Source organism: Xenopus tropicalis, chromosome 1, assembly GCF_000004195.4.
Source record: "Xenopus tropicalis strain Nigerian chromosome 1, UCB_Xtro_10.0, whole genome shotgun sequence".
In the NCBI taxonomy this organism is placed as follows: Eukaryota; Metazoa; Chordata; class Amphibia; order Anura; family Pipidae; genus Xenopus; species Xenopus tropicalis.
Genome location: NC_030677.2, coordinates 68378358 through 68450446, shown reverse-complemented (window position 1 = coordinate 68450446; position 72089 = coordinate 68378358). Strand labels below are relative to the sequence as shown.

The window sequence follows — 72089 nt, the reverse complement described above, 5'->3', positions numbered from 1 at the left end:
ACTTTTTAATTGGCCTTCATTTTTTCTTGTTAATAATTTTTTATTATTTGCCTTCTTTGTAAATGTGACCATACATATTGCAACGTCACTAAACGAGCAGATCTTCTCCCGATATGCCCACTTAAGGTAGGCAATATCAGCTAATTAAGATTGTTTGGCTTTAGGGCCCGTCAGACTAAGGCTGTAAGGCTAATGTCCGAGACATAGATCTCTACTACTGCGGGCGCTGCAAATTCCCTTTCCACCGGCAAAAATAGGAGTCAAAGGGGGAAAGGCGTAAGCATTGCTTCAGCTTTCCAAAATCCAACAAACTTTCCTCCTGCAGCCAACTTTGTCAAAAGTGATGCATAGGCCATACCATCGGCGACTCCTACTGCTGCTGGTGGAAAGGAGTCACCCGCGATAGCAGAGATCTATCACAGGCCTAAGGCTCCAATTTTATTCTTATTATTACTTTTAATTACTTATCTTTTTATCCAGGCCCTTTCCTTTTTTCAGGAAACTGTCTTTGTTACTATTCATTTCTAATTTTATCATCAACATTACAGTAGGTGGAGCTCTAACCCTCTAGCTGAAATTCTTAGTAGGCTTCTTTGGGGATTTTCACAAGTTATTTTGCTCCGTTTTCTTTGTGAAATAGTTAGACTATTATTAGTAACACAAGTGGAACCTACTACAATATTCTGCAACAGAGGAGCTCTGTTAAAGGAGAACTAAAATTAACGAAAGAAATGGGGCAGAATGGTACCCAAGGTACCCACAGCCCCTTAGCAGTGAAGGTCTGTGCCTCCAAAGTAGCTCTCCATCTTCTTTTCTGCTGATTTATTATTGTACCTGAGCAAAGGTCATACATGTTTAGATTTTAGACTTCTTCCGACTAATATTTGGATATCAGTTGTACTTTTAAGTGCAACAATCTGGAACATTCAGACTGAAATTGTAGGATAAAGGCCTTAAAATACACATATACAATCTGGAATTTAATTACTGTGTTGGCATAACCTAATCCACTGAATTTCTAGGCAGAGATATTGGGCACCAGGGCAAAGGAAGTTGTCTGAAAGAAAATTGGATGCTAGGGCTAGGTGATGGTGTACGATTTGGGACTTTAATGGGGTTAGGTGCCATTTTAGTTCATTATTGCATGGTTTATAAGTGCCACACTTGTGCTATTACAGGCAATATATGAACTACAGGGCGCAGACTGTGACTAGACTGTTCATATCTGTAAAATCCACTATTAAATGCTTTTCATTTTGCTTCTTTTCATTTGGATTATTTTTATTGTATAAAATGAGTTTGAATGAAAATTTGTTAGAGACCTGTGCACTTCATTCAAATGGAATTCATTCAAATGGAAGCCAATCCTCTTCTTTCGTATGTAAGATTGCGTACCCCATGCCTGACGAAGGGGTACGCCCTGCTTGCACTTTACTTGTTGTGCTGGCTGAAATATTTTGACCAGATTGCGCAACCCAGCCAGGCCTGTCTCTCACATAAAACAAAAAGTCAGACAACAGTTCCCCCTGTACCCTCCTGATGGCGGTTTCTCCTCAAATTCAGTCACATTCGTAAGGTTCATGTGATAAACCATGAGATAACTTGTAATCGCTGAATTGAATCTGGCTTATTATGCTTATGATAACTTATTGCAAGATTTAATGTGGGGGGAAAAAACTTTTATTCTAATTCAGTTCCAGTTTTTTCCCCATAGACTTTAATAAAGTTTTCATCAGTTTCAGCAGCAGGCTCCCATAGGCCTGCACCGCTCATCCCCCCTGCCCTCTTCCTTGGTGTCAAATGTACATCAGCATGCATGCGCAGGGGTAATTTTCATCTGGTCCGGAACACAGGGGATTGGCGCACGGGAGATTTAAAGAGCCAACAAATCTCTCTCGCACCCCCAGTGCTTTAGAATCAATTCGGATGTGACTAGGCAGCATGCTGCCCATAAAAGTCTGCTACCCAGAAGGCTATGGCCTTTGTGGTCTTCTGACAAATGTGGGCCTGATTTTCATATGATAAATAGTGATTTTTCTCATTGAATTGCATTTGGCTCTATGGGGATATCTGAAATTGAATAAGGAGATAAGCTTTTCTCATCAAACTGAATCTGGCTCTATGGACCAGATTTAATTTAATGAGAAAAGCTTATATCTCTCAAATAAGCCAGCAGGTACTCACAAACTCTTTTCAAATTCTACAGTTTTGCTGTAAAATAGATGTACTTAGTGTATTTAGTCACTTTTATGCCTGCATTAGAAAGCATGTTTAAATGTTAAATTAAATGATGAACCTGTTCATAACAAGCAGAGCAGTAAGGGTTAGCAAATACCATCTTGCACTGCTTGATCACACTCCAGAAGAATGAGCAGATGTCAATCCAGATCTAGCTTCAACTATGTATGCTTCTGGTTGGCGATTGTTGGGAATAGAACATCAAGCACTGGGAGATGGCGTTTGCCTTGTCTATACTACCCTGCTTTTTATAAACAGGTATGACTGGGACGTTGAGATGGAGGATTTTTTTGTTTCAAACCAGCCCTCCAATGCCCATGTCTTTCCCTCAAACCAATTAGTTTTTTCTATAGGAATATTCATAGCAGGTTCCGACTGGACATCTTGAAAATCTCATTCCAATTCCTTGGACAGATTATCACTTTTATACACATATACTAAAAATTCCACATAAGTTAGGACACTCTTATACTGGATCCAAGCAAAAAAGGCAGGCAGTGCACACATGAAGTTGTGTTTTCTCTTTGGCACCATTCATGCTTCAGGGCAGGGGTGCCCAACCTTACTTACTCGTGAGCCACAGTTAAATGTAAAAAGACTTGGAGAGCAACAAAAGCATCATAAAAGTTCATGGAGGTGCCAAATAAGGGCTAAGATTGGCTAATAGGTAGCCTCTATGCACATTCTCAGCTTACAGGAGGCTTTATTTGGCAGTAAACCTTGTTTTTATTCAACCAAAACCACTAAGTCAGGAATTCAAAAATAACTACCTGGGGGCACTGAGAGCAAAATCCAAGGAGTTGGTGAGCAACATGTTTCTCACGAGCCACTGGTTCACTGGGGATCACTGCTTCAGGGTATATAAGGTTACAGCCTTAACCGAACTTGTGCCCTGTAATATGGCAGGTGTAAATAATTGTGTGGAAAATAAATGGCATATATTAAAGCTCTATTGTTGTCATGCCATGGATAGTGATAGCTAGGGGTGCTGCTGCCATGAGGCAAAAGAGCTGCTCCTGGTAACTTTTAAATCAGAATTTTGGCAGATAGAGCTATTGCGGCATCATCTTGGCCAGCCCAGGTGGCAAGGACCCCTAAGGTGGCGCTGGTGATAGCAGAAGGTTTTCATATTTTTTGCACTTGCACTTCATAATACTGTAATATACACCATTTTCTACCACATCAGACCTGGTGTAGCCAGTTGACAGGACAGGACAAATTCTCGCAATGTGGTGATGGATAATAAAACGGTGTAAAACACAACGGCGGACAACACCAGTTTTTGCTGTTTTTTACAGAATTTACAGAATTTTACACTTTGCTACACATGTACATAAAATCATTACCCAGAATTTTACACTGACAACGTGTGGCAATCTTTGGAAATTTCAGGTCTATAAATATTCCCCATTGTGTTCCTTGGATTTTGCCTGCCTATTACCTGCCTTTTGACCTGAAACCCATTACCAAACATTCTAAACCTTTCTGACTTGAGCCTTTTAACTGCTTCTGAATAATCCTGCAAGCCCTGGCCTCAAACTGTGTTTTCTCCCGTTCCTGCTTTTAACATTCATGTTTTGATTCTTGTTTTGATTCTGAAAGGCTGTTCTATTCACATACTTATGCTAACACAAAAGTGCCAGTCAGTTTCTTTACAGGTCCTGCTACTCTCTCCAGCAAATTGTCTCCAGCAAATTACACGACAGTATGACTTAATGTGTGCTTCAAGTGCATCTGGGCACTAAACTTCTGAATAAATCCCTCCTTGTCAATCATTCAGTGCTTTCATTTCTGTAAGATGCTCTGAAACAGAGAGAATGAGCCAGCTCTGGGCTGTGTACTACATTCTGTATGTTTTCCACTGACACTTAGCTGATTCTGTTGGAGACTCTCTACTTTCCCTATAGTCAGGCATTTTCACATATAGCGGCCCTCCTCCATTTCTTTAAGGCACACAGTCTTGCAAGGCATATAGTCACAATCAGCAGACGGTCTTCCAATACTCCAAGTGCAATTTATCTAGAGCAACCAGGTACTAAGCCTCAGAGGTGCCCTCCTCTGCCACATACTGCCACTAGCCTTAGTGATCGTTGTACAAAGCAATCTGAAAACAGGGTTATCATCCTATACTATCAAGAACCACTAAAGTGGCCATATTGATTGTGAATGTTACCATTTGTAATATTATTTTTTTTTTAGAATTCATTTTTTGTTTGTTTCCTGTTTCTGGAATTAGTATTAATTGAAGAAATTCCTCTATGGAGAACAGCTTAGCATAGTGGAAAGGAGTTTCTCTAACAATGTAGGGCAATGAATAACAAATAATGAATGTTATTGCACAGCCCTAACCGTTAACCATTAACTACAATGTAATTTCACCTTCCCATGCATTTTGGTAATGTTCACAATTTTGCTTATCACTGTTTATAGGCATACTAGGGCTCATGTACGTCTGAAAGTGCAGTTGCGGTCTTAGCACTTTCCCCTCAGTTGCATGTAAAACTACTTTCGTTAAAGGTACTTGTTACAAAATATGCTCCTTGCACTTCCATATAATTGCGCTTGGCTCCACTTAGGCCTTCCTGCCTTCCCTTCCAAATTAAGCAAAGCTGCACCTACTGACGCAGAGGAACCCTGGAGCTACCACCACCTACGGACCAGAAGGTAGCTCCAGGGATAGGGTGCACACTTCACTCATACAAACACCATAAATCACGCCAAGCAGGCTTTGAAAATATTTGCGGTAACTGCACTTGATTTGCAATGAAGTGCAGTTGCATCAATTTTGGATGGTGTGGTAATTTTAGTGAATCGAACACAATTGCCCCAGACACTGCCAGAAATACTGCACTGTGGGGGAAAAAAACTTGCCAATTGTGCTCAAAACTACATTTTGCTCACTGGACTTGCAGTGCCCTATCATCTTTCATTATGCATAAAAACTGATTTTTGGTGGAGTTCCTGTTTTAGGGCATGAATAATTATGTTTTTTTTACTCTTATGATAAAACATGATTGCAGAGGAGATCAGTGGAATACTGATTTTTTAGTTTTCTCCTTTACCATCAGTTCCTTAAAGCACCACTATCACATACAGTAGCCAAACTAAAACCTCAGTACCTGATTTGTAAACAAGAAATGATAACTTCAGCATTAACCCCCACCCTGTCACATAACTTTGCAAATGTAGAACTGGACAATAGCAAAAACTTTATCCCCTTGTAGAATGCCCTGACATCTGCTCCTTATTTTGAGCATTAATTCTGGATGGATATTATTTCTCTTGTGGGCTGTATACATTAGTAGCTGCTGTTGCAACAGATGCAGGCAGATGAAGCTCTAATATTCTTATTAATCTTAGCATGTTTTTTTCTCTAGCTCTTGATCTTTAATAGGCTGCACAAAATGAAAATGACGAAATGTACTTGCATCATTGGCAAACAGTGGGACCTAGTGGGAAACAGACCCTGCAGCAGCAGGTGGGCTGTAGATACAAGGGGTTTCCCCTTTTGGGCCACGGTCCCCATTCCACACCTCCCCAAAGCTCACAATCCCTATTCCTGCTGGCCACCGTGACTTCCATTTTATCTATCTGAGAAAATCATACCTTTTAACTCCCCCAGGCTCCCAGGGACTTACCTGGTTTTGGACCCCTGCCCAGAACTTCTGTCATTATAGTGACATGAGATGGGTCCTGGCTTGTATGCTATTACCATTTATCTTGTACTTATAACTGGATTTAATGTGGGTGATTTAGTGCCACGTATTACAGGATATACAGGGTTAAATTATTCTGTAATCTAGTGCCACCCTCTTCTTGTTTCCTTCCTCTCACCTCCAAGTTCTCTTGCCTGATAAACATACCATGTTATGGTTTATGGGTCAAGAAGACTTGTCCCAGCCTCCCCCCAGAAAGGCCATGTTCCCTTATTACTGGAAATTTGGCTCTTAAAGTTACCAGGAGTTGCATTTTTGCCCCCCCCTGGTAACTTGTGGGACACCTTGCCTCATGGCAGGAATGCCTCTGGTTCTACAAATACAACATGTATCATTGACATTAGTTGTAGGTGCAACTCCTGCCATGTAAATAAATTCTGAAGTTATGGTTGTGACAGTGTTTTACTGCAGTAGGAAATGGATGCCAATGAGGGTGAAATCAATTACTTAGAAGCCACGGAGCAAAAAAAAGGAGATAAAAGCACACCTGGCCAAATGCCCAAAGTCACTTTGTGTGCCATAGTCCTAAGGCCTTTGACACATGCAGCATTTTGATGACTGCACCTATTCCCATGAAACACTGATATGGCCACGATTCTTTACTTGAAGATTTAAACATATTTTCTAGTAGTGTAACACTTTACTATGTTCATCCTAATTTTGCTTACCTGAAAGGAATCAGTCAGACTGGATTTGACTAAACTTCCCATACTTAGAATCTGTTTCTTACTTTAACATCTCTCAGGGTAAGCCATGTCTGATATGCAGTTACTTTATGATAGTAATAAATTGTTTTGCGTAAGAAAGTATTTATGACTGCAAGATGCAGAATTGCAATTTATGAAAGGTCTTTTATGGCTGTGGTTTTCTTTATGATCTGACTCGGACCTTCTGTCACTACAACCTAGAACTGGCTTTGGTATGTCACTTTATATATCTTAGTAAAGCCATGTATTAATAATTCACTCAAATCCTCTGTTCATTAAACAAAGTTTTTGTAAATATCTAGAGGTAGGGAAAACTAGAAGAAAATAGAGCACATATGCGCTTTATAACATGCTATTAAATGACATTCCAGCTTAAGTAATACACCACAGAGTCCATTTCATTAGCTGGTTGAACCCTTTACTATCTGACATATGGGGATAAGTATACAGGTATAGTATCTATTTGTTTAAAAATGGAGTCTATGGAAGCTGGCCTTGCTGTAATTTGGAGCTTTCTGGGTATCCAGTTTCCAGAAAAGGCCTAATACTAATATTTGTAAAAATCCTTTTGCCAACACATAAACTTTTACCCTGGTTTTTGCCATCTCAGAGTAGTGGAATTATTGGGGAGTTACAGTCAACAGTCAAGGAGTGGGCGGCAATTGTTTCTGTATTACTAGCAATAACAGAAAATAGAAAAGTATGAGGCAATAGCTTATTGTGGTCACAAGACATTACTTCTCTGCAGATTTACTGTAAGCAGGGATGAGCAAAGTTTTAACACATTGTTTTTGGGACCAGCCTGCATGGATAGCGAGAATATTCATGGCTTTGGTTTGGGTGTGCACTTTACTTCCTTCTGCTGTAATCTGTGGGTGTTTCACACCCTTTCTTCCAATAAAAATGTTTGATACAAGGTCTTTGTAGAAGCTACCAAACTGATCACTGATATACTGTCAGCAAATTAGCTGCAATGGACTCTCAGGAGCCCTATTAGATCTAGATTTAGTGGGGATCAGACAGATGCTGCTTTCAGCAGCAATTACATTTACAAATTGTTTTTAAAACCATTAAAATATTTAATGTACATTGGAATCTTACACAGCTTTTTCATTATGCATTAACTGTGGAGATTACCTTTATGTTCAGTATTATATGTGTTTATAATATGTGTTAATAATAAACAACGACACTGGAAGTATAGCTGGCAATGTGCATAGAACAAGTGCAACAAGTGCAGAGCAGCTTTATAAAAAAGCAGCACATGCTCTTCTGCAATGACCTGGCAGGCACACAAAACTAACTGCAGTAGTAAATGTAGTAAGAAATGTATCATATATTTGCAAATGCTGCACAGTTAGTCTAATTTATCGACCTTGGACAAATTTGCCTGTGGGCAGTAGCTTTTTTTCAGCCAGCTGCAGGTAGAATAATAAATGCAAAACTTTGATTAGTTGCCATAGGTTACTGCTCATGGGTATATTTGACCACTGTTGATAAATGACTAATCAGCATGAACACTGTTGAATATAGCATAGTTAAAGGTAGGATAACGGTACAAGAATTGTTTATTTATTATTACTGTGTCTTGATAAAACCTTTCAGATATCTGGCAAGACAGGTCTTTCTCAACTTTCCAGAAACAGCAATGGAATATAAAGTATACTCACAAAATTTAGTACAGGTCAGCTGAATTCTGTAGAACAGTGCGGTCCAACTTCTGTGGTACCGAGGGTTGGAATGTTTTCTGGCCTACATGGTGGAGGGCTGCTAATGGAAGCCAATTTTGACCACTCCCACTTTTTAAACTGCACCCACTTCAAACCACACTAATGTTATCACAAGAGCTTTTAAGACAATACCCACACTAATGGTGGTAGTGCAGCAAAAACCGAAATGGTTGGTGCTCACTGTAGGGATATCACCCATCATTCATATGTGAAAGAATTATATTATCTTATATTAAGACACAATTATAAATCCATATGTCTCCTCTTCCCCTGTGGATAGCACATAATTACATAGCATATAATTACACACTAGGGACCATATAATGACTTCCAAATGCTAACAAACTCCCAGAACAAACTTCTGGCAGGTAGCACACACAGGCAGCATAGGGCAGGCAGAATACTGCCTTTGTGTGCCATACTCTGCCTGCCCTATGCTGCCTGTGTGTGCCATACTCTGCCTGCCCTATGCTGCCTGTGTGTGCCATACTCTGCCTGCCCTATGCTGCCTGTGTGTGCCATACTCTGCCTGCCCTACGCTGCCTGTGTGTGTCATACTCTGCTTGCCATATGCTGCCTGTGTGTGCCATACTCTGCCTGCCTGTGCTGTCATCATTTCAAACAACGTGATGAAGGGGCTTGCCCCGAAACGTCACATTTTAAATAAACATGCAAGGTTATACCTGCTTGCAAATTACCTGTCAATGATTCCTTGAGAAATTCTGCTTGTTAAGGGGTGCCATCCCACCACAGTGTGTACAAGGTCGGTCATCCTGTTAGAGGCCAGGGTGTGCTGGTGATTTATCCCCACATAAGTAGATACTGAACCTCTGAACATAAGCAGATACAGCAGCCAGACAGGTGGGGGGGGGGGGGCACAAAGAGGCAGGCCACTAGTTGGACAGCACTGCTGTAGAACATTCCCTCACTGCTTATTTTCTGTGGAAAATTCAGGACTTCCTGTGTGCATTTTCAGTCACCAAGGCACTGCTTGTAATCAGCCAACCGCATAGGTGTGCACTTTCCTTATGTGTGGCTTATGGGATTTAAAATTACCTTCTTGCAGCTACTTCACCAGCCTAATTGGTAAAACACTGACCAAGACAAGCTCTGGTGCTAAAAATGTAAAGAAATACTGTCAATACTGGGAAAATGTTTTGGTTTTTTTTTCAAAATGTATCAGTTTATAGTGCTGCTCCAGCAGAATCCTGCATTGAAATCTGTTTTTAAAACGCAAACAGATTTTTATTATATTTAATTTTGGAATTTCACATGGGGCTAACCATATTTTTTTATTTTCCAGGGTGCCACAGCCATGTGACTTGTGCTCTGATAGACTTCAGTCTCTCTTTACTGCTGCACTGCAAGTTGGAATGATATCACCTCTCTCCCTTCCCTCCCAGCAGCCGATCAGCAGAACAATAGGAAGGTACCCCTGACACCTGTGTTTCTAAAAGTGGTAGATATTAGAATCAGAAGTCCAGCTTAGGACTCCTCCAGTTATATGGGAGTAGGTGCAACAATAGGTTACCTGAAAGCAGTTCTAATGTGTAGGGCTGTCTCCTTCTCAAAGTTCAGAATCAGGCACAATGCACTGAGACGGCTGCCTACACACCAATATTACAATTAAAAAATAATCAATTTATTGGCTCAAGAATAACAGTTTACACGGCAGAGTGAATTATTTCCTATGTAAACAGTGTAATTTAGAAATACAATGTACACCATACAAATCATAACAGAATCCCTTTAATTTATTGCCCCATTTGTGCCCCCCAAAAATAACTCTGCTACAGTAGCATCCCACCTTTTCACATCCCAAACCAAAATTCATACCCGTAATATGCCCTAATTCCCACTCCTACACAGCTTGTATTAAAAAATGTGGCAATCTTATCCCTGTATTCAGGCATTTGTGTAGGAGACGTTAATAATTAAATCAAATACTGAACAATATCTAAGATGCAGTAAGGAGTGTAGTAAAAAGACACCAAATAATAAAACTTCATATTTATTCATTACACCCAAAGAAGTTAAAAAACTTTCCTTACCCATAAAAAATTCTCTGGAAAACTGGCTAGGAGTCACTATATATCAGGATTAGTAACAAAGATTGGAACCTATACCATATCCCTATACCATTCTTATTCCTTTAAAAAAATTATACATGTAGTATTCTCCCATTTTTTAAATTCCATGTTATGTGAGGTGTAATCAATATAATACATTATTTCAATAAGTTTTGTATAAAAAAAACAGAAGGAAAGTATCAATATAATTTGTTGATAAATAACTTTTAAGAAATTGTATTTAATGTATACCGAACAGTGAAGGCAGGACACCCTGGGGAACTTTTTTAGTAACAAGCAGACTGAATACAATGTTCAGGTTTCAGGTTTTCCTGTATTCCTTCTATTTTCCATTACATTATTTTTTTATATTTAAGATTGTCTTGAAACGTATAAGTCCTAAGGAATGTTCTAATTACATTTCTGTGCTGCATTCTTATTCATCTTTGTGTTGCCAAATTCTTCACCTTTTTAGTTCACCTTGGCACTGTTATAAATTAGTCCTTGGCGTCACCTTTCTATGCACTTGCTTAGTCAAGTGCTATTCATCTTATGGTCATATGCATATGATGTGAAGGTATTACTATTAAGTGTCAAACATTTTTACCTATCATTTTACTGGCTGCTGATTTTGGAAAGTTTTGCTCCTAACATTTTCATGTAGTTGTATAACAATTTTATATTGCATGCCACGCTGTACAGTAAATGTATAGGATATACATTGGTTCATATTCATATTGACGAAAAAAAGTTTCCACATTTTCCCATAGGGCCAGATGCAATTCAATGAGAAAAACTCATCTTACTGTTTATCACATTAGGGACCTAATTCACATTAGGGACCTGATCTGACTCTATGGAAAAATTAGGAATTTAATTTAATAGAAACTCTGTTGAAGTCTATGGGGAAAACTGGAACTAAATTAATTGAATTGACTTGGTTGTCATCCATACATTTCCACATGAAAAACTATAAAATAATTTTGACTTGTATCTGGCCCATTATCTGGCTTGTGGTCTGAGTTTTTTTCTAAATAAGGCATCCATAATTTGGATTACTATACCTTAAGTCTGCTAAAAATAATTAAACATATTTACAAATAAACTCAATATGACCTATGCAGTTAGTTAGGATCAAATATTACAAAGAATACTTGTTTTATTATTACAGAGGAAAACTAAATCATGTTTAAATATTAGGAGTATTTGCTTAAAATATGCTTTATAGGAGATGGCTTTTCTGTGATTCATAGCTCTCTGGTTAATGGGTTTCCCATACCTGTATAATAAAGGCACTATACCAGAAATATTATAGACCACTGTCCCTGCTGTAATGCCATAAACTTCTTTTGGGGGGTATGTAGCCTTCCCAATGGCCTCCAGATGGACATTTGCTTTGACATTTGCTTTCACTTTATTTCTTTTGTCTTCTAATTTGTCAACTACATTAGTTAGCCGTTCCTCAATTTGTGTCCAGTGTTGTTTTCAATTTATTGAACATCTTAATTTCTACATCCAGACAGTCTGATCCTTTCTAGGACCCACTCTCTGCCCTGTACTTGTTTGGTATACACATTCACTTACATATTATGTATACTATCTTTAGAGGATAAAAACATAGATCATTTCATAGCACCCTGGGGCTGATTCACTAAAGTGCGATAAAATTTATCGCACGCTTCTTTGCGTTAAAATAGACGCGAAAATTAGCGCGCAATTAACCATAGTATTATCATTTTTGCGCTGAAAAGAATACAATCGCATGATTCACAAACACTTAGGCGCGCTAAATATCGCATTGGTCTATGCGAAAATTAACACCTACTACAGGCAGGCGATAAATTATAGAAAAGTACAGTAAATGAGTTTTTGGCAATATAATATGGACTTAGCAGTGTTATTTATTCAAGTATGTGTCTTTTTACCAAATTTTACTAAAGTCTTGGCATGTATGGAATTTCGCTACTATATCGGTAAATATTTAGTCGACATAATATACAGTACTATAGCGGTAAATATTTAGTCGCCATAATATACAGTACTATAGCGGTAAATATTTAGTCGCCATAATATACAGTACTGTAGTGGTAAATATTTAGTCGCCATAATATGCAGTACTGTAGCGGTAAATATTTAGTCGCCATAATATACAGTACTATAGCGGTAAATATTTAGTCGCCATAATATACAGTACTATAGCGGTAAATAATTAGTCGCACAAAATACATTACTAGGTATATTTTGGCGATTTCTTTGTCGCGACTTTGTAATCTTGTGACTTGCAGACATTTTGTAGCGATTTTGTAATCTCGTGACATGTGCGACTTGGGGCCATTTTGTGTCATTGAGCCTGCAGTCACACTGAGAGGAGCATCATGCCTGGGGTTTCTGATCTGCTACCAGGGGAGAGGCGCTATATTGTCACCTTTCTCCTGTGCTCAGGGTATGACAACCCGCTGCTGGGGCCATTAGGGGTCCTCGAGAGAAAGAGGGCGATCCTGCGCGAGCTCAAAGCTGGTTTGCTCGCCGGGTTTGCCCTTGATGTGGACCTCCGCCTGCTCCAGCGCCTATGGTCTGACCTGAAACGCAGGAATTCAGATCTGGTGGCTGAAATTGCAGAAGGTAATTATTGTACTTTATTATGCTTTTACAGTATATGTTCAGTAAAAGATTTAGCAAGTAATTTGAACTAAAAGTACAAATGTAAGAAATGTCAGGGATGACGAAAGTAACATAATAACATAGTAAGTTGGGTTGAAAAAAGACATACGTCCATCACGTTCAACCATAATGCCAGTGAGGAACTGAAACGTTGGTCACAATAAACCTCTGAATATTATTTCACATCTTCGTGACTCCTTGTGAAAATCCTGTGTGTGCTGTCACCCCATGCCTGTCTAGATTTTGTTTTGCCACAGGCACCCAGGTATTATTGTTCCTTATGGTGTGCAGCTTCCCAGCACTTCGTATTGTATATATATATATATATATATATATATACACATCTATTTTCAAATACATATGCATAAATGAGTTTAAAGGAGGGGGGAAGCAGCAGGGAGCGGCCCATAGTATGAGTCATTTGGGGAAGGGCCACAAATGTTTTAGGGGGCCCTGGCTAACAATGTCTGTGTGTCCTTTGTATTGATGTGAGGGTTCACAGGGGGAGGGGCCATTGGGGGCGTGGGAGGAGGGGGGGCCAAAAAATGTTGTTGTGAGGGGCCCCATTATTTATGATGGTGTATGAATGTATATATATATGTATAATATATTACACAAAATAACATCTTGCAATACTATCTCACAGAACTTCAGCTGGCGCCTCATCCCCAGGCACAACCCCAGGCACACCAGGCTCCTGTGGCCCCTGAGGCCCATCAGGCTCCGGCGGCCCCCGAGGCCCCAGCTCCAGCGGCCCCCGAGGCCCCATCACCAGAGGCCGAAGAGGCCCCCCGAGGCCCCGGACACTCCCCCCCTTCATTCCTCCCCCAGTTTCCCCCCAGGCCCTTGAGTTCTCCCCCTAGGCCCCGGACTCCCCCCAGGCCAAGCGCTGGGCACCAGGTTCTCCTGCAGACGAGGGACCATCACGTCGATCAATGCAGGAGGGCCTGGATAACATCAAGGCCGAGCTGGCCCAGCTCCGGGGGGAAATGGCAGAAATGCGAAGAGACATACGAGAACTCAAGGGCAGCAAGACCTAAGTTTTATCTTTCCCAGTTTTTTCCCTTTAATTGTTAAAATAAAAGTTTTTATTTTTCTACTTTTGAACTGGGTAATGTCTAATTATTTTTCCTTCCTTGATATGGTATTCTATACTTTCATGTAGTTTCTCCTACACTCTTACATTTATCAGTAACAGCATCAATATGCTATATGGGTTAAATGTTTGCAAATATTCTGCCAACAATTTTGTCTTTAGCCCATTTTGCTGAATAGTAAAACTTGCGTTAATTAGTACGTAGCGTATTTTCTGGCGAGTGTGATAACTGCCAATCCAATGTTTTGTTGCCAGAATAATTGCAATATTATATTTGTTCCCGTTTAATAAAGTGCCCATAACATATTTGCCATTTATTCTGTGTCTAAAATCTCCCACTTAATTTAAGCCACTTTAGCAAACGGACCCCTAAGTATTTGGCTAAATATTCTTAAATGCCCCCCCCCCCCCTATTTTATTATCTCTAGCACTTCTTTTTTTTTCTTACTTATATTTTTATTGTTTTTTTTGCAAATAAACATTTATACAGCACCTCTCTAGCACTCTGTGCTCTCCCAGGGCAAAATGTCGCCAGTTTTATGCTGCCGATTGCCGTGTGTGTAATGTCGCGACAATTAGTGCTTGCGATAATTAGCATGCATGTGAAAAATACCGCGCACGTTATTTATCGTGACAAAAATATCGCATGCAGTATCGCGCGTAAAATAGCGCAAGTGTGCTAATAGTGAATCGTGCGAAAAGTCGCGAAAATTAAGACGCGATAAAATTTTTACCGCACGCTATAAATAGCGCACGTTTTATAGCACTTTAGTGAATCGGCCCCCCTGTGTCTAATGGATCCCTACAGACGAGCAGCTAAAAGATAAAAAATTGGGCAATAGTGGGATAAGATGACAACGGTATGGGAAGATCACAACCATAGAAAAACATGGAATTAGGGAGTTCTTATATCAGTGTTGTCATCATCCAGTGGTTCTGTTAAACTCCCACAACTATACAAATTATTGCTACTTTTCCTGTTAAAAATAAAACATGATTTGTGTTCCATTTGTTTATATTAATTACCAGCACATTGCATAGTCTGTGGGAGATGTTGAATGATTATTAAGGGAGAAATTCACCTTGTACAAGCAAAAAACAGACAGTGGCTCTCTCAATCCCCCCTGATTACTCTTAAAATAAGAACATCCCAACAAGAAAAATAAATGTCAGCAGCCAGAGAAACCTCATTACTGCAGCCACAAACTTCATTTTTTTTTAAAACATAGTAAAGCTTACAACTTTCAATAATTACAATTACAATTATAATTACTTTGACAATATATGCAGTATACCAGAAAGTGTGTTTTTAGCATACATTATGTACTGTCAAACCAACCCTTATACTATATTATTTATACTGCTAGGATGCTGTTTTATAAAGGTATAGGCTAAAAGAGTTAACAAACTTTGCTTCCAATGTAAAAAATAAACTATAAAGCTATAAATAAGCTATAAATACTGGGAGACATGGTGGTTAATTTACAAGAGCCAAAACATTGTAATAGTGCTAATTTACCTATCACTTGCATCTGGGGCATTTCTATGTTCCGAAGTTTATGCTGGATTGAAATGCCAAAGAGAGTACTGGCAGGTGCAAGGCAGCCCTGTCATTGGCACTTGTCATATAGCCAGCGCCGGATTTCAAAAGCAGCCGCCCCCCATTCGCGCCCCCTGCGCATGCGCAAACAAGCCCCCCCTCCCCCCGCCGCGCCGCGTCGCGCAAGCGCGTGGAAAGTACACAAGCCACCACAGTTCTTCACTGCAAAAAGTTGGTTTAACAAAGGACTGTGGATGCTTGTGCTCTTTCTGCTTTATGACGGTACTAGAAGTGTAAGTGTGTTCTCAGCAATGGAGCAGTGGGGACAGGAAGCGCAGAAGATTTTTGCATGTCCCGTCCCCAGTGCTCCGTATGGGAGCAAACTGTATGTGCGGTCAGGCGGCATGCCGCCCCTAAATTTATGCCGCCCTAGGCCCAGACCTTTGTGGCCTCGCCACATATCCGGGCCTGCCTAAAGCACCTGAAGCTGCATCTCTGCTGGAACTGCATACCTCCCAACATTTGAAAAATGAAAAGAAGGACAAAAAGCTTTGGTGCGCGCAGCGCGGCAATCTTTTTGACCACGCCCACTTGATGAAATGGCGGGATCAGACGCAAATGTGCTATACCCTCATACTGTACTACCTAAGGAAAACAATATAGCAACTCCTACATTAAAATACAAATATAGAGAGAAGGCAGTCAGTTATAAGTGAGTTATAACTATGTACCAGTTTTGCCCCCCATACACAGGTGCCCCCATACACAGGAGCCCCCCATACACAGGAGCCCCCCCCATACACAGTAGCCCCCCATACACAGTAGGCCCGCCACACACAGTGTCCCCCATACACAGTAGCCACCCATACACAGTAGCCCCCCATACACAGTACCCCCATACACAGTATCCCCCTATACACAGTAGCCCCCTATACACAGTGCCCCCTATACACAGTAGCCCCCCCATTCACAGTGCCCCCTATACACAGTAGCCCCCCATACACAGTGCCCCCTATACACAGTAGCCCCCCATACACAGTAGCCCCCCATACACATTACCCCCCATACACATTACCCCCCACAGGAACTCCTCCTTCGTCTGCGGCTCCTCTCCTTATGCGGCTCCTTGTGCGGCGGCGACAGGCCCTTTTATAAGGTTGCGCCCGTGCGTAATGACGTCACACGTACCCACAAGCGCAACCTTATAAAAGGGCCTGTTGCGCTGGGGAAGTCTGAACGTCCGGCTCCAGCCAGCGCATCCCGCTGTGCTGGATAGTTCAATGAATGTCCCGCAATGCGGGACATTCATGGAACTATCCGGGACAGCGGGATGCGCCATGAAAAGCGGGACTGTCCTGCGAAAAGCGGGGGGTATGGAACTGCAGAGGACATGTGAGCATCAGATGTGGGGGAGCTCAGGGTGGGGGCGCAAGTGCAAAGTGCAAATGGTAGGTACTTACACCACTGGATCCACTCCCTATATTTTAAAAACATCTGTTTTTTAAAACCACATTCTTAGTAAGTACTCATCATATTCATTCTGGTCTCTACATAAATAGAATGTGTTCTTGCTATCTCTAACTAAATATTGGAAAGAACAGCAGTTATAGCTGATATGTGGACATAGGTCTATAAGGCTTATCCCAACACAACTAGTTATGCAGTGTAATATGTCAGTGCAACCCCTTCCCTGATGCTCTGCCATCCCCCGCTTCAAATTATCTGCTGTTGAAGCACAACATTGCTGTTTTCTTGTTCTTCCTGGTTCCCCTCTGAGGCTCAGTCTGGGTGAGCATGCACAGTAATATGATAAGATAAACTTTCTGAAGCAAAAAGCCAGTTTATTACTCTACAGCAGTGCTGTCCAACTGGCGACCCCCCTCTGTGTGGCCCCCCACCTATCTGGCTGCTTTAATGGCTTACCTTTGAGTAAGCTTTAAATGGTATCTGTAATGAGATTAACTGGCCCCCTGCATGGTTCTCACCTCAGATACAGGCTGTAAACCCCCTGTATTGTTTAAAAATCCCCTGTGTTGTTCACACCTTTTAATCCCTGCATTCTTCACCCCCTGCAGAGTTCACACCTCAGGCTGTAATCACCCACATTGTTCACCTGTTCACACCTCAGACATTGTATGTACTGCCTAACCTATGCTGCAGGCAGCATAAGGCAGGGAGGATATGGCACACACAGGCAGGGTAGGGCAGGCAGAATATGGCACACACAGGCAGGGTAGGGCAGGCAGAGTATGGCACACACTGGCAGGGTAGGGCAGGCAGAGTATGGCACACACAGGCAGCATAGGACAGATAGAATATGGCACACACAGGCAGCATAGGACAGATAGAATATGGCACACACAGGCAGCATAGGACAGGCAGAGTGCTGCCTGTGTGTGCCATACTCTGCCTGCCCTATGCTGCTTGTGGGTGGTTAACCTGGCAGGGGTTTGTTCTGGCAGTTGGAAATAGCCATTAAATGGTCCCTTAGGTGTGTAATTATGTGCTGGGGGTTTCTTTACTATCCACAGAGGAGGAGGAGGCATATGGATTTAAGGGTATGTATTAATATGACATAATATAATTCTTTCACATATTAATTACAGTTGATATCCCCGCAGTGAGGACCAAGCATTTGGGTTTTTGCTGCACTACCACCATTGTGATAAAATGGGTGTGGTTTGAAGTGGGTGTGATTTAAAAAGAGGGAGTGGTCAAAACTGGCTTCCATTAGCGGCCCTCCACCATGTAGAGCACTGCTCTACAGGGTATGTCCGCTTGGCTTAGGCCGGCTGGATGATCCAAGAACAGAAAAGAGATTACAATATGGTTCTGCTACAGTGCTACCAGGGTCTGGTGTAGTTTTCAACAAACAAGAGCACTGACCTGGGGTCTTAAGTAAGCAATTATAATAACCGGATGGTGTCTAACATTTTGGTACCTCCAATGATTAATGCCTTTACTAATTGCACTAATGAGCATCTATGCCCCCAGTATGTAATAAAAGGCACTGCATTTGCCCAGGAGCAGTAACCCATAGCAACCAATAAGATGTTTGTTTTCAAGCAGGTGAACCGTAAATGCTACCTGCTGATTGGTTGCTATAAGTTACTGCTCCTGGCCAAATGAAGTGCCTTCTATTACATAACCAAAATGCTCTACATACTGAGGCTGTGTGTGTCTCTATGGTAGCTGTTGCAGCCTAAAATGTTACATTGTATCTTTTCGTCTGGGGCTGATTTACAGCTTGATGCTGTGTGCACGAGAGGGGGAGATAGGTCTGATGTTGGAGAGTAGGGACTGAATCTCTTATTTTTCCTTAGTGAGATACGGTATATTTATGTATTTTTTTTTTATAGTTTTTTCATGTGTAGGTCGCAATTCCTGACTTAAAAAGAGGCAGTTTCACTGTTTTACACTATAAAACAAAATTATTTTGTTTTTTTCTTGCACCACAAAGGAAATTGTTTCCTTGCTGCCTGAAACACCACTGGCAAGTTATGTGGCTTTTCTGTCATCTGTGCTATTTTATGTATCAAGCTCTAACACTCAGAAGTATATGAGTAGATGAGTTCCAAAGACCTGAAGTATTGAACCTGGGCTCCCACAATAGCACAATGCATAAGGATGGGACCTTTTTCCCTTAATTATGTCACTTATTTTTTTACACACTCTACTAAACATAATTAACTATTGTACTCAACTAGAGGTCTTGTAGAATTCAGACTATCAAAGGCCACAGAATTGCTAATCTAGTTAACATGTGATAATACTTATATGTTTTTCTTTATCTGCAAGTGAACTTTGTTAAAAGGAAATAGATATGATTTTACAGCCTAACAACTAAATACACTAAATACAATCCTGATTTACAGTATGTGTGCTCATATCAAGGTTACCAGGAGATACTTCCTTTGTGAAGAAGTGGTAAGAGTTCAAGAAGTTCGATGATCTAATTCTAAACAGTAATAAATTAATTATAGGAAAATAATGATTATTGGAAAATGTCATCATTGGCTGCTAATAGCACTATTCACCAAATTAGAACTTCTGTGAAGTAGACAGAATTTTGCTACATGAATTTCAAACTTGCATTCCATGCCACCTTTAACAGCAGGAATAATTATGGGAGCATTGTGGGAAAGGGATTCAAGTCATTTATGATTATCATCACCCCATTTGCCAGACCCACATTAATCGTCCAATTAAATTCTGGTGCACTGCAGCTGATCATCACAAAGTTAATATCAAATTGGCTGATGACTACCATTGACTTATATTTGGTTTGGGGTAATGGGTCAACCTGACATAGGAGGAGACAGCAGAGGCCAGTCAGCCAGTTGGATACCCAATTGTGTAGGCTGTGTGTCTAATTTAATCATCCTTTAATTTGCGATTAAATACCAAGTTAGAGAAAGTATGATATGAGAATGCAGAGAAGCTGGGCTTCAGACATTACCGCAGAGCATAGTTTATTAATAGGCACTGAGTCACAATAATCCCCAGAAATGTACAATTCTACGTGTCTGTAAGCTGAAAGGAAGAGGGTTGTTTATACAGAGCACATTATCTATAGTTAAAATAACTAGTTAATTACAGGGGAGTTAGTAATTGTGAAAGTAAACCAATGCTTACTAAAAAAAAATGAAAAAAAGAAAATCAGACAGGAATGTTAACTTAGTAACCTATAGGATCAAAGGAAAGTAAAAAATATGAATTATTATTTTGATTATTTCTCTCACTTACATAAAACACAATACTATTTGTATCATTGCAATAGTGATGTACACACAGCATGATTATTTACAGCAGCTTGCCATAAAAAAATATCAGATATCTATGAGATACACACAAAAGTATATTATTCACATATTCCAAAGGTTAAAATAGATATTTGTATAGGGTATTCCAGGAGGATCAGTGTATAGCTTTTGCTCCCAAAATCCCTGCCTATGGTATAAGACCTGTAAGAAATGTTTTACTTAATTATGACATAGGAAAAAGTAAGTGGCCAGCATACCTTCAAAAATATTGTCCATTTAAAAACAGCACCAGGCCTTTTTGTCACAAAAAAAACCCAGGAAAGGCTCAGAATGTCTAAAACAAAGATGCTTTAAGTAGCAAATATGACTTTGCACCCATAATACAAAGATAAAAAAACATAAAATATTTTTGGTGTTTTAGAACCTTTTGTCAAATGCATACTCTAGGCACCAGACCTATGCATGCCCTTCCAGCTTGAAAGTTGCCCACCTGTATTTCCCAGTGTCCAACAAGCCCAGTTCAACCCTGATTATATAATAAAACCTGGATAAGACATAGCAATTAAGACAATGTCTAAATAAACATTTATTCATTTTATTCTTGAACCAACAAATCATTTTTTTTTAGTTGTAACATTGGTGTGTGGGCAGCCGTCTCAGTTTATTGTGCCTGAGCCTGAGCTGAGCGCTACATGATTTTAATGGTGGGTGATTAGTCGCCATGTCTGGATTTTAAAAATCACAGCAACTAGTTGCCCAGTCTGTCTTCACCCTTAAAACTTCTTTCAGATAAGTTATTGTTTATCCTACTGTAACTGGAGTAGTCACGAGCCAAACTTGGATTTTTTACTAATGAGTGCAATTCTGATATCTACCACTTTTAGCAACACAGGTGTCACAGCTCAGCAGTAAAGTGTGACTGAGCACAGGTCACATGGCTGTGGCACCCTGGGAAATGAAGAACATAGCTAGCCCCATGTGAAATTTCAAAATTAAATATAAAAAAATCTGTTTGATTTTTTGGAAAAAAGATTTCAATGCAGGATTCCACTGGAGAAGCTCTATTAACTGATGCATTTTGAAAAAAAACTCATTTCCCATGACAGTATTCCTTTAAACTGGCCAAACCTAAAAGATCCGCTCATGTGGCAAGGTTGTCAACAAGTGATCTTACCCAGATATGCCCACCTTGAGATTTGTTTTTAAAAAACAGATTACAGTACAGGATTCTGCTTGACAAAATTCCTTCAAACTGGCCAAACCTAAAAGATCTGCTCATTTGACAAGGTTGTCAACAAATGGATCTTACCCTGATATGCCCACCTTGAGATTTGATCACAATAACGGTAATACAGGCCATCGCAAGGATTTTTTGATCTGCCTGATCAATATTTGCCCAAATTTTGGACATATGTTAGTCAGACAGGCCTGTTGAAGGGCCCCATACACTGACAGATAAGCTGCCGACTTGATCTGAATTGGCTGAATTGACAGCTTGAATCTGCTTGTGTACAGCCTCCTTTATTTTTTCCCTTCCAATGTGTGTCATGCAGCAGCTCAATAGAGACAATACCTGGAAATGTACCTACTTTGCTGTTCTTTTCAATCACAGTCATATTTGTAAGTGGCCAGCGTTTGACAACAACAACAACAAATATTTACTATACAGCTGGGCAACTAATGAGTTTTTAAAGCTGGCAGCAGGGCTGTATTTATATATAGGTACTCTAAATGTGGCTGTACACTGAATGATCTGCTTGTTTGGCAAGGTTGCTAAACAAGCAGATCTTTGCCCAACATGCCCAGCTTGAGGTTCGTGAAATTGGATTGATCTGATCATTCGGGATAGAGGAGGAGAGGAGGTCGGGAGGAGGACCGCATCAACATCCCAAAGGGATTTTTAAACCTTTCCAATCTGCCTGTCTGAGGGCCCCATACACAGGCTGATAAACTGTTGACACATTAGATGCCCCATTGATTCATTTCTCAGATGCATTTGTGGAATGTTAGCAACTATTGTTACATAGTTACATAGGGTTGAAAAAAGACCAGAGTCCATCAAGTTCAACCCATCCAAGTAAACCCAGCACACACAAACCTATACTGACCTATCTATACACTCACATACATAAACTACATATACAAACATTTAATACTAACTGTAGATATTAGTATCACAATAGCCTTGGATGCTATGCTTCAATAATTTAAAATTGTATCAATTATAACAGCTGCCTTTAATAAAACTCAGAAATTATACTCAGCAGGGCCAAAGATAACGTTTATCAACTAATGTAGCAAATTAACTGCTCCAGGGAAAAATGAGAAGGTGAAAAATGAAACAAATACAGAAACAGTAGGGAATCAAAGAGGTACTTTGACCCAAATACAACTGAACTAATGAATACACTGCATTTTATTCAAGATTCCCTGCTGAAGGGCCCACCAAGCATGGTGTCTTTACATTGGTCTGGCCATCAGAGTTTTGTTGTTGCTGCTTTATCAGCCCCTGACTATTGTTGTGACCAAGAGGTACTGATGCACAAGGTGAGTGCTTCCTGTCCCTGCTTCCATTCACTACCCATGCTACCTATCCTGCTTGATACCCTGAACCCCTCACCACCATGGTCCCCTATACTTACTTGCTTACCCATGTGCCACTCTCGCTCTTTTAAAGGGAGTAAGGCAGGACTGCAGATTTTTTGTGAGAGGAAATAACTTCCCCAAGTTGTACCCCTGGCCATGGGAAACATATTTCTGAGTATCACTGTATTAGATTAGTATATTATATTAGTATAGTGGAGACTTACTGAGATTTATTTTTGTTTGTTAGCATAGTTTTTCCATAGGGGAACAATACTTTTGAAACCCTAAAATTAACTGTTTTGCACTGAACTGTTTTGCTTTTACCTACACTGAATTGAACTCTTTGTTATTTATTTTCCTGCACCTAAAAATAACAATGGCAATTTCTGCTGCTTTTTTCTCATCTGTACAGGTATGGGATCCATTATCCGGAAACCCATTATCCAAAAAGTTCCGAATTACAGAAAGGCCGTCTCCCATAGACTCCATTATAAGCAAATAATTCTAATTTCCCTTTTCTCTGTACTAATACAACAGTACCTTGTACTTTATCCCAACTAAGATATAATTAATCCTTATTGGAGGCAAAACAATCCTATTGGGTTTATTTAAGGTTTAAATTATTTTTTAGCAGACTTAAGGTATGGAGATCCAAATTACAGAAAGATCCCTTATCCGGAAAACCCCAGGTCCAAAGCATTCTGGATAACAGGTCCCATACCTGTACTATTATAAAAATATGCAGTGCTGCTGGCATTTTGTGGCAAAGTGATTTACACTCAAAGAGTTAACATTCTGATGTGCTGGCGCTATAAGTACTGTGAAATAAGATGAGTTCCCAAAGACCTGATATGGGTATTGAACCCGGGGCCCCCATGAATAACAGGACTGGGCATTAGAATGGAACCTTTCTTCCTAAATTATATCACTTATTATTTTGTTATGCATAGTGCAACCCATTTTTATTATTTACATGCTCTGCTTAAACAGTGCCCTAGTTACACAATTATAAAAGCCATGGACTTCTTGCTGAGTTTTGCCAACAAATGAATTTCCTACAAATAAGCTCTCAAACCTGGCACTACCTTAACCCCCTTGTTATTGTATCTAGGAAACAGGTTGCTTTTGGTTAATAATGACTTTGCCTCCCCCCCCTTCCCTGGAAAATTTCCTGCAGACGCCCATGCATCATTACATTCATTTCTGGCACTTGAAAAATAAGCTGGATAGAGTTATGGATATCCAACACCCTTCCAACTCTGAAGTAAAACATCAGAGCCTTTTAGTTTAGATGCTGAAAAGTTGTAGGATTGCTGCCACAGGATGCAGCAAATTGGAGTTTGACATCTGACAAACTTGGATTATACAGTTGCTAATACAGAGAAGAATTCTTGGGTTTGGGGGTAATCTGCAAATTGCTGATAAGAGCCTGGTAAGATAGCCCTTCTATTATCTGTTGCTGATCATTAACAAGCAATTGCAGCTACACTATGCCCTGGGAGGAGAGGGAGGGGGACTGGGAGAAAAATGTTAAAAGTAGCTCGAGTCAGCGCAGAGTTGCTCACACCAGCAGAGCACACTGACAAGCAGCAGAGCTGTGCACATGTTGTGCATTACACTCCCTTGCATAGATTAGCTGCTACAGTGTCTTTTTATCAGTAGAATGGGGAAGGATATGCAAGATATGGACCTGGATGATGGAATGCAATCTAAAAAATACTGCATTCGTGGCATGCATGTGGCTATCATTGTAGGAGCAGTGGTAGTAGTTGGGGTATCTGTGGGGCTGGGGGTAGGTCTAACACGTCCTGATCCCTGTAAGAGCAACAATGGAGATGTAACCACCACCACCACCACAAGAACCACTACGGTCCTTTCTCCTGCTACAACCCCAGTGCCACCAGAACACGAGGTTTGTCCGAAAAGAGATGATAGTAACGGAGACTGGAAAGAATTCAGGTTGCCAACCTACATTAACCCAGTTCACTATAATGTGGAACTGCACCCTGTAATGGAACAGGACACTTATAATGGGACAGTGAGCATCTGGCTAAGGCTCAGCAAAACAAGCAAACACCTGTGGCTCCATCTCAGAGAGACCAAGATTATTGGGCAACTCACATTGACAAGAGGCTCGCAACAGATCCCCATCCAGCAATGCTTCCAATATATACCCAATGAATACCTGGTGCTGGAGGCTCAGCAAGTTCTGGATCCCAACTCACCCACTGATGAGAATGACACCTATTGCTTGACCCTGCAATTTGCTGGGAGACTTGATGGCTCACTGGTGGGGTTCTACAGGACAACGTACCAAGAGAATGGGGTGACCAAGTAATGTATTTCTGTTTTCTTTTTGTCTTGCATTGGGACCATATCTGACATTAGAAGTCCCCCTTGGGGGGTAGCAAAACAATTGAACAATATCCTGATAATAAGATGCCATTAGTAGCAGGCAGTATCCAGTAGCTGAACAGTAGTTTGGGCATAATTCACTCCTTATTTTGCACACACCCCAGGGAAAGTCTTCATTAGTAGCTCAATCACAGGTCAAATAAATCTTTGTCCATGGGCGTCTGGAGGAAATTTTCCAGGCTGAAGGGCAAAGTTATCATCAAAAAGCAACCTGTTTCCTAGTCTAAACCTGTATACAATATTTAGGGGTTACAGTTAAGCTGGCTCTGAGAGATTTGCAGAAAATGTATTTATCTGCAAGAAGGCTACTGCACAAATAAGTGTAACTAGCGGGTTTGTTAGGTGGAGTGTATAACAGGAACATAGCTGCCAATCAATGGGGAGACTGTGCCAGAACACTAGAGACTATAGGGAGTGATATACACACAATAATAACTATCTTCTATTAAGGGCTGTGACACACGGGGAGATTAGTTGCTCGCGACAAATCTCCCTTGTCGCAGGCGACTAATCTCGCCGAGATGCCATCCCATTGGCGAAAATGTAAATCCCTGGTGGGATGGCATATGCGGAGCCGCGATTTCCAGAAAACGCGGAAGTTGCCTCTAGACCGGCGATATACATTGTCCCTAAAAAGCTACCTATAGGTCATGTTTACCATTTTTGGATACTTTTGTAAGTAATTGTTACTTGAAGTTCCCAAACCTGACTGTTTTGCCAACCCGACTGTCCCTTCTAAGCCTGTCAGTTATAATTTCTAATGATAACGGACTCCTGCTGCACAAATATGGCAGCCCCCTCATAGAGGAACATGGGGATTTGATGTGAAACATAAAAGCATTGGGCAAATACTAATAGATGTAAACAAGGTTTTAATTCCTGATGTCAGTATCTCTATAATGTATGCTCACACAGTCACACACAGAAACACTGAAACATGATCACTTCTCTCCCACACTGAAGTAGGGTCATTCCCTAATTACCTCGCGTTTACCCACATCATCATGTGACCAGGCTTGGGCTCAGAGAAGTAACAAGTAAAGGTGGCCATACACGGGCCGATTGTAGCTGCCGATATCGGTAGCTTATCGGCCCGTGTAGGGGCAGCAACGACAGGCATGCCCGACCGATATCTGGCCTGAAATTGGCCAGATATTGATCAGGCAGGTTAAAAGATTTAGTCGGATCGGGGACCGCATTGGCTCGTTGATGCGGTCCCCGAACCGACTGCGCCCATTGCCGTAATTATAATTCGATCGTTTGGCCCCAAATTTGCCCGATATCACCCACCCATAGGTAGTGATATCGGGAGAAGATCTTAGCGTGTATGGCTACCTTAAGCGTATGCAGCAGCTGCCACAGAGACCTGCATTTATATTAGTAGAGAGACAGCAGTTGCACCTAGCACATCAAATTATTATATTTTAATTCACCCCCTGAGGTAAAATAGTTTCTGGTGTTTTACACCTTTGTTTTCATTTTTGTAAACCATGTTCGGGTGCATTTACCTTTTACACTGTCATCTTTAGAAGCAAAGACAATCACTTCTTATATGTTTTGGCCCTTGTCTTTCATTTTAATCTAGTAATCACTATCCCCAATACAGTGAACCAATGTTCAAGGTCCAGTCTAGCTCAAAAAAAGGAACAATTTACATAATATTACAAAATATTTCGACCCTAGAGCTTTCCATACCCAAATCTGTGGGTATTTTATACAGTACAGGGATCAAGGCTCTCCATACCCAACTCTGTGGGTATTTTATACAGTACAGGGATCAAGGATTCTGTCCTTCTAATGGCCTTTGGCTGGTCAGAAAACTGCCCAACTAGTGAAGAAATTTTCAGTGCTATCCATCTGGTTTAGAAGAATTATTTAAAAAAAATAAATATTTACCGAACTGTAAAATCATCCATATGTTTTTTTTTTTTTCTACAGGAGCATTGCGGCAGCTGACCATGAACCAACAGATGCACGCAAATCCTTCCCATGTTTTGATGAACCCAATAAAAAAGCAACCTATACGATTAGCATTATCCATAGGGAGGAGTATGATGCCATATCAAACATGCCCGTACAGGTCAGTATGGAAAACTAACTGACTGGCTAGTATAGTTTATGTGATCATCAAAGGGGAAGTGTAAATTATTATTACATTTCTTATGGTAAATGAGCTTTGCAACTTTCCTATTTTTAAACACTTTGCTCCCAAGTGTAAGCATGGCAAATTCACTAATATCTAGCAGTTTGGCAACAAGTTACTTCCAGTATTCCCAACTTAGAATGACCAGCTGAAGATTCTCGCAATACCCAACTGGTGCTGGGACAAAACAAGTTTGCCATCACTGTTGTACAGTTTCTGTCTAACTATCCCTAATTGTGTGACAACAGACACAAATATCTTTAAAATATACCCTTGTAAACAGTGCTTAGTTATAACTGGTGCTTAGTGATGTCACTTGTGTATATTGAAAATGTACTCCCACTACAGAAAAAAGTAAGGATATTAGAAGTCACCTTCATTTGTTTAACAGCACAAGATCTTGGGCCTTGTAAAGAAACTCCTTGTGACTTCTAATATTTAACAATAGGCATGCCATGAAGACTAGGAACCTTTATATTTACTTTTTACATCACAAAACTGTAATAGTACTTTAAAGGTTTTAACAAAATATTAACAAAATGTTGTCTTTCCTACACTGTCCGATTAATATAGCACATTAGCTTGAAGCACATATATACATAAGGCATCTCCCATCATATCAGCTATTTTCTAACAGCTGGGCAGCTGTGAGTTTGACTAACTTTTATTTGCAACTTGACTTGTTTTCCTCTCAGGTCTGGGAAAGAAGTCTGTGGATATTAATATAATACATTGTTTACATTTATTTTTAGATAAAGGGAAGCCATTGTATAAAAGAGTAAAACATATTTACAAATATGACAGATAAGTAGAATGTCAAGCAAAGGGAGCTGGTGAAGAGACCATTATTAAACTTTATATTAGCAGTAAATAAGAGCAGACAATAATTCCTTACATGAAATGCAATGTGCTTGCTTGCCTTGCCATGAAAGCATTGTGGTGTGGGAAAAAGCTGAGGAAAGCCTTACTGGGAATGTAGTCACACCTGTATTCCCAAAAGGCTATTTGACTATTTACATGCTCTCTAGGTGAATGTGCAGCTTGTATCAGCAGAAACAGCCTGCGTGCCCTCCTAGAGCCCTTATTAGATCCAAGGCTTGTGACTTGTTCTGTGCCAGAACTCAATGGACATGCTGTTCCCCTGCTTTCCTTCTTTTACTGAAAGTTTTTCTTATTTTTTGGCCCAGATCCATAAGCATAATTGAAAGGTTAAGGCATAGTTAGTCTTTTGAATCTGAGCTTTTGTCATTATCCCTTGGTGCTCTTTTCTCCTAAGTCTGTATTTACCTTTAAGTGAATGGAGTGATTTATAAAACTTTATGATTGCTATTGAAAAAACACTGTACAACCTCCATGTCCCCATAATGAACAGCAGCTTCTTTCTGCCCAATCTGTCAATAAATGGTATATTCAAAAGGAATATTTAATGAAAATATAAGGCCCTCATAATGAAAGAGCATTTAGGAATGCCCATATAGGTAAGTAATATAGCACCATTTAGCTTGAGGTATGTAATGTTAAAAGTATTACCCTCTGGCAACTTATAGAAGGAGCAAAAGCTACACAGCCTTTGTGTATGCAAAGAGAATGGTGTGTATTAGAAAGCACAAGTATATATTAAAATATTATTTTTTATTAGTCAAACAAAGTGAAGGAAATGTCCTCACAAAAGGCAACCAATAGCCCTCACAAAAGGAGAAGATCAGTATTGTAACATACAGCAGTAATACATATTCCATCTAAGTTTCCCCAGTGAGCACTGTAATGTCATGTTATGAAGCTAAAACACCAGAGGTATAGGATTTATAATCTGTAATGTTTGGAACTGAGTCTTTCTGTAATTTGGAGCACTACTTCACCTTCAATTTAAGGTAACCTACACATACAAAGTGAACCTCCATGTATTTCATTGTCCATATCTGGTGGACACCAGAAAGGGTTAAGATAATTACAGCTGATTATGCTTTCTATAAAGAGTAAGTCTTGTTAAGTGGACCACAGGAAGGGCTGGCATAATTAAAATGGTTCATGCTATTAATAAAGGATAAGCAGTGACCCCAGTGAAAAACTTTCTTTCTTTGAAACAGGAAATTGGTTACAATTTTCCATAAATTTTGTAAAACACATTAATTTACCAGAATTAGTATTTACTACAGTTGAGGTGATAACTTAAAGCATTGAACCTAGCCTGCAGATTGTTTAATCAAGCAAACAAATTAGCACTTTGAATGTGCAAACAAGAGCTGTGCGTAGATCTTAGTATGTGTTTTACTGGGGAACTGGCATGTACATTTTGGTGAAGGAGGATTGCTGTGCTTCTATTGCTCCAGATGGGGGTTTTAAAAGTTGTTTGATGTACCCAAGCCTTTTGTAACCAGATACATTCTGTTTGCTCTTGTGCCTACTGTCAACATGTACCGAGTGTGATTTCTAATAGAATTGTTTCTTTTTTTTACATGGAATTTAGTGCTTATTAATGATAATCAAACCTGTCCCATTTTGCTTTGCTATAAAATTTGCGAAACAACAAGAAAATTCACAAAACAGCGGAAAATCCGCAAAACGCATTTGTCGCGCACCAATTTTGTTACCTGCGCCTATTTTGATGCAACCGTGCCCATTTTGATGTGACCGTGCCCAATTTTCACGTGACCACACCTATTTTGGACACGGCAGCTGCCATTTTTGATTGCTTCATACTGCACATGTGTTTCATTACCTCCCCCCCTCCCCTCTGCCAGATCCGCTTCTGATTGGCTGGTGGGTATGTGTAGCTCAGAACAGGAGACAGGATCAAGTTACACACATGCTCAGAGAATAGGAAGGCTGCCGCTGGCACCTACAGGAAGGACAGAGAGATTTCAGTGATGTCACTGTAGTCTTCACACTGCTGTAGGCTGCCAGCACCATATCTCAGAGAAGCAAGCAGGGATCTGGGAATTTAGATATGCAGTAAGTACTTAAAAAGAATGCCTTTAGGCTGACTTTTAATTTATATTAACCTTTCATTGTCCTTTAAGTCTACCAATATTTCTCCCGTTCAGATGATCAGAAGCCTGATAGGAAAAAAAACACTGAACTCTGTAAAAAAAGTTCCCATTATGCCTCGCTCCTGACCGGTGTACATGCTTAGTTTGTAAGACTATGAGGAAGCTTCCTGTGAGTTCTTAGCATTCTTGAGGGAGCAGGAGAGGGGAGAGAGGAGAGAGTTGCGTTTCTCTGGCACAGGAAAACAAAGAGACCACAAATCATGTTTCTTTTGACAGAGAACTTAGTGCAGCATTTCTGTAAGTGCTTATGGCTGTATTTACATAGACCTTTCTGATAAAGCTTACTTAGTTTTTACCTTTCCTTCTCCTTTAAAGACTGGGCTACATTGGTTAGTTGGCACTATAAAAAATTCCATTCTTATAATATCATGTAATTGTTCTTAGGAATCAGTCGCCCTTGGAAATGGATGGAAGAGGACTCTGTTTGAGAAGTCAGTTCCTATGAGTACATATTTGGTCTGTTTTGCAGTCCACCAGTTCAAGTACGTTGAAAGGCTATCAAAACGTGGTGTGCCAGTAAGTATTTGGCTAAGGTGTAGTTTGTCCTTATTATATCTTAATTAATAATCACTGACTGCAACTGAGTGGCCTTTAAAGAGAAAGTGTGTTAGAGGCAAACCAACCTCCTTGACATCTGAATTCAGTAGTGTCTGGATGTTTGGCATCTAAATTCAGTGGTGCCTGGAGTCTGACATTTGGTAGACTGTACTGGAGAAATTAATGTATCAAGCCCTGTGGAGGGACAGCTCACCTTTACGAAACATATGGTTATTAAAAATTATGCCACAAATAATGACTTTTGGCATTTGATTTCTATTATCTATTTTTCACCATTTTTAGAAAATGTAGGTTTTAATAATAAATACATTTAATTTTCCCCCCTCATAGAAGCTCAGTAAACTAGGTCAGTGACTTTCTAAAGTGTAAGTTACTGTACATTAGTTTATACTTTTCTCAGCAGCATTAGAGAAATTCCAGCAATAAATATTTCAAATGGTAAAGCTGCTCCATGACAGATTATAAGGGGGCCATGCTTAATGGGGATGGAAGCTGTAACTGCTGAGAAACAACTAATGTAACAGTTAAAAAAGCCAACTGCCTGGCTTACTAAACTCCTAAAGGGAAACAGTGGAGAAAATATAACACATTTGTTTGTGAAACATACATATAAAATGTTCTAAAACAGAAAATAGAACAATTTTGAAAAGGGGGGGGGGCTGCCCCATTAACCCCTTGCCTGCCAACAATTTCAGAAGGTTAAGGGTGCTCTGGGAAATGTTTGTTCAATGTCATCACCGATGTAGCACATACTTCAATGGCTGGAAAAGGGTTAAATAATGCCCTGAACTAGATCCTGGTGGAACAGGAGCATTTTTTTTTTAATTTTACATTTTTAGATGGTTTAAAAAATGTCTAAATACACCCTTGATTTGTAATAGAATACTGGTATGTATGAAAGATGCTCTGCTCATATAATTCTGTGTATGCAACCCTATGGCTGCATTACAGCCTTTACACAATTGTTACCCCCAAAGCAGGTAAAACTGGATTATACAAATTGCACTTAAATGCAAAAATACAATCCAGGTACCCTAGGTGTTTTTTTAATACCAGTGAAATATAAAATAGCAATGAATAGGCTTTGTACTTTATCCATCAACAACAGGACTGTGTCCTGTCTTTAAATGTGCTCCTAGCATGAGCTATTATTGCTTGGGAGAGAGACAGAATATTGTTTATGAGAGGGGTGAGAGATGCCAGAAACTGATCTCTTCCTTCTGATTTCAGCTGAGAATTTATGTACAGCCCTTACAAAATGCAACAGCGGAGTATGCAGCAAACACAACCAAGATCGTATTTGACTTTTTTGAAGAGTATTTCAACATGCCATATTCCTTGCCAAAATTAGGTACGTAATTTCAGTATTAATCTCACTAATCTCTGTTAAAGGAAAGGTTTTCTTTACCTTGGTGGAAGTATTCTAAACTGCTTTATATTTGTCTTCTTTTTTAAAGGAGAAGGAAAGTCATTTTGGCATTTTACTGCCAATAGATTGGTCACATTAGTGCCACCTAGAACACTATATTTATTCTGCAGAAAGCATTACCATACCTGAGTAAAGAACCATAGAAGCTTTCACTGTTTGTTTAAGATTGCAGCTGCCATTTTAAGTAGCTTCCTGTTTGCAGCTCTAATCCTTGTAGCTCAGATTACACATTCCTTGGGGGGGGGGGGGTGAGTTTGATTAAGTTAAATTCTTATGGGAGGTGGGAGCAGGAAGTTAGATACCCAAGAACATGTTCATAGAGGGCTCTTTTCTGGGTGCTTATGGCTGTATTTACATAGAACTTTGATAAAGCTTTCTTAGTTTTTAACTTTTCCTTCTCCTTTAAACTTGTTTGTGGGTGTTTTTTAGGTGCTTTCTTTCTATTCTGCCTAAAACAAACTTTAAAAAAAACAAATGGAGACCATATAAATATAAAACCCCAAAGGGGAGGGTGGAGGGATCTGCATCTGCAGTTGTCTATAAATCTTGGCATACTCACTAAGATGTTTTATTTACTTGACTTGTTCTTGCCTTTCATTGTTTTTCTTTTCTCATATTTAGACCAAATTGCCATCCCTGATTTTGGCACAGGAGCTATGGAGAACTGGGGGCTGATCACTTACAGAGAAACAAACCTGCTTTATGATCCTAATGAATCTGCCACAGTGAATAAACAAAGAGTGGCAGCTGTGATTGCTCATGAGCTTGTGCATCAGGTAAAATACTGCCCCAATGTTCATTTCCTGTCAGTAATCTTGCTCTTTGTAATCAACTGTGCGAAGCTGAGTATGTGTATTTTGCTTGAGATCAACAAACTAGTCTGCAAGGGTTCATCTAAAATGGTGCTGCAACAAAAGCAAAACTACTTTATTTTAAGTTAGTTCAAGTAGTTACTTACTGTAAGTACCATAACAATGGCCCATTTTTTAAGGTATGTATGAGGCACCAGTAAATCCAAAATAAAAAGGGACCAACAACTAAACCAGTCTCATTTGGACATAGATATTTATGACAAAAGCAAGCATACATTAGTTAAATAGCCAAGCAAACACCTTTATAGATGCTTTTCACTTAAGTTATTAAAAAATGCTTCTGTCTGTATGTTATTTTATATACAAACTGCACATATTCATCGTGATTACACCACTAATTTTATAAATAGTAGGACAGCGGCAAATGGACCTCTCTCCAAACAAACCACTGATGACCCCAACTGCAACCTCTTGCACCAGCAATGCAGGCTGGACATTTGTTTCCTTATTTTCTCTCGCTTTAATGCATTATCATTTCAAGATACCAACTCCCAGTGTTGAATAATAGATTTACTTCTACAAGCTGGTGGCTCCAACCAACCACAATTTTAACAAGAAATTATAAAATTTAAATAGATTGTGTATTCAAAATAACACAAATTTTACAGTCAATAGGCGACTGGCCAGTCTACCAATTCATACACATTTTATAATGTACTGTATATAATGTTTATCAAGTGTGTAACAGAGTCTAATTGTGTTCTTTGTTCTTTAGTGGTTTGGAAACATTGTAACTATGGACTGGTGGGATGATCTCTGGCTAAATGAAGGCTTTGCCAGCTTTTTTGAGTACAGTGGAGTAGATGCAGCGGAACCGCTATGGAATATGGTAAGATATCTGCTTTGTATGGGGACCAATATGAAATGAGAGTGGCAAGGTAAATTTTGAATGGTTTGTTTGCATTTTTTTTTATATATACTCTGATCTTTAGGCCTGGGTGGGTGGCAGATAAAAAAAAAAGCTTTTATTTTCCTTTTATTGTGCAATATCAGTCCCTCTTGCCTCTGGGCAGTCAATATCTGGTTCCTGGTGGTGCTTAAAAAGGGCCTGCTAGTGACACTGGTCACTAAATTAATATCTTGAGATAACAGGAACATATTTTCGTTAGTATGAAAGGAAAGAGGGAGACTTTTGCCATACACAAGGCATTCTTATAGTAGTTGTTCTTTAGAGGTGAATGTCATTATGTATGACACCTGCTAGGAAAAGCTAAGTCTAATTTTGGTGTCTGATCCTCAGGTGTAAAAAGTGATGTACTAAAGGTCAAATAAAATATACTTTACAGGATGGAACCCAGGTGTCCAGAAATCAGAACCAAATTTTGTTCTACTTACAGAAACAGACTGATTACATTACAGGGGGAATACAGTTTAATTATATTACAGGCATTACAAACATAAAAAGAAAATAATCAGTATCGTTTAAACTGGTGCATATAACATACTGTTTATGGATTTGGCCAAACCCCCAAATCCTTTATAAAGGATTCGAGCAAATGCCGAACCGAATCCTAATTAGCATATGCTAATTAGATTTTGGAAGGGTTAAATGTAGGTGCGAGTGCAGCGCATGGCGAAAAATTTTCAACTTACGGGTTTATGTGACAAAAAGTCATGTGATTTTTAGGATTTGGATTTGGTTTGGCAAGGAGCATGAATTTGGCCAAATCCGAATCCTGGCAAAAAAGGCCAAATCTTGGCCGAATCCCGAACAATTTTTTGACTGCCGGGGTCAGTGACCCCCATTTGAAAGCTGCAAAGAGTTTGAACAAGAAGGCAATTCTAAAAAAATCTATAAGAAATAAATAATGAAAACCAATTGAAAAGTTGCTTAGAATTGATCATTCTATAACATACTAAAAGTTAAATTAAAGGTGAACCACCCGTTTAAATATTTTTCTCAAACTTAATATTTTATATTAATTTGGAATGAAATCTAGAGGGCTGTATAGGTTCTAACTACGTTTGCTTTGCAAATTACTGTTTTTTCAGCTTGACCAGATTCTAATTGATGACCTGTTGCCTGTAATGAGAGATGATGCTTTGCTTTCCTCCCATCCAATCATTGTGACAGTCTCAACCCCTGCAGAAATAACCTCAGTATTTGATGCCATCTCCTACAATAAGGTATGCAACACTCTCTGCTATATACTGCATGGTCCTTTAGTTTAGTATAGAGATCACACCAGGTATCCCAGACTAAAAGTAAAACACATAGCACCCTACCCCACTGAACACTGTGAAGCATGGACTCCTTTACCACCTCATCTCTGTGGTAATGTGTACTACAGTATATACTAGATCGACCCCTATAGTTCTACAAGTGTATGAAGAATTGTTTAAAATGGAACGAAAGCTATACTACCTTGTGCGTTTTATATGGATTTCCCAAATTGATATGTTACTCCCTTTGTTTCATTAGTAAGAATGCTTAGGGAAGTATTCCAGTGTTTTGTCATGCTCTAGTAAGCAATGCCTCTTGCACTTGTGTTGTTTTATGTTGCAGTGTGCACTGGCAAAGCCCTGACAAACAACTGAAGTGGGTTATCTGTATATTTCTCCATGGCAGAAATCTTTATAATTAGTCAGTTGTAAGCTGAAGCTGACCTGCATTAACCTTCTAATTAAGTACTATGCCTAGGACACCCTATACAGACATTGATATGTAAAAAATAAAACAAAAGCAGAACATATACTGAAATGTTTTATATTATATGATATTGAACATGTGTGTGTTAATATTTTCCTAGGGGGCATCGATTTTAAGAATGCTTGAAGACTGGATTTCACCTGAAAACTTTAAAAAGGGATGCCAGGTATCTCATTTTGTACAGCTTTCAATTAAACTACTGCCCTGTTCACCTCTGTATATCTTTAATCATAAAGGCCAGGGCATTACATGGATAACATGTAATGAGTTTTTTTTTTACTTGTCTACTTGACAAGTATACATACTTGAAAATCTATTATATTTCATGGATAATTTTCATGGAAAAAGATAAGAAAGGCGTACCTTTTAATTCAGTTGGGCTCTCATAATCTTTTGCCGGACACCTATCTGACTAATGTGGAAATAACTGAAGGTAGCCAAATCCCAAAATATAAGGAGTCCAAGACCTGCTCCAAGTGACTTTGGAGGACTGGGGGATTTACAATTCAGTGTATTTGCATTAAGTATTTTCTCTTAAACAGAAAGGAGATACAAGGGCATGACTTACATGAAATTTCTAGGATCTGTCATATTGCTTGTTGTATTATTTTGCGTATCACTTACATGAACTTTTCAGCAGTGGAATCATTAGTTATTGAGCCCTACAGCAAGATCATAAACTCTGGGAAGAAGATATTTTCCAAAAACATATATTGCAGCTGCTTATCATAGTCCGACTAGACCCCCTATAGTTCCTGGACTTGCAGTTTTCAAGTTATTAAATTAAAGGAATTTGATTCTTCAAGTGCAGGAAGCACAATTGCACTGCAGCACAGCACTGGAAGGTACTTACGGTACAGTAAAGAAAGTGCAGGGAAGAGTGAGGGGGGCAGCAGGAGGGGCTCCTCAGGACAAATAAATTGTACGGGGCCCAAAGATTTGTGATGGAGGATCCTATGGCAGTAAAAGTAAGTAGGGCACCTCTTTATTACCAGAGCCACTCACAATATAATAACAAGTCTTTTGACACTATTCAGTACTGACCACCTTCTGTGGCTAAATTGACTACAGATCAACTTGTTTTTAGTGATTAGAGGGAACAATTGTGTCTCACCATATAAGGCAGTCATCCCCAACCATCAAGAGCATCATGTTACTCACCACCCCCTTTGATGTTGCTCCCAGTGGCCTCATTTATAAATTTCTGGTTGGGAGGCAAGTTTTGGAAGCACAGAGACACAGTTCTACTCCAATCCGAGCCAGCAGTCCACATGGGGCTTAAAAAGGTTGGGGATCCCTGATATAAGGCTTCCTTTTATCACTTTTATCCTTACACCCACAGAGGCTCTTCAGAAAAGAGAGAAGCTGCACTAGAAAACCTGCCACAACACTATGTTTTATTGAAGATATGTATTTCTATAAAAAATGCCTGACATTTCTCTTTGGTCTATGATATTGTTTTATTATAGGATTACTTGAAGGACTATGTCTTCAAAAATGCTAAAACTGATGACTTTTGGAATTCTCTGGCAAAGGTAAAAAGCAAGATTTTTTATTCAAAAGATATGACTTTCTGCTCTATTAGATACAGTTTTTAATGCCAGGATACTTTCATTTTAGGCAAGTGGGAAACCAGTCAAAGAAGTCATGGATACATGGACAAGGCAGATGGGTTACCCAGTGCTAAATGTGGAATCTCTCAATACTGTTAAACAAACTCGGTTTCTTTTGGACCCAAATGCAAATGCATTAGAGCCACCTTCAGAATTCAAGTTTGTGATATATTTTCTTTTAATTATTAATAAGAATAACTGGGGCTGATGGCTACCATAGGTGCTAAATTGCACAAGTGTAATTGCAGACAGCAATTATTCAAATGCTTCTCTTTTGCAGAAGACCAATCAAAATAAATTACACAGTTGCTCTATTGTAAAAATAGGTGACCCTTCCCCATTTTGTTATTTTTGTTATGGGGAACTGTTCTTCAGATTCCACACCACTTTATACAGACCCTCCTGTAAATGAAATTAGGGAAGCAATAAGTTAGCACTTTTTTTTATTATTATTATTAACATTTATTTATAAGGCGCCAACATATTCCGCAGCACTGTACAATAAGTGGGTTTCATACAGTGGACATACAGAGTAACATATAAAGCAATCAATAAGCGATAAACGAGGTGAAGAGAGCCCTGCCCAAAAGAGATTACAATTATGAGGAACTCACTCTTGTAGATAAAATAATTGTATTATGACACAATATCCACAGGGAAAGTTCCCCTTATTGACTTGCCCTGTTGTGCCAGTTATGCACTTTATCTCATGGGACTCTACAGGGCACACTTAGGCACCTTTAGCATTCATCCTTTGCACCCTACCCATAGTAAATGATTCATGAAATCTTTAACAGTCTTTTCTGCCAGCACACATTTCTTCTTCACACAAGCAATCCAGAATGCCTTGTAAAGTGGCACTCAGAGATGAATGGTGGGCAAAATGTTTATAACTTGTGGAATAAATGCATGAAATATTAACATTTTTCCCTTTTTTTTTAAAATGTCCTCCTTTAAATATAATATTTTCGGTTAAAACAACAAATTAGCAGACCATTATGTGAGGGCAGATAGAAGATATGGAACACAGAGAAGCTGTGTATAATACAGTATTTTTACTTAAGGAAGAATGAGCAAAAAAACCAACTTGCAAAAATAAAGATGATTTGCCAATATATCCAAACAAATCCCCTCTGTTGTGTAATCTGCATATCATTGTTTTGTTGGCTCTCTGCTAGAGCTCTGGTTTATAGAACATAACATCTCATTCCTGTTTCCAGTGCTTATCCCAATCTTTGGCTTCACATACATTGTAAAATGATTCATAAGAGGCCAAAATGTATGTACTTTCAGTGTATGTAACTTCACCTTTATGTTCTGAGCTGGCAGAATGAACTTTTCATTGCCAGGCTATGCACAGTTATCAGAATCTATAAATAATAGTACTATAAGGGCAGTACTATTTCACTTGGCTAGATAATGAGTAGTTGTGTGTTAGAACCAGATAACTAAAAGAGACTATCTGTGCATTTAAAAATGCAAGAATAATAAATACACTAATTAGTTTAACCTGTAGTCTCCAAAATAAAATGTGTCACTGATCTCATAAACCTTGATGTTTTTCAGCTACATGTGGAACATTCCAGTGACATTCTATGCAACAAACAATAGCGTAGACTACAATTTATTATACAACAAATCCATTCCTGCAGGTAAATGACATTTCTGATTGTCAATCTTTAAGAATAAAGATGCATTTTACAAGCATGGGCATGAGTAACGTCATGAGTATACTGTTTACAACTATAAAATATTTTTAGTCTTCTCATGTTCTTAGTTTTCAAGTTCTTCAGCTTAGTAAGGCAAAAACCACTTCATCCAAGAACTTATGTACTACTAGGCAAAAGAGAACGGTGATACCTAAAGCAACTATCTTCCACCATGAATAGACAAGTATATTTTTAAAGTGCATCGAAAAAATACAGGGGATCTACAGGGACAAGGAACCAATTGTAAAACCTGACAACCCAACATAACAAAGGGGCACAAATCTTGTATGCCTATTGATGCAGCCCACTGTAGGAACCCTGGAGCTACCCAGGTCCAGGGTTGTGGTAGCTTCAGTATCAGCTATGGCAACCTTGTAGCAGTAAAGGTCCTTACCTCTAATGTGCTTTGTTGCTCTGTGTCTTGTGGCTCATTGACTCTCTCATTTGATAATAAGTAATATTTCATATCCCAGCAAACAGTAGCCTATATATGTTCATCTTCCACCTTAACTTTACTTTACTACATAGTAACATAGTAACATAGTAAGTTGGGTTGAAAAAAGACATACGTCCATCAAGTTCAACCATAATGCCTATACCTAACCTGCCTAACTACAAGTTGATCCAGATTAAGGCAAAAAACCCCATCTGAAACCTCTCTAATTTGCCTCAGAGGGGAAAAAATTCCTTCCTGACTCCAAGATGGCAATCGGACCAGTCCCTGGATCAACTTGTACTAAGAGCTATCTCCCATAACCCTGTATTCCCTCACTTGCTAAGAATCCATCCAGCCCCTTCTTAAAGCTATATAATGTATCAGCCAGTACGACTGATTCGGGGAGGGAATTCCACAACTTCACAGCTCTCACTGTAAAAAATCCTTTCCGAATATTTAAATGGAACCTCCCTTCTTCTAAACGGAGTGGGTGCCCTCGTGTCCGTTGGAAGGACCTACTGGTAAATAAAACATTAGAGAGGTTATTATATGATCCCCTTATATATTTATACATAGTTATCATGTCACCTCTTAAGCGCCTCTTCTCCAGTGTAAACAGACCCAACTTGGCCAGTCTTTCTTCATAACTGAGACTTTCCATACCCTTTACCAGCTTAGTTGCCCTTCTCTGGACCCTCTCTAACTCAATAATGTCCCGTTTGAGCACTGGAGACCAAAACTGAACAGCATATTCTAGATGGGGCCTTACCAGCGCTCTGTAAAGGGGAAGAATAACCCCCTCCTCCCGTGAATCTATACCCCTTTTAATACAGCTCAGAACCTTGTTTGCCCTTGCAGCTGCTGCCTGGCATTGCTTGCTACAGCCAAGTTTATTATCTACAAGGACTCCAAGGTCCTTCTCCATTATGGATTTGCCTAGTGCAGTCCCATTAAGGTTATACGGGGCTTGCATATTTTTACATCCCAGGTGCATGACCTTACATTTATCCACATTAAATCTCATCTGCCACTTAGCTGCCCAGATTGCCAGTTGGTCAAGATCCTGCTGCAGGGATGTCACATCCTGGATAGAATTGACTGGTCTGCAGAGTTTTGTGTCATCTGCAAACACTGATACATTACTCATAATACCCTCCCCTAAGTCATTTATGAACAAATTAAACAAAAGTGGACCCAGTACAGAACCCTGAGGGACCCCACTGAGAACCTTACTCCAAGTAGAGAATGTGCCATTAACAACCACCCTCTGTACCCGATCCTGTAGCCAGTTTTCTATCCATGTGCAAACGACTTCACTAAGACCAATAGACCTTAGCTTAGAAAGCAGTCGTTTGTGGGGAACGGTATCAAATGCTTTGGCAAAATCCAAATAGATTATATCTACTGCATCCCCACTGTCCAGCTTCTTACTTACCTCATCATAAAAAGCAATTAAATTGGTCTGACATGACCTGTCCTTCATAAAGCCATGCTGATTACTGCTCATAATGCCATTCTCCACTACATAATTTTGAATGTGATCCCTTAACAAGCCTTCAAATAACTTGCCGACCACGGATGTCAAACTTACAGGCCTATAATTGCCAGGCTGAGATCTTATTCCCTTTTTAAATATGGGAGTGACATTCGCCTTCTTCCAATCCCTAGGTACCATACCTGATGAGAGCGAGTCTGAGAATATCAGAAACAAGGGCCACTGCAATTCTGCCCCTAGCTCTCTCAGTACCCGAGGGTGTATTCCATCTGGCCCAGGTGCCTTGTTTACATTTATCGTGTGTAACCCTTTAAGCACCATATCCTGTGCCAACCACTGTGGAGTTGGAGCTGAGGCAACAGTGAAGCTATTGGGTGGGACTTGGCCCACTGGCTCCTCTACTGTATACACAGAAGAAAAGAACTGGTTAAGCACATCTGCCTTTTCTGTATCCGCTGTAACCATATTGTTATTATAACTCAATGGGGCCACACCCTCAACCTGCATCTTTTTACTATTAATATACTTAAAAAACTTTTTGGGGTTAGTCTTGGCCTCGGCCGCGATGCGCTCCTCATTTTCTATCTTTGCCTTCCGGATTGCTGTTTTACAACACTTGTTATAGTGTTTATATTCATTAAACGCAGCTACTGTCCCCTCTGACTTATATTTCTTAAAAGCTTTCCTTTTTTTCCCTATTAACTTCTTTACCTCAGAGTTAAGCCACATGGGGTGATTCTTAACACTTCTACTTTTTCTTATTAATGGAATGAATTGAGAACAGTAATGATTTAATATCATTTTAAATGACAACCATTTCTGCTCTGTATTTTTATCAGAAAACATAATGCCCCAATCTATGCCCTGAAGCGCTGCCCTTAAGGAGCTAAAATTTGCCTTCCTAAAATTCAGTGTCTTTGTTGCCCCCGTGTAAATTTGTTTCCTGCACCAAACATCAAATGAAATAACATTATGGTCACTATTACCCAGGGGTTCAACCACTTGCACATTTGCTATACGTTCTGGGTCATTAGAGATCACTAGATCTAGTATAGCATTGTTCCTGGTTGGCTCCTCAACAACCTGTGACATAAAGTTGTCGTGCAGCAAGTTTATAAACTTGTTCCCATTTACTGTCCTGGCAGTACTATTGCCCCAGTCAATATCAGGGTAATTAAAATCCCCCATTATTATCACTTGCCCCAAACTAGCAGCCTTTTCTATTTGCAACAGGAGCTGGGCCTCCTCCTCTTCGCTTACATTAGGGGGTCTATAGCATACCCCTACAATTAGCTTGGTAGATTCTTTACTATCTGTGAGAAGCTCAACCCATAAGGATTCAGCTCCCTCTGTTACCCCCATCACTTCCTCCTTAATATTTGCTTTTAAGTCATGCTTAATGAACAGACACACTCCTCCTCCTTTCCTATTGCCCCTGTCCCTCCGAAACAATGTATACCCCCCAATATTAACTGCCCAGTCATGAGACTCATTCAACCAAGTTTCAGCAACACCAATCACATCATATTTCCGCTCCAACGCCAGTACCTCCAGCTCTCCCATTTTACCAGTCAGACTCCTTGCATTGGTAAACATACATTTAATACTGGTTCCGGCGTGAGAATGACGTGTAAACAACTTATGGGCCTCCCTGCCATTATCAGTATCCCGAAGCAAGTCTCCTCCCCCAATTTTCCTTACTATGCCCACTACCTCATCTATCCTGTCTACCACAGAATTTCCCGCTGCACCCTCCCCCCCCACTCCTAGTTTAAAATCTCCTCCAACCCTCTAGCCATCTTTTCCCCCAAAGCAGCTGCCCCATGAAAGTGTTTCATAGCACTCAGTTAAGAGTTTCCTGAAAAGCCTTGTCCAATCTTTAAAGCAAAATGAACAGTCCCTTGGCAAGCATGAGAAGGGAGCATAATGTGTGTAAATAGATTATGGCCTGTGTGCTGAAGTGGCTTCTGTGCTTATCCTTCTTAAAACGATTTATTTATAATTCACAGGGCTTTCGTTGACTCCATTTAATGATGCTACAGATGGATTTTTGAAAATCAACACCAGGCATCTTGGCTTTTTTAGAGTAAACTATGAACTTTCAACTTGGAATCAACTGAGTGCATTGCTAGAAGCAAACCATGAGGTATGTATCAAGTAAAATATATTAGTGTTCCCAATAAGGTCAAGAAAGCATGGTTTCCTATTATTATATTAGGTACCTCATCTAAGAAGCCACATGATTCTTAATTCCTACATATATGTCTCTAGGTATACATGGGCAAAACCTTAGATTAAAAGTAAAATCACATTCTTCTTCCACAATCAAAATAAATTATCAGTTGGCTATGAAGCCCTCTGTATAAACAAATCCCCCTTCCCCTAGCTGAAGAATGTGTTAGGCTTTGTGATAAGGAGCATTGTATTATACAGGTTCTTAGGGGGCTGCTGATTTAATTGTTCTTTTTAGAACCGAATGTAGAATGTAATAAATGTCATAAATGTAAATAGGAACAGATAACCTTGTATTGAGGCAACCGTTTCCTCTGCTGTAAATAGATTTAGGTGGCAGTCTCTGTATTTATCTATTCTCATCCTGTGTTTCACTGGTTGCTGTTGTGTCTGGAAACGTCCCATTAGAACAATCTTTGTTCCATTTGATCCAGATTGTACAAGATTTTTACTGTTTATATTTCTAACATTGTCTTTTTTTTTAAGGATTTGTTTGGGGGTAAGAAATGTTACCATAACTTCCTGTGAATGTAGAACTAGATATACTTGTTGGTTACCAACAATGCCCTGTTTAAATGGCATATTTATTTAACCTTTTCATACTGAAATGTCTAACAGTGATGCGTTTGTTTTCCAGTGCCAGTACTTTTATTAATTTTAAATGATGCCAATGGTGTGGCTTGGATTAAAAATGCATTTTAATAGCTAAGGAAGTGGCACATTTCAGAACATATAAAACAAAGTCTATTGTTTGTTAGTATACTTTTAATAAATTGCAGTGATTTATGTCTGTATTATTCCAAACACACGAATAAACATGAAATCCCCAGAATTGTTTTAACACCAGAGAATATAGCTATAAAAGAAGAAGCACAAATGGTATAGTATGTAAAAGTAAAATGTATTATCCAGATAAAAAATGCATTCACTTAAAAGGTCAATAATATCAATAAATGAGAGGGTTTTATTAGAATTTATTTATATTATTGTAAATTATGTTTTAGGGTTTTGTACCCACCCAAGGCAACCACAGCCCTTTAGCAGGGAAGATCTGTGCCCCTGAAGATGCTTCTGTAGCTCCCCATCTTCTTTTCTGCTGATTCACTGCAAATGTTCTGTGCTTAGGGGCCGACCCACAATATACTGTATATATAGAATATAAATGTCACAATATACTGTATATATAGAATATAAATGTCACAATATACTGTATATATAGAATATAAATGTCACAATATAAGGCTGATTGTAAATAATGCATAATATTAGAACATGGCAGACATGAAACCAGTGCAGTTAGCATAAGAATGTAATAATCACCCTGTAGCATCAATTTATATGACAGAGGAAACTCATTTTCTGCTCGATAACTTCTGACAACCCTAAAGCTTAGCTTCTCAACAGCTGCCCAGAGCCCACTGTCTAGCATGTGAGTGTCAGAGACTTTACTGCAATAAGTTCAGTATATAAAATATGGCATTTCTAGCCATATTCATTTTTAGAGTTTAGTTCTTTTTTAAATATAATGTACTAATGTCTCATTTAAAACAGGACTGATGGCACCAAGAAAAGATTATTGGAAAGTTCAGGACAAACAAAGAGTAATGGCACCCATGATACATTTGAATTATTAAGCAGGGCTGCAATCAGGGTGTAATCACAAAATTCATACAATGACAAGAGGTGCTGTGCACTCACCCTTTATCAATATAGAACATTAAGACATTGGGTGCATAAAGCTACTAAGATATGCCTCCCCTTTAAACAAAACAGGGATTGTTTGTCCATATATTGCATAATATTCAAGATGGCCAACTACAGCGGTTCTAGAAAGTTTGTGAACCCTTTAAAATATTCTATTTTTATATGAATATGACCTAAAACATCATCTGATTTTCAAACAAGTCCTAAGAGTAGATTAGACGAGAACCTAGTGAAATAAATGAAACAAAATGTATTATATTTGGCCAAAAAAAGATCCAATAACATATCTGCTTGTGGCAAAAGTAAGTGAATTGTACTCTTAATATTTGGTGTGACCCCTTGTGCAGCAATAACTGCAACTAAACATTTGCAGTAACTGTTGATCAGTCCTGCCTATTCTTCCAACAGCTTCAGCTCTTGGATGTTGGTGGGTTTCCTGACATGAACCACACGCTTTAGGTCTTTCCACAACATTTCAATTGAATTAAGGTCAGGACTTTGAATTGGCCATTCAGAACATTCACTTTATTCTTCCTTAACCATTCTTGTGTGTTTAGGATTGTTCTCTTGCTGCATGACCCACTGTCTCTTCAGATTCAGTTCAGGAACAGATGTCTTGACATTTTCCTTTAGAATTCTCTGGTACAGTTCAGAATTCATTGTTCCATCAATGATAGCAAGCCATCCTAGCCCAGATGCAGCAAAACAGGCTGAAACCAGGACACTCTGGCCGCCATGTTTCACATATGGGATAAGGTTCTTATCCTGGAAAGCAGTGTTTTTATTTCTCCAAATGTAACACTCCTCATTTAAGCCAAATATTTCTGTTTTGGCTTCATCTGTCCACAAAACATTCTTCCAGTATCCTTCTGGTTTGTCCATATGATCTTTAGCAAACTGCAAATGGTCAGCAATGTTGCTGGATCTCCGTTCTTTAAATAAAATAGGGTCTCTCACTCACTCCTGATTGTAATTCTATTAACTGATAACACCAGACTCTGATTTCCCTTTCAAATTATATGATAATCCCAAGGATTCACTTACTTTGGACAAACGTAGAAATGTTAATTTTTTTCAATAAATACATGACCGAATATAATCATTTTTGTTTCATTTGTTTCACCAGGTTTTCTTCATATACTTTTAGGACTTTTTTGAAAATGGGATGATGTTTTCGGTCACATTCATATAAAAATATAGAAAATTTTAAAGGGATTATAAACTTTAGAGAATCACTGTACATCAAAGTCATCTCTAAAATAAAGGGCAACAAAAATGCATGGCATTGCCATGCTTTTGGTACCCAGGGACCTTCTACTAACAGTACCCTCCTAAAATTGACATTTGCCACTCCAACAAAAGTCACAGGTGGCCTATCACATCATAAAGACTTGCTACCTGTTGTCTACTCAGTGGCATGGTAATCTGATGAAGTGCATTTACTTACCTAACCAGTTTGATACAATAAAACTTGCTTACAATTTACATCACTGGGGTCATTTATAAAGTTTGCACAGCGCATATTTTTTTCACATATGGTTGTTTTGCAAATGTTTTCCCTTAAACGGTTTCATTTTGCAATGCTGTACCATTTTTTCTTTTTTTTTTGTGAAAAAGCATTTTACATACAAATTAGTATTGAGATACTAATAATCTTATTAAATGCTAAATAAACCTGTGCAAGAATTATTGTAAGGACCTTTATAGATGTCCATCTTATTAAAAGGAATTTTGTACAGACACTTTTTAAATATATTTAAATTTAATGCCTTACTTGTACTGTCACATTCTTCAGTGTGCCATTTTTATTCTGTCTTAAAGACCTTTACTGATGCAGATCGAGCAGGCTTAATTGATGACGCATTTGCATTGGCAAGGTGAGTTTTTCTTATTTGATGCTGCTTTGAAAGTAAATATATACATATACTTAGGGGCACATTTACTTACTCACGAACGGGCCGAATGCATCCGATTGCGTTTTTTTCGTAATGATCGGTATTTGGCGATTTTTCAGAAAATTGTTGTGACTTTTTCGTTGCCATTCCGAATGTTGCGCAAAATCTGGCGATTTTTTCATAGCGTTACTACTTGCGCGAAAAGTCGCGACTTTTTCGTAGCCTTCGCGCCGAGTACGAAATATTCGGATTCATTCAAGCTTCAGTATGGTGACTTTTCTTGGGCCAGGTTGGAGCTGCAGGGTGCCATTGAGTCCTATGGGAGGCTTCCAAAATCATGCTAAGTCTGAAAGTTTCGCCCGCCGCTTACGAGCGCTCAATACGAAAAAGTCGCGACAAGATACGAGCACATCGCAATGGCTACGAAAAACTCGCGTTTTTTCGCGCAAATCGTATTGGTAACGAAAAAGTCGCGACAATTTCCGAAAAGTCGTAAAGGCGCCGAAAAAATCGCAAAAAATACGAAAAAGTCGCAAAATGTTCGTTTTCCAATTGGAATTTTTCCAATTCGGATTTGGATTCGTGGGTTAATAAATGTGCCCCTACGTATATATTAAACCACAAATTGACCACTATATCGTTAGCGCGGGGACCCCCAACTTTTTTTTACTTGTGAGCCACACTCAGATGTAAAAAGTGTTGGTGAGCCACACAAGCTTGAAAAAAGGTCTTTGGGGATGCCAAATAAGGGCTGTGATTGGCTATTTGGTAGCCCTACATGAACTGCTATCCTGCAGGAGGCTTTGCTTGGAGTAAAATTGTGTCTCTGTGCTTCCAAAACTTGCCTCCAAGCCAGAAATGTAAAAAATGGGCACCTTTAAGGTCACTGGGAGCAACATCAAAGTGGGTGGTGAGCAACATGTTGCTCACAAGCCACTGGTTGGGGACCACTGCTTTAGAAGGTAAAGAATAAGTTTACATTTATATAAAGAATTTTGTATTATGGATATGCATTATGCTCACAGAGGCCACCAAAATGTGCTGGTGGCTTTATGTTTGGTTAGGGTTACAAAGTAGTTTCAGGGTAACCCTTTTGAAATAAAAAATAACAAAAGTGGTATAATAGATTTCAAAGAATCTATTTGCTCATTCCATACTATAGACTATATACACATGAAATAAATTTCCTTTTACCAGTAATATATCTACAATGGGGAAGAAGCTACAGAAAGATAGTCAAAGTAGTATCCAAAACCCTAGAAACTTGCAAGAATCAATATTAAGGTGCATGAATCAACCTCTTACAAGCAGATTAGCATGATCTACGTTAATGGCAGTGGCGTAACTACCGCAGGTGCAGTTGGTCCGACTGCTCTTCCCCCACGGGGCCTCTCTGGCACAGGCGGTGAAAGATTAGGATGACAAAAGTTTAAGGTATGCATGCAGGCACATCATTTTTCATTTGCACATATCTAAGTTTTTCCAAATCTGTATTACACCACACTCCTGTGGAAAGAAAGACTGTGTGTTTTATCATCTATACAAGTGAAATAAATCATCTTACAAAAAAAACCAAAAAACATTTTTGCATCAAAACAAACTTTAAATAGGTATACAAAATGTAACCAGTTACAGTTTGCTTTGTAATCACTATTAAATCAATAACATTAAATTGTGAAATATTAATTTTGCATATTCATTTTGCACTTTTTATTACAGTGCCCTGTAAAAATGTTAGTACTGATACTTTTTTTTACACTTTTACAAAAGGCTTCATGACACATGAGAAATGGGTTAACGCATCTGGCAACTGCCACTATTCCTCACAGCAAATATACTTGCTTCCTTCAAAGAGACAGAGATTGTGTATTAAGGGGAGGGTAGCATTTCTGGCTGCCAAAGGCACAGTTTGGATAAGGGCCTTAAAGAGTCATGGATGACAGATTAACCTCACAGTGGTGTGTCAGAAGTTACAAAGTGCAGAGTCTGACATGGAATTTCTTTCTTGCATTTGATAATTCATTAGCGAGACAGACAAGGAAGCAGGCTGCTTGAAAACAGCTTATGTTTACCACCCAATTGTAGGGGATTATCAGGAAAATCATTATGAGTGTGGTATACCAGGCTGGCATCTGAGAGCACTGCCTGGCACTCTCAGCACTTCAGTAAATGAACTATATCCTCCAGACACTTATTAAGTAAAGTCGTTTTTTATGCTGTCAACAGTCAGTAAAGTTATATAACAAATTACACAGACCCCTTAGAATAAATTACCCCTTTTTAAGTTAAATTAAATATTATTTAAAGCCTTAACTGGCAGAAGTAGATATGGCGGAGAGGCAGAATAAGCCTACTCAGTGGACCTTTGTTTATGGGTAGACATAGTTGCAAGGTTTGCTTAGCTTTATCAAATCCCCTGTGATTAACTGTTATTGTACTGAATAGGAGCTCTGTGCTTACACTGTGGCAAATACAACAGTCTGCATCAGCCAACAACTATCAGGGCTTAACACTGATGGAATGTGGACAAATTTGTCATGGGGCAAATACATTTTACATTTTAAATTTTGATGACTGAGCAAGAGCTGTGTCTGATTTGCCACCTCTCAGTTAAAAAAATAATCATTTTTTTTTTTTAAGAATAATTGGTAGCATAGAAGTACAATATTTTCCTCTTCAATACATTTGAGAGGAAACAATGGAGGCAACAGAGACTTGGTGGCAGATTCCACTACAGTATGGAATCAATTACATGTATAGGATCCATTGTCCAGAATCCCGTTATTCAGAAAGTCCCAAATTACGGGAAGACCATCTCCCATAGAGTTCATTTTATTCAAATAATTAACATTTTTAAAAATGATTTCCTTTTTCTTTGTAATAATAAAACAGTACCTTGTACTTGATCCCAACTAGGAAATTAATCTTTATAGGAGGCAAAGCAATTCTAATAGGTATATTTAATTTTTAACTGATTTTTTTTAGTAGACTTAAGGTATGGAGGTGCAAATTACGGAAAGATCCTTTATGTGGAAAACTCCATGTCCCGAGCATTCTGGATAATAGGTCCCATACCTGTATCCAAATGCTTAGGACCTGGAGTTTTCCTGATAAGAGTTTTTCCATCACAATACATTGTCTGCTAATCATCATTTAAACATTAAATAAATCCAACAGGGTTGTTTTGACCCATATGTATTTATGCAGCTTATTTAGGATCAAGTACTAAATACTGTTTTGTTATTACAGTTATTACAGATTGTAATTATTTGCCTAAAATAGACTCTAGGGGGCACATTTACTAATCCACGAATCCGAATCCCGAATGGGAAAAAATCGAATTGGGAACGAAAATTTTGTGACTTTTTCGTCGCCATCGAGTTTTTTCATATTTTGCGCGTTTTTTTCATCGCCGTCACGGCTTTATCGTATTTTGTGCGACTTTTTTGGAAGAACCAATCCGATTTTTTCGCGACGGCGTCCAAAAAGTCGCGGAAAATATACGATAAAGTCATAACAGCGACAAAAAAAAATGCGGGACATACAAAAACTCGCGACAGCAACAAAAAAGTCGCAAAAATACAGATCGTTGCGAAAAAACGCGTTCGGGCGCTTTCGGTCCGTTCGTGGATTAGTAAATCTGCCCCTAGGTGTTACTGCCCTCCTGTAATTCATAGCTTTCTGGATATTAAATTTCAAGATACCATATCTGTGCCAGCTAAAGCAGTCAGTGCTGTATTCTTGGGGAAAGCTGCATATCTTTGCATACCACAATGTAAAACAGTTCTGCAATAATTTGCAGGGTAGACACAGTGTGCAAAGTGCAAAAAAATGGGGATCGAGGTCTTTTTTTACACTTTTCACACTGCATTCTTTAATGTATGTAACCTCTTTTATATTATGGATCAAACAATGAACTCAACCTTTTGGCAACAGCATGGCTGACTGAAGTTATAAAGGTTTATAGGTGCTACATGTTGACACACTAATATAAACAAACACTGGGCTTTCATATTTCTTTATATATATATATGTTCTTTATTTATTATATGTAGGGCAGAGAAGTTGGACTACAACATCTCCCTTGATATAACTAAATACCTTGAGAAGGAAACAAATTATTTGACTTGGACAAGAGCGATCTCATCATTAGCGTACTTAAGTGATATGCTGGAAGATGATAACACCATCTACCCAAAATTTCAGGTTTGGCTGTTTCCATTAACTTTTAAGGGATTATGACATGTGAATAGCCCAGTGAACTCTCCCCTCTTTACCTAGCTTTACACCGGAGTCCTTATGCCTATGCCCTATTGGCTGTCTAACTCAACAATGATTCTGTGGTAAATACTAAACTGTTGTCACATTGGTACAAAATAAGAACAATGTTTTTCTTCAACTACAGATTAGGGTTAAATGTAGGGTAAGAAAAGGTGAAATCCATATTTGTTGTAGAGGGCCAGGTAATACTGTAGCGCTATGCTACACTATTCTGAACTCTATTTGTCCTTTATTATTTCATTCTTGAATGAATGGTGCAGTTCTGATGAACAAAAAAAGCTGATTTTATAAGATGCTGTTTTTTTAATACACATTTTAACAAGAGTTTAGCTTTCCATTATGTGCTTGTTAAAGATGCTGATTTACTTATCTCACCTAATTAAACATTAGTTATTAATTAGTTTAGAGTAAACATCTGCAATATCAGACCCCCCAAAAAATCAAATATCTAGTAGTCGCTGTTCAAAATAGTAATAAGATAAAAATATACTGCAAATCTTATTTTATATCTATATTTTAGGAATATTTAAGAAAGCAAGTCAAGCCTATCACACAAAAGCATGGGTGGGAGGACACTGGCAGTGATATTGACAAGTAAGTGAATGATTTAGAATTGTATGGAATGTAAAGGATAATAAAGATTTTAAATATAAGGTGTAACTATTCAACTCACTAAAAAGTTCTGTGACCATATACAGGAACTCTTATGTGACTGCTGATATTTGATAAATGTAATATTAATATGTATTAAAAATATAAATGTATATATCCTGTAAATGTAAGTCTTGTAAAACTATCCAGACCCTTAATCAACTCTCTCCTTTTACTGAATAACAAATCCTACATTGAAAATGTGTTGCTTGAGATATTTTTTGTGTTTTAAAGCACTGGAGCTGTGAAAAAGTGTGTAAGCCAAAGGGTCTGAATACTTTTGCAAGGCTCTGAATTATTTAAAATATAAAAAGAGTACAATACTCATAATGCAATGTACCTGGGTGCTAGAGCAAAAGAAATCCAAATAGCATAGAAACACAGCTATCAAACGTTTTCTATTTTTAACTACATTTTTGTTATTTTATAAAAGTCTCATGGCACTTTGTTTCTTTTATAGTATGTATTCTGTAAACTGTTAGCGAATACATGTTACATGATGGTAAAGCTATGATATTTTAAAGCTGTGTAGCATCATTTAGACCGTAATATTTTTTCAGCAGGACCCTCTTTAACGTTTGTATCAGTCACTGGCTGCTTTGTTCGTCAATTTGTATTTTCATTGTATACACCCATTTATTGTACAGCTCTGTGGAATATGTTGTCACTTTATAAATATACAATAGTAATAATATTTTATTCCTAAAAATGTAAAAGCTGGAGAAATGTAGTTGTAAATGGAAATGTATTTGTAAAATCTGTGGTAGATGTGAATGTTACTTGGGAACTAAAACCATGTGATCACTTAGGGCAAAGACAAACGGGTGATTAGTTGATGCGATGTTTAAAAACCCAGTTGCCATGATTAGTGATGAGCGAATTTTTTCGGCAGGCATGAATTCACAGCGAATTTCCACATTGTGCCATTGGCGAATTGTTTCATAAAACTTCTGTGAAAATTTGCAGCGGAAAAAACCGTTGCACAGAAATTTTTTTTTGTTGCGCGTCCAATCGGGCACGGTCACATAAAAAAAGGCGCGGACGCGGCAAAAAGGGTGCGGTTGCATAAAAAAAGGGAGCGGTCGCATCAAATCGGGCGCGATCGACAAAAAAAATATATGGCGAAGCAAAACGGGACAGATTCGATCATCACTAGCCATTCAGACTAATACAATATGCAAATGTCTGTAATATGCTGGCATTGTTATAGCACTTTAACGATTAGTCACTGCGTCTAATGGCTACGTTTGTCTTTGCCCCTAAAAGAAGCCAAGAGCTTATTTATAAAGGCAAGTAGTTTACATTACACCAGACTAAAGCAGGGCGTTACGGACCACTAACTTGTTTTAACCTGCAGGAGTCATGGAGACAAATACAGTTGGCAAAGAATTTCTGGTATGATAGTGTAAAATTCCATTTAAAAAAAGTGGCTGCTTTCAGCTCAGCTCCTGCCAGGGTTTTGCTCTCTGCTGCAGGTTCACATAACATCATTACATAGATTTAATCACCAATGGTTTTATAATATACCGTGGTGTTAAATTGGTGATGGCATGCAGTATGGCTATGCCCGAGAATAAAATACATGCAGTGGAATGTAGCGAATTGGTTGAAAAGTCAGTGTAAATGTCTGTGATAAAACCAGAGCTATACAGGTTTAATAGAAATTAGGTACAAACTGTAATAAAGAAATATGACTAATAGTGTACAGTGCTGTATTGAGGTCCAGTGCCACCCTTGGCACTGCGCCTAAGAATGTCCAGTTAAAGGTGATGTCATGTGCTGTTGGAAGAAATTTTTTTAAATTAAATTTATCATATAGGCACCACAGGGCAATTTCCCTAAACATGCCTCCCTAGTCACATGCCTTTATATAAAAACAGCCCTGGTGGTGTAACTGGCTGAGCTGACTCAGCGGTGGGTGGGGAACCTGGAAAGAGAACAGGCCCAGTAAGAACCCACTTCCCTTTTGTTCTCCCTACTCCCATATGTCCCCTTTTTATTCCGGGCCCATGGGTGCTGGCAGCAGTGGAACCTGGATATAGAACAACCCTCACTATAACTCTTTTACCATGTCAGTGATAGTACTGTTTATTGTTCAGGAACAGATTTCCTCAGCACTTCCTTATTTAATAATTAAGAATAGGACAAGATTATACTAGAAAGGGTGACTGATCCCAGGAACACAGAAGAACAAAGCATGCAATGGCATTTAGATGTAAAAAGTCCCCAGTTGAATCTGTAATTAATACATTAACAATCTGATTAACTTTTATAAGTGTGTTTACAGTACCAAAGCTATCTAAACATGTTATGTCATTTTTGCATTAGGCTCCTCCGAGCTTCAGTTCTGGCACTTTCATGCAAAATGGGAGACCCAGACGCCCTAAACGAAGCATCTCGATTATTTAGGGATTGGATTGGTGGCAAAAGGTAAATGACCTTCTATTTCTGCTTTTGTTGTATATGATTTAAGTGATCAGATCAGATAAATGATCAGACTGATTGCTTGCTTGGTCCTGTGTAGTTTAGGGGATCATCTAATACTGTATACAATTTCAAATTGAAAGGTTGGAATATTTAAAAAATAATATGCTAAATGTGTTGATAAAGTTGTTTCATTATTCATAAATATAGTCATTAAATACCTGGAAACTGTTTCAGTGTCAGACTGGCCCACTAGTATACCAGGTTTAGGAAGTTAAGCTGGCCATACACAAATAGATCTGATCTTTTGGCAAATGAGCCAATATTTGGCCAGTCTTTTGAGATGTGAGTGGGGTCCTTGATTCTCATGTATGGCAGCAAATGGTGCACCTGTAAACTTGTCAAAAGTGATGTTTATAGTAGTTGAAGCCAGTTGATGACTATGATTAGAAATTATATATATTTGTCTCTTTAGTTCACTGGGCTTCACCAGCAACACTCACTCAGACATATGGGATGCCTTGCTTTGTGATAAGCTAAATGAAACTAATTTTTACCAAGCTGTTTACAGATTGAAATGTGTTTGTATTAAATCTAACAGCACATGGGTTGGGTATATATATGCTAGCAGAGAAAAGCCAATCCCTTTCATTCCCTGAATGCATGTGAGCTGACATGGGATCAGCCTGTCTATACAATTTTAGGCAAAAAATGCAACAGTATACATAGTATACATAGATTAATACTCTTTATTATTAATGTTTGCCACATTTTCTCCTTGAGATAATTTTACAAACATCTTTAGCAAAATAAGAACGCAAATCAAGTTCCATTCATGTTCATACAGAGCGTATTATTTCAGCTGTGTTCCTGGTTCTCCATTGTAGTCAGCAAATTGTTCAATGTGTATGTGGAATTCTATGTTGTTTTTTATTTGTTTCAGCATTCCAGTGAACCTCAGGCAGCTGGTCTATCGCTATGGAATGCAGCAGTCTGGGAACCAGGAATCATGGAACTATATGTTCCAGCAATACCTTACTACTTCATTAGCTCAAGAGAAGGAAAAACTGCTGCAAGGACTGGCCTCAGCCAACAACATTGAACTTATTGACAGGTTTAGTTACACTTTGTTTCATGCCCCTCTGTCAAAACCCCTATTCCTACTGTTTGATATTGAGAGAAATATTTCTCATGTCTTTAAAACATACACTCAGTGTTATGTAATGGAATCAAATAAGCATTTATACAATGATTTCATTATTTTAAAGAGATGTTAGTGATTTTTTTTTGTAAATATCATGTTTTCCCAAATGAGAGAAATTATTTACCCAAATGTAATGTTTTTTTCCCTAGGTACCTCAAATTAATTTACAACACCAGCCTTATCAAAAGTCAGGATGCCCTAAATGTGATATATTATATATCTGTATATAGCCAATATGGAAAGCAAATGGCTTGGGACTGGGTCCGGATTAACTGGGACTATTTAGTAGACAGGTATGTCTTGGTAGTTTTTAATATGTTGCTTTATTGCTGGAAAGACAGTTTGTGTTTACAGCTCATTCATTTTCTTTGTATTTGCAAGTCAAGTTTTATTATCAAATAGAAACTGACTGCCACAATTCACAACAAAAAAATGTCAATAACTCGAGACACTGGGATATTGCTACATGTGCTATTTACCTTGGCCATGAGTAATAACGACACTTTTCAGTTAAGAGACAATGGCATGCAGTGATTTAAAAATTCTGTCCGATGTTTTTTTTTTCTTTCTTAAAATATTATCTAAATTTCAAATAATGGGCCATTCAATTCAGTGAGAAAAAGGTTTATCACATGAAAACTCATGGATGAGTTGATGCCATATTTTTACGGAATCATAAAAGGGCATAAAGTGTGAAACCCCTCTGTTCACTGACAAACAATGAAATCCCACTGGACATGAGACTTGCAGCACTCAACCTATAGAAAAGACACAGACAATAGTTTCTCATTCAGTAGTATAACTAAAGGGCCACTGGACCCCCCTGCAAAAAAATCTACGGAGGGACCTGGCATGTACTGCAACCCCTACCCGGCCACTCCCTGCCCACCCACTCGTGTCTCCAGCTTCCCAACACTTGCTTTCAGGCAGGAAAGCAGCTGGAAAGGGGATTCTCTACATCTATAGAGGAAGTAGGCCTGTGGCCTGGGGCTCCCCTGCAAATATGGGGTCTGCTTCATCTATAGTTATGCCACAGTTCTCATAGATGTTGAAAGTGCCTCTCTAGAACTTCCACTGCAGGAGGTAAGCGAAACTCTACAAGTGGCCATACACAGGCAAATTTAAAATGCCTATTTGGGCCATTGCAACCAATTTGGCAGCTTATCTGCCCATGTATGGGCCTAGTCAACCGATATCTGATTGAACATCCAGGTTGTATGGCCAGCTTAAAAGTGTCATCATTGAATGTCTATGTGGCTCTTAAAAAGATTTTTAAAATTGCTTTAAAAACAAAAAAATAATAATTTTGAATCTGGGCCCATATAGTATACAGATTGTACAAAAATTTTAAATCAAATAGTTTTAGTTGATGAGGTGCAAAGATTTCTCATGTTCTGTACAACACAATAAAGCATCTTATGGATCTGTATATCTAGTAGTATCCCCTGGCCCACTAACAAAAATCATTTCAAAATGTTTACAAAGCTTTCTGACAATGTACCCTGATGAACTAATATCTATCTCCTCTAGATATAATATAAATGACAGAAACCTTGGTCGTATCGTCACACGAATATCTGGAACATTTAATACAGCTACCCAACTTTGGCAGGTAAGATAAATACATTCTTCTAAATACATTCTTCCAAATACATTCTTCTAATATATTACTAATATACTAATAAATATCACATGAACTACTATATATGAAGCAACCTTTATTCACTGCATTAGGAGACAGAGACTTTTAAAAGCCGCCTTTATGGTTCATTTAAATTCAAGGGAATTGCAAAAGTACTCCAATGGGGACTTTTTGGATAATGGAACTTTATAAAATCCTGGTATGTAATCCCAGTGACTGGTTTACCTGAGCCATAAATTAGTATTAAAAGGTGTAATATAATGCAACCTTTATGTAAATCTATACAGAATATCTAAGGCTAGTGAATATTTCTGCTGCAAAATAAATAGGAGATGGTAAGTTTTTTCTCTTTCTCATCCAGAATTCATATAATGGGTGTGAAATGATCACATTTAAAAGAGGCCAAAACATTGGCAACATCAAGCACGTTTCCATTTTTTATGTTTCATAACTTGCCAGTATTCATGCAGTTCCGAGCAAATGATTTCCCATAGATTTTGTGCTTAAGGTCTGTTTTATTTTATGTGTTCATTTGTTTCAGATGGAAAATTTCTTTGAGAAATACCCAAATGCTGGGGCAGGAGAGATACCAAGAAAACAAGCCCTTGAGACTGTGAGAAATAATATTGAATGGGTGGCAGCAAATAAAGAAGGAATCAAGTCCTGGCTGAACAGTCTCTGAAATGCCAAAGAAGAGGGATGAGAAAACTCCTACTGGCCTATACCAAAGGATTAAAAATGAATTATCTTGTTTTTTAATTGTGTAAATTCTGTATGAGTAGTTAAAGGGATGTTGATATTCACATACCTTAAGTTTAAGAGTTCATACATTAAAGATGATATATTTAATGTGTTGCTTTCAGGCTTAGGGAAGCCACCTTTAGTGCACTTTTTTCCTTTAGGCCCATGCACAAGGGAATTTAGCTCTATGTTCCCTGCAGTGGAGTCCACCTGCGTTCCACTACAGGGAAGCCATTATTTCTTACCGGCCTCAACTTACATGGCGTATGTAAGGACCGAATGCAGGAGAGCTCCACTGCTGGGGAACGTAGGGCAAAAATGCCCAAGTATGAACCTTCAGTTTTTTTTATACAGGACAAAATAGCTTTTTGCAGAGCCACCAAGAGAATTAATGGGGCCTCATTTTACTTAGTCAACAGGGCTTGCCCCCACTGGACTCCCTCACCCCCTCCCCCCCCCCATGGTGGCCTGGCTCTTTGTGCTGGCAGGGTGGAAACCCTCCATCTGTAGAAACACTGCAAATATAATGCCCCTTCTGTGTTTTTCTGCTCAGCTGTAAATACATGTAAATAATGCCAATCTCTTCTATGACAAGGTAATTTATAATTATATATTTGTGTCTTGAAATTTTATTATGTCATTTTTACAGTTGCAATCATATCTGTCCAGCTCTCTATGTGCCGGTACTATAATAGTTTCAAAATATTGAATATGGTGCCTTTGATCCAGGAAGTACAAAAAGCTTCCAAGTTCATTTTAGGTCTATAGAACTTTAAAATCTTACAAATATATTGCACAACGTGTACTTGTTGAGACCTTGTGAGACCTAAGTTGTTTCAAAGGTTGCTTTGCATTACTTTTTTAGATCTTCCAGCAGGAATATCATTATTGAGAAAATTCTGCTTCGCTTGTTCATTTTACTACTTTTCTCCTTACATTTTTAATTTCAGTGATGTTTTTATATAAATTGATGGTCATTAATATATAACATATCCAATGTTAAAAAAACAATTTTCTCAAATATTTTTATTTGCAGAACACACAACTTTCATTTTTTAGTACCAAACTTCATCTGCCATTCAGTTGTTCTGCTCTCTTGTATGCCTGTTCTAGAATGATACATATTCCAGTATTATGTCTGGTAACACAGTACAAAAGTCTAACGTGACCTTTGAAGAATAGTTCAATATTTTTTAGTTATTGGAGTAAACTGAAACTTCTCAATCCTGACCCAACCTGAGTTTGAGAATGGACTTCAAGGCCTGAGCCTGCCCTGCCCCTTAAGAGGAACATTATCCCACCAACAATGATGGGGAGCCCAGCCACACAAATGGCAGTTTCTGTGGGCAGCAGCAGCAGGCACCCATAGCCAAAGCAGGCCCAAATTGGATGTCAATCTACCCAACCCACAGATTTCTGACCAGCCCAAACATCACTACTAAGGACACACATTGTGGTTTGTATTGTCAATTGCTCAAATGCACAGAAAAATGAATTTTAAAAGCAAATAAAGACCTAGCTTTGATAGCAATAATCCATAGGGCTAATGTCTCTCTCCAGCTCAGTTTGTCTCAGATCAGTAAATTACATAATGGACAATTATACTTTTTCTTGTAGTGTGATTCCTCACAGAGAATGACATGATGATAATAAGGACCAGATTTCAGTTTCTATTCTGCAGATTTTGACCAAATTAAATGTTCCTTCTTTAAATGTAAAAACTTACTGAGTATTACTGTTTCTATAAAATAAAAACAGATCTTTACAAATATTTAACAGTGTGTTGGTTGTTTTTTTTGTTCCAACTTAGGATATAGCAATAGCAAGGCATAACCTATATACAATTAGGTGTTATTCCATGCATAAACACTAGGGGGCACATTTACTAAGACACGAATTCTAATCCGAATTGGGAAAATTCCGATTGGAAAACGAACATTTTGCGACTTTTTCGTATTTTTTTTGCGAATTTTCGGCGCCTTTACGACTTTGCGGAAATTGTCGTGACTTTTTCTTTACCAATACGATTTGCGCGAAAAAACGTGAGTTTTTCGTAGCCATTACGATGCGCTCGTATCTTGTCGCGACTTTTTCGTATTGAGCGCTCGTAAGCGGCGGGCGAAACTTTCAGACTTAGCATGATTTTGGAAGCCTCCCATAGGACTCAATGGCACCCTGCAGCTCCAACCTGGCCCAAGAAAAGTCACCATACTGAAGCTTGAATGAATCCGAATCTTTCGTACTCGGCGCGAAAGCTACGAAAAAGTCGCGACAATTATCTGAAAAATCGCAAAATACCGATCATTACGAAAAAAACGCAATCGGACGCATTCGGCCCGTTCGTGAGTAAGTAAATGGGCCCCTTGGTCTTTGTGGGGTAGATAAATTAGATTACAGTGCAGAGATAATTCCTCTGCATCATGGACTCTTGCTAACATAACCAAGGGTGAAGTGGGGGGGGGGGGGGGAGGTGTTTGCTGGTAATCTAATTATCTGCCTCATAAGGACCAAGCATGGAGTAGCTCCAATTTTCATATTTCACTGTTTAGTCCAAAAATCATACGTTTATTTTGGCATTAGAACAATAGGCAAAAAAATATGTTCAGTGTAAGTGCATTACATTGAACGCATGTTGAACAAGAGGGTATTCTGCCCCTTTAACACTTTTATTTGCTATTCAGTTACTGTGTTCATAGCACAACTGCCTCCTAGAGTTCCTTCTGTAAATAAAGCATGCTTACGTCTGAAACTATTTGCCATAATGTCTAATAAATGTACTTGAAACTTTGAAGAAAAACAAAGACATTTTTCCCTATAATAAGACATCACTTACATAAGGGGATACATATTTTGAATTGAGTTTAGTCTAATCTCAAAACACTATGCATTTTTCAGTCCAGAAATACTCATCATTATACTAAATCATAGAGAAGACAAAACAATCTGTTAAAAGCAAGATAAATAAGAACCCTCTCAATATGTACTTCAAGTCCTGTGTAGTGGAAGGTAAATTGAGTTCCACATGTATCCTGGGCCAACAATTAACCCATTGTGAACACCCCACAAGAGTGTTATAAAGATGACATTTTTAGATCAAGATTCATGATTACTATGATCAAGATCAGATGATTTACAAATAAACAGTAATCATTGTAAGATATACACAAGCTACTCAGCTCACAATTAGGCAAGTTAACATGAACAAAGTATTTTAACCATGTGCTGCATCTAATTTAGCCTTTAGAATAGGTATATATGGTATATGTATATACTGTGTATAGGGGTATAGGACAAACCTGAACATCTATGCAATGGTTTTTGGGGAAAGTCCAAGTGGCAGTGAGGGGTACATCTGTTACTTGATTGGTCAATTTCACTGTCAACTCAAGAGAGCTGCACTTTGATTGGAGAAGTCACAAGAAGAAAGATCCAGAGTGCGGCTGATTACAACAGAACCAGAGCTTGCAGGAATGCAAGAACCTACTCACAATGTTAAAGTATCATCACACAGAAAGTCAAGTACAGAGTGAGTTTTTATTTTCAAAATGTGCCAAGCATTTGGGGAGGCCTAGCCTATGCTGAAAAGCACAAGCAATCTTAAATAAGGCCAGAAATGAAGGCCTGGTAACAGAAATATATATATATATATATATATAAATATATTGTAATATACTATATACAGTATAATAAATGTTTTAGTAAAGTCTAAAGTACTCTACATTAAGCTGACTATTAGATATAAGTATGGTGCAAAGGATCAGTTAAACATTGTACAAGTGTGGGACCTCTTATCCAGACCTGAGGTTTCGCGTAAGGGATCTTTCCATAATTTGGATCTCCACAATTTAATCCGCTAAAAATCATTTAAATATTGAATAAACCCAATGGGGTTGTTTTTCCTCCAATAAAGATTAATTATATCTTAGTTAGGATCAAGTACAAGGTACTGTTTTATTATTACAAAGAAAAAGAAAAAATTAGAATTATTTGCTTATAATTGAGTCTATGGGAGATGGCCTTTCCGTAATTCAGAACTTTCTGGATAACGGGTTTCCGGATAAGGGATCCCATTTCTATATTATGTGCCTGTGAATTGCAAGCAATAATGTATGCTACAAACTTTAGCCAGCCTGCATCAATGTCATGACATGATATAGGGTTTGATTATGACATCCTGTGGCTAGCAGCGGGCCTGGGGATGGGGGCGCCCAAGGCAAATGCCCCCTCCCGCTCCTCTCACTACACAAGGTGGTGCGCATGCGTGCACACAGTCTCAATCATCCCTTGCAAGCTCGCTCACACCAAATCCCAGTTTCATATGGGGGGACTGGAAAAGACTAGAGGCAGGCAGGCAAAGAGGTACATGCCCCCTGCCCCCCACTGTTGCACCTAAGAAATGTGCCTCTCCTGCCTACCCTAGTTCTGGACCAGTTCATTGCTTTAAAAGGGAAACTATGGTGAAAATTAACAGAAATCAGGAATTCTATGCTATTTCTAAAATAATCAAGTTACTCTCCATTCCGCGTTAGAAATTTGGCTCTCTCAAAGCAGAAGTCTGAGTGGCAGTTGAGTTAGATACTTTAGTACTGTTGGTTATATTAACCACCTATTTATTACAAACAATTATATATGTATATAGATTTCTTGCGTTAGCTGGTTTGCATTAATACAATATAAATAAATATTATAAAGTTCAATATGAATACCATTATATCATCACTTTGCCTTGCTTTAACTCAAACAGGAGTCATCCTCTCTCAAAGCGTAAGTTATTTAAATCCTCTGATGATTTTCATTATAACATATCTAGTTTGATTTTTTTATATTAACAGAGAGAAAGAAACTGAATTTAAAGGAGACTGATTCACAATATTATAATAATCATATAATATCTAAACATAAAATGTTGTCTAATTATAGAGGAAGCAGATCACTCCTTTTAAAAAGCACCAATGTGAGAGAATTGTGCAAAAATGCACCTATTAATGCTCGGGAACCCTCGGGAACCCATGCTAATGCTATTATAACTTCATACAAGGCCCGGAAGTGAAGCAATCCAAACCATATAAATTGTAGCAGTAACTTGCACAGCTGCGTTTCTTTTGGCACCTTTTGTGAAACTGCAGTGGGTTCAATAAATTACTCCAAAGTGCCCTCTTCTGCTTTAGACTTTTGAACACCAGTGATGACTTTTACTTATATCACCCTTTTGTGCCCAGTTGTGATATCCCTTTCTGATTGCCAATCTACTTACAGACCCCCTTGGGTTTATATGGCATCCAATTGGTTCGCTTGTAGCTCACGACTCTCTGCTTTCCCACCTCTTAATTTCAGGCAGTGTTAGGAACCACTTCACATAGGTAAATTTCCAACTTTAGCAACTTTAGGTTAATTACACGACCTTTCTGTTTCCCTTCCCCTTAAACAGAGTATATAGGATGCGCATGTCAGGAGTCACTGGTATGGATCAGGTGGCTGCTCCTTTTTCTTTCCCTGTTCCCGACCTGCAGTGTCGTTCCTGGGTTCAGCAGTCCTGCCCTGTATAGTGCTCCTCCTCTGCGTCCTCTCTCACCGCTGACGCGTTTTGCCACTTCCGGCTTGCTCCTGAGCGATGGTGAAACCTCCCGAACAGCCATGAATTCCCTGGAATTAGAGGGAATAAACTGCATATTGGGTTTTGTTATTATAAACGTGTATTTAGAAACAATCTGCGTCCAAATGTTGCACTTTACATGGCACTAAATGACCCTTTATGTGTAGCTCTTCATATTCAGCTAATTTAACTACAACAGTTCAACTGCAAGAGTGTATTTTCAGTTCACCGTTGCTACTGCAACTGTTCCTGCACCTTCAGACATCATTTAAAATAAGTGGGAGTGCTCTTACAGTACATCAGGCAAAATTTTGTTAAAATAATCTATTTTGTTTTGTTTTGTTTTATTAGGCCCATGAGTCTAGCATTTACTCCAACTCAGGCCTGTTGCTAGGATGATTACACTACAGTATCATGTACCATAGACCAAGAGACTCCCCCTTTCTTACCGTGGCAAAGCTTTTCATTAGTCACGGACCTAAATAAGCTTTGGTACAGCCAACTGCCTTTAGAAGTCACTTAAAGGAACAGTAACACTAAAAAATAAAAGAGTTTTATAATAATAAAAATTTAATGCACTGTTGCCCTGCACTGGCAAAATTGGTGTGTTTGCTACAGTAACTCTACTATAATTTATATGATAAGCTGCTGTGTAGCCATGGGGGCAGCCATTCAAGCTGGAAAAAAGGAGAAAAGGCACAGGTTACATAGCAGATAACAGATAAGTTCTGTAGAATACAATAGTGTTTTATCTGTTATCTGCTATGTGCCTGTGCCTTTTCTCCTTTGAATGGCTGCCTCCATGGCTACATAGCAGCTTATTTATATAAATTATAATAGACTTTCTGAAGTAAACACACAACTTTTACCAGTGCAGGGCAGCAGCACATTATATTTTAGTTACTTTTATACACTTTCATTTTTTGGTATTACTGTTCCTTTAATTACAGTGTATTGCAATAGAGTCCACCTATTATCAAGTAGTGTCCCATATCTGCTAAAATATATAGCTTTATCTGTTGTTGCAAACCTGTGCCTTTTTGCCCTATTCACCTTGAATGGCTGCCCCCATGGCTTCACAGCAGCTTATTTATAGAATCTATAGTAGAATTTTTTGAGCACACACTTAATATTGAACTGAGCAGGGAAACAATGCAGTATATTTAAATCTACTTAAGCAATTTAATTTTCTGATGTTCCAGTTCTTTTCATTTTAGCACTTTTCTGTAATTATGGCATCTTATCTCAGGTGAGGGGCCACTCCCTGTTCGTCCCACATTTGGTTTTTGGGTTGAGGGAAGTAACTACAATTTAAGGTATCTTTTTATGGTGAGGTATGATTCTTTATGGGGGTAATGAAATTAGTCCTTTTTTAATTTTGGTGTAAAGATTTCTTTGGTCATCCTACAGATGTTACCTGACACTGTGGGCTATATCTCAATGATCAATTTGTCATTGTAACTTGTTATACTGTGTGCTTGCTTTGGCTTTTTTTTTACTTTTTACTTTTTATCACGTGGTGCTCCGCATTTTCTGAGGATTCCTTGCTTTGTTTATGCCTGACTTGTACACTGCCCCTCATTTGGAATGATATATGCATGTGTTACAAGTTTACTTCTGAAGGCCTGAACGCTGTACATATCAACAAATGTTTCTGTGTTTCAGCTCTGCACAAACTTCCTTTGTGTTACATTGTACCTATTAGCACATACAGCACATATATTATGACTTTATGGGGGACTAACAGTCATTTTATTTAGATGCTGAAGGTTAGTGTTCAGTGTGTAGCAGGGTTATTTGAGGCAGACATTGCTTCATGGTGAGTCAGAGCTGTGTCCTTAACTTGGCCAATACACAGAATAAAGCCCCACACCCACAAATAAATAGAGAAATGTATGGGGAGCAACATCCTTGTGAACTGCTTAACCAACACTGATCAGCGAAGCTAGGACAACATTTTAGATTAGCAGTTCCAAACTAGAGTGTCTGAAATGGGGATAGCAGGACATGAATAGGGGTCACGTTTGAGCTGAATGTCAGTTTGCTATCCTAGACATTCCTGGAAGCCTGACTAGACTAAATGGCCAAATTATTTTTTTAACTATTCTAGCCCAAAAGCCTGTTAGAGAGTGTGGAGTGGAGATTAAGGTGATTTTTTTGCTTTGATACTTCATTTAACAATAAAATCATATTAGTGAATATTTCCTATTCTACATGGAAGGTGAATACCTGCAGTTCCTAATATAATAATGCCTGCACTGTATACAGTTACAACAGGGGGTGCTGCTATCCCCATTATAATACACGGTGAGGACAATGAGTAATGGTATCCTTGACGTTACTGTGATATAAATTGGTAAATAAATAGCACCCGGCACATGATAAGGACAATGACACATGGGGAGATTAGTCACAGCAATTTAGACTCCCCAGGCTAATATTCAGTTGCCGCAAAAGATTGCATGCAAATTTGTGCCTCTGCAATTAGTTGGTATGACTCTTTAAAATGTTGTGGCGACTATTCGCCCCGTCTGTCTTCTCCCTAAAGGGACAGCAATAAGCATTATTATCTAAAGAAAAGTTTACAGTGAGAGCAATGGGCATTGTTATGGTAATCTCTTTACATTATACAACTGCAATAGGTGATATTCTCCAATGAACTTCATACAGTTAGCACACTGCTTAATTAAATAGCATCCTCAGAACATAACAAAGTGAGTACAAGAGGACATTGCATCCTAAGCATTTTATGCAATTCAACGGTCAAGCAGCAGCCAGCAATTAGAGGAGTGGCTTCTGGAATAACAAATCATGACAGTGGCCAGTGGTACTTCAAGCACCTTTACACTAAGGAAATAGGGGTATTGGCACCCCAAGGATATCTTAAATGGAGAGGTTCTTGCCCCCTCAACCACATTGTACAGTGAGAGGCACTTCTGTACTGGCATCCCAACCAAATAATGTAGTGAGAGGCTATGGTAACTGACATACAATGACCTTTGGGGGTCTGGCACCCCACCTTGTCCCAAAAAAAGGAGGTAATCTGTCCAGCAGGCACTAAAGTGGAAGCTAGAGGCCAAGCATTATGAATCAGGCAGGGGAGAAAGACATGCATAGTGAGGAATTCATTTCACAGACTCTATAATGGAGATGACTACCAAAATCCATCCAGGGTGTAGCTTATTAGACAAGGATGGGGAGTGCAGGATAGAGCTCAATAAAGTTATTTAATGATCTGGTTGTCAATTATGCATTAATTTGTACAGAGTTGTAGCTAGTTGCCCAACAATTCTGGGGTATAGGTCAACAACCATACATATGCATAGAGTGCTCATAACTTTCTGCATTGTATCCTTCTTAAGAATTTATTATCTTTCAACATCCTAGACAGCATCAGCTGTTAAGGGTGTGCATTGCAGTTTGACAACAAATAGAGGACACTGGGTCCTCCTATTTATCATCCATTTTTTTTAAATGTGTTAATCTTTAGTTGCAGATGTCAAAGACATCACAGTGACCTTTGACAAGGATCAAAAGAGATGGAGGATGGGAAGAGCTACGTAGTGGAAAAGAGAAGGCTGGGCTAAAATTTGCACAATTTTCACAAGTAGATACAAGTGGACAGAGAAAACCTTATAAAAGATACTCAGTAAAAGATAATTTGTGTCTGGGGATAGAAAATACTATTTATCATTATTGTCTTGAGATTTCTCTAGATCGCAAGATGTATAATTACAGAAAGGGAAAGCTATGTTTGGCTTTGCAGGCATTTGTTCAGTAAGGCCTCGGGCCCAGATTGTGTGTCAATTTATGTCTTGCTCATAAAATGTCCCAGTCTGACCACACCTTATTAAATGTGTATAAATCAATGTGATGAAGAGCAGAAATATATGGGGCTCTTTTACTAATATGGGGACTGAATACTTTCACAAAGAGAATATTCTTTGTTTCCTTAATTTTGTTTTTCTAACATAAAACCATTTGACATAAAAAATTTATTTTATTTGTCACTGTTTTAAAGGAATATATAGCATTTCATAAAATGTCAGTGTAGGATTTGTTATTCCTTTAGCTGAGAGAATTGATCAAAGGTGTGAATAGTCGTGCAAGGCCCTGTATATTATCATTTAAATGACTTGGCTCTGAGCTTTCATATTGAGAAATATGTGAGTGTAAAAGCAAAGAGGCATGTTTATAAAAGTGTGTAAAAAAATCTTTGTAATACAGCAAAGATCACCATTTTGACAGCACAGAATGCAACATAAAATCCATGAGAATTTATAAAGTTGTTTAATGATTTTATATGCATGTGTAGCCTCATGTAGAGGTCTGGACTAAAGAAAAACAAGTAAAGAATGCCATTCAGTTAATGTTTTTAGTCATTTCAAGCAGTTTTTTTTTTTTGCCTGAACTTTAGCGATGTAGCGAACTGTTCGGCGGCGAACTAATTCACGCGAACATCGGGTGTTCGCAAGTCCGCAAATTCGCGAACTTTTGGCGATGTTCGGCATTTTTGGTTCGCCGCGTTTTTTTTTTGCACCGCGTTTTTTTGCCTCAGTTTTTTCCGCCGCGTTTTTTCGCTTCGGTTTTTCGCCTTTGCGTATACATAGGAATAGCTTGCGGGTTTTTTTGGGTGTTATTTTTTTGCGGTTTTTTTTGGTGTTTTTTTTACAAAGTATTTTTCAGAGAAATTTTTGCCCTTGATCCCCCTCCTGCATGCCACTGTCCAGGTCGTGGCACCCTTTAAGCAACTTTAAAATCAGTTTTCTGGCCAGAAATGGCTTTTCTAGGTTTTAAAGTTCACCTTCCCATTGAAGTCTATGGGGTTCGCAAAGTTCGCGAATATTCGTGAGTTTTGGCGAAAGTCCGCGAACGGGTTCGCGAACATTTTTGGCGATGTTCGCTACATCCCTACTGAACTTGTCTTATTGGTTTCAAAAAGGTTACACCAGACATGGAGTGGTATAAAGCACCAGGCATTGATCTGGCACAAAAACCTCATTATTATAAATATATTGACCTGTTGTAATGGAGTTGTGGGAACAGAGCCCAAGACATTCTGCATGAACAGAAGTTCACTACAAGTCCTAGTGTAGTTCCCCAATGAAGGTTGGGTTTCCAAAAGACTTTAAACACTATTGACAATAAATCTAGACTCAATAAAGCTAAAGGTAAGCAAGCTTACTATTTTAAGTGTGCTTGTTTGTTTATCTTGTCCATTGAAAAAAAGTTCTATTTACCTTTTTTAATATCTTACGCTACTTTACCAAAACCCATTAGTGTTTATCTAAGGGCTCTGCCAGATGGGACACTTTTGATTCACTAAAGTCCAAAAAAACGAGTGATATTTATAGCATGCGTTAAAAATATTATCACTTCTTATATTTAGAGAATTAACGATCGATTCACTAAAAGGACACTTGCCTGAATTAAGAAGCAATGTTATTGTCATTATTTATCAGGCGATGACATATTTTTAAGCGTTATTTTAAACATGAAATATATTTATGCGTTATTTTGTAGCACGCAATATTAGGGCACTCTATTATGCACGTAACCGTTACTTTCTGAAAACTACTGTTCTGAAAATTACCTTTTAGGATGCATCACTATAAGGCGAACAAATCCGACTGTAAACTCCATCTTGTCACCACAGACAATCACCAGCTACAATTTTGTTTAGTAACGCCTACTACTGGGAGGTGTTAAGTTTCACACTTATTATCGCCACATGCTTTTAACGCTTCAAATCTTTTTGTGAATTATACGTTAGTATTATTTCTATTTGATAATTACCTCAATGCGATGGAAATAGCGATTTGCGATAATCAGGATTTTTTTGTTAATGACCTTTAGTGAACCGGCCCCTTTCTCTCCTGTGCTTATGTGCACCGGGTAGGGCACAACTCTCCCTAATTCCAGTGTACCCTCCTGCCTGTCATTTAGGTCCTAACTAAGCCCACTTTGCAATATACTGCCGTCTGTCATTCCCTGGTACACTTGTTTGCTCAGGATGTGAAAAAATAAAGGTGCAACAGCCAGCTTCAAACCTACTAAAATGAACCATGCAGCTGAACAAGATGGCGGTGCAGCCCTGGCTACAGCGCCAACTAACACAAAGTCACACTGGTAGGTCTCAGCCCAGCACAAGCCCTCAGCTAATTTGCTAGCCTTGCTGCTCCCACCAGTCTAACCCAGTCTACCCAGGAACAGCCACCTCCTGAGATGGACCCTGCAGCCTCTGTTGCCCTAGTCTAACCCTTTGAGCACACTCTGGTGGAAATAGTTCAGCTGAAAGGGACTAATTATACCTCTGTGCTTAACAAATTTGATAAGGTTAAACCTGACGTAAATATAATTAAGCAGGGCTTGCAGAATCTGCATAACAGAACTAATGAAACTGAAAAGCTTGTATCAGAGCTGGAAGATATTTCATAGCCCCTCCAGGCCAGATTGAATGACTTAGTACACAAGATAACAGCTTTAGAAGCAAGTTTGTTGAAGACTGACTCAAGACGCAGTTCTGGACACAAACCCCTTCTCCATATACTTAGGGGTGGAGCAAGCACACAGGGTCCCAGCCAGACCTCCACCTCCTAGCTCAACTACTAAATTACAAGGCCAGGGATACAATACTATGTGAAGCACACAAAGTAGGACAGATTCAAAATGAAAATCAACTTGTACTTGTCTTTTCTGACTTCAGTCAAAGTTCTCAACCAATGAATTAAATTCAGTTACCTGAAAGAGGGGCTAAGATAACTACAGCTCTTGTACTCGATGGCATTCCCAGTGCATCTGAGAGTCATAAAGGATGACAAAACTCATTTTTTTCTGCTCACCAGTGGACCCTATCTAATGGTTGGACATCACTGTGGGAATTAGGTTTTTCCACATGGGTCCTGTTACAGAAACTGTAGCCAGAGCTGCCATCAGTGGGGGACAGGGGGCATGCCAGTCATAACAGGCTTTTCACCCATGTGCCATTCCCCATGTGTTACTCACTGCCCAGTGTTGCCCTTGTGTTCATGGGGGGGGGGGCCCATATAAATAACTTGTATGGGGCCCCAAAGTTTCTGATGGTGGCCCTGACTGTAGCCATTTATGCAGACAATACATTACGATTTAAAAAAAACCTTATGTTGCTCTAGCTTTTGCCAAGTAAATAACCGGCATATGGCCTACTTGACTTAAAAATCAACTGGGTTTTTATGGTGCAATGTAGATTTAATAGTCAAGGCCTCAGCTGCTTGAATAGCCACAATTCTCTACCCTTACTGAATTTGCTACCCATATGTAATTTAAATGTAATGGAACCCCTGAGGTGAGTCTCTGTCCTGAGGATCAAAGGTATCTTTACTGCCATTTCACTAGGTATGAGCTCTGCATGCCTTGCAAAGATGAACTCCACCATTCACAGTAAAATATGTTCACTATGTGTTTGACCAAGGTGAGATTCTGTCATTTAACTAAATCTGTTTCCAGCTACCTAATCATTCAACTTCAGCATGACCTACAAACCAAGTTTGGTCGGTAACTGATAAGTAGAACATCAAGCCAAGTTGAGGACATGATTTTTGCCCCTAACGTGGCCAAACCAATATCACAATTCTATTCTATACTGAACACTCCCTTGACCTCTTAGTAAAACTGTATGTAAGGACAAGATGATCCAATATTGATAACTCCATAGGTTCTATCTAACTCCATGCAGGCTCCATGCAGGCTACCACGAAAGTAGAGCAAGCCCTGCTGACATTTCTCCTCATTTCAGTGAAATGACTTATTGCAACGGCTTGGAATCTGAACTCCCACTGTAAAACTGTGGTTAATTCCACAGTCCCTATGTAATGGCTGATTTATTTTGAAAGAGGCTGTCCTTAAAATCACCAAAATATGACCCCTCAGGTTACGAGACCACAGTGCCAGGCCCAAGGTTTAAGGTGCCCCAGGCAGAACCCGATTATCACTTCCATACTAGAAGAGCTGAAATTCCAATTACTGGTTCTTTTTTACTTGGTAACGTTTCTTATCTGAAGGTTCTTAGAGTTGGTTTAATGGCTGAACCAGTCACAGTGCTCTCTGAAACATTGGTTTTAGCGGGCACAGAACACAACAGATGGGATAAGCACATTACTTGGAAAACTCCAGACTCCAAGTCATGCAAACAGTCCTTTCCTTAGGCCAATCATAATGAAATCACAGTCTGCAAAAGGCTTCTGACAATTTCAACCATTAAATCAAAC

At 38.8% G+C, this 72089-nt stretch overlaps 1 protein-coding gene across 1 annotated transcript; it reads left to right on the top strand.

Moving 5' to 3' along the window:
• Positions 1-24650: 24650 nt before the first annotated feature.
• On the top strand, positions 24651-60026 carry enpep (glutamyl aminopeptidase). The gene is made up of 20 exons (XM_002934249.3): positions 24651-25440; positions 27460-27601; positions 31099-31230; positions 32503-32623; positions 33323-33477; positions 34289-34402; positions 35566-35700; positions 36324-36389; positions 37693-37758; positions 37844-37995; positions 39403-39488; positions 43486-43622; positions 47234-47289; positions 51363-51513; positions 52109-52182; positions 54568-54669; positions 55607-55777; positions 56017-56160; positions 57398-57479; positions 58051-60026. The coding sequence occupies exons 1-20, from the start codon at positions 24770-24772 to the stop codon at positions 58189-58191; spliced, it is 2898 nt and encodes a 965-aa protein (XP_002934295.1). The 5' UTR covers positions 24651-24769; the 3' UTR covers positions 58192-60026.
• The last annotated feature ends 12063 nt before the right edge of the window (positions 60027-72089 follow it).

Excerpts from the sequence above, each read along its gene's own strand:
- enpep (XM_002934249.3), top strand. The coding sequence starts at position 24,770 with ATGGGGAAGGATATGCAAGATATGGACCTGGATGATGGAATGCAATCT. Across the intron at positions 36,390-37,692 it reads ACTTTAAAAAGGGATGCCAG|GATTACTTGAAGGACTATGT; the intron begins GTATCTCATTTT and ends GTTTTATTATAG. Across the intron at positions 57,480-58,050 it reads CAGCTACCCAACTTTGGCAG|ATGGAAAATTTCTTTGAGAA; the intron begins GTAAGATAAATA and ends CATTTGTTTCAG.